Source organism: Rhinoraja longicauda, chromosome 6, assembly GCF_053455715.1.
Source record: "Rhinoraja longicauda isolate Sanriku21f chromosome 6, sRhiLon1.1, whole genome shotgun sequence".
In the NCBI taxonomy this organism is placed as follows: Eukaryota; Metazoa; Chordata; class Chondrichthyes; order Rajiformes; family Arhynchobatidae; genus Rhinoraja; species Rhinoraja longicauda.
This window is the reverse complement of record NC_135958.1, coordinates 70,100,669-70,172,757: the sequence shown is the minus strand read 5'-3', so window position 1 is coordinate 70,172,757 and position 72,089 is coordinate 70,100,669. Positions and strand designations below refer to the sequence as shown.

The window sequence follows — 72,089 nt, the reverse complement described above, 5'->3', positions numbered from 1 at the left end:
GTGGCACCCCGCAAATCACTGCCTGCCATTCTGCAAAGGACCTGTTAATTCCTACTCTTTGCTTCCAGTCTGCCAACCAGCTCTCTATCCATGTCTACCCCCAATACCATGTGCTCTAATTTTGCACACTAATCTCTTGTTTGAGACCTTGTCAAAGGCTTTTTGAAAGTCCAGATACACCACACCCACTGGCTCTCCCTTATCCATTCTACTTCTTCTTCATTCTTGGTGTCAAACCGACCTTAACGTGAATTCTCAATCACATGTCCGCATCATCACCAAGTTGTCCATTTCCATTTTTCTCACATTGTCCAACTCAAACCCAACTCTGTCACATCTCATTTGCTGCCTCAACTTAATTTCAATTAATTCCTGGATGGCCTCCAACATTAATTCCTTATAATTTTCATCTGTTTTTTTTCATCTTATCTCAATTCAAGTCATCTGCACTTACTGATCTACATGGCTTCTTGTTTAAACAAAAGTACAACTTTAAAATGTTCATCTTCATATTTCAAGTCATTCCATGTTTGGTTATTTGTTCTGGAAACATGCTGTTGGATGCAAGGGATCAAATGAAAACGGTATTTTCTTCTTACCAAGCCTGCGAAGAATAACAGCCCACGTTTTCCCATCCTTTTTGGTTGTTCAAAATAACAACTTCATTGCCGTTTGAAATGACATTTTATTTACCTACATTTTTCTCCTTTGAGAAATCTGAAATCTTGAGTACAAAAACAATTTCACAGTAGCACTTTGATACACATTTGAATTTTATAAAAATTAAGTTAATGCTGAACCTACTGCTGAGAGTTAGGCTACAGGTCAAGTCTACAGCTATCCAAGACCTCAATAAAAAGAAAACATTAGTCTTCCCACTCATTTTTGTTCTCTCCCCTTGGTCAGTTATGATTTCACAATCATGCACAATCTAGCAGTGGCACACCCTTTTGATCATTAGCTGGAGAGAAACCTCAAAAATTGAATTCCAAGTAGTTATTAAAAAGGTGTAGGGAACATGGTCCTTTTGTCCCAAGTGGACCAGAAACAAATAGGAGCAATTTATACCTCAGTTCTACAGGTAAGTAGTCATATCGGATCTGGGATAATTGCATGTAATAGTGGCCTAGGATCGCGGCGTGATGGGGATAACAGCACAGATTCGCCAGATTGAATGTTTGGGCTTGGAGTTAAATTACGAGACAGTTGCATCATGTGGGGTTGCGTTTCCCAGCGGAAAGATGATGGAAGAGCAATATAACTTGAGGTAGTTTGAAAAAGTATTTGAAACATCAATAGGTTTAATAAGGCAGTTATGTTTGATGGGAGGAATTAAAGACAAGAATGGACTACCTTTATTCGAGTTGGGCCACTCAGGAATGAAATTAGGGAGCACTCTTTCCACACTGCAATCAAAATGTTTAATCCTCTTCATGGTTCCACTGCATACAGTAGAAAATGCTGCACATAGAGCCCACTGACATATTTATTACTAAGATTGACAGATAAGGCAAAGGAGTCAAGCAATAGTGTTAACCTATCAATAAATCATAATCTAAAAGAATGATGGACAGGCTACGAGAATTGAAAGCCCTATTCCTGTCCATATGGTCTATTTAATTGACTTTTCATGGTGAAAGTCCAGAAATGTGTGGGACAGTGTTAGGCTAGAAGTACATGGAAAATAATTACTGCAATCGACTTTTTGTTAAAACCTAGTCAATTAACATAAAGGGTCATTTGAAATGATCCAGCATAGTTAAATACCTGGCTAAAGAATGAAAGGCTGACATCTCACACCACAAATAAACTTATTTGCCAAATTATTCTGCCAAATAAAACCATCTTAAAATTATGTAATTATTTGATGCACTGGAGGCGATCATCAAGCCATTTTTTCCAATATATCTTCTCAGGATAGGTTTCAACAGAACCTATAATGGTGGTGAATTAAAACAAAATTAAACATCTGCAAATTGAATGAGTAACAATAAATGGGAAACATTTGTGTATGCATTGCTGAATTTCCCACAATGTGATTGTTGAATGATATATGTCTGCCCAACCTGAAGTACCTCATGAGAAAGCTGCTACTGTGCACAATCATTCTGAAAATGGCCTCCCATTCGGCAGACAATTAATTGTAATAATCCTAACTGATGCAACTAGGGATTATGCTCTGCCTCACTGCTGGCAGAGTATTAACATTCAGCTGCTTTGACTTTCCACAGCTCAGTTAACACCATCCCTTTTGCAGCAGGTAAGGCAAGCAATTATTTTCTGGATATGTAACTTACATTTCCAAATGAACATAAATCAAACAAAAATCAGGAACTGTTTCAACAAGCTACAATACTTCTCCATGTTCATCTTCCCTTCTATATTTACAATATTTCCCTCATTAACTACACCCTCAGAATATGTGTCACTAAACCACAGTCATCTTAAGAACCAATCTCCCCAAGCTTCAATTCCACTGGCATCAACACAAATTATTTATTTCTTCATATTATTAATTCTTCGACCTTCATTTTATAAAGTACTGAAACAGACAGTCAAATAAGGATGTTCCATTGCAGAAATTCAATTTGGACTCAATTTACATAAATTATGTATGCAGGACATAATATTTGGTGGATCAGAAAACTAGTCAGCTATTTAAAAAAAACAGGTTTTACTATCAAAGGAACTCGTTTCTATTTAATGCATCAACATTTTTTGATGAAATGGAAGAGACTAATTTGAGCATCATTATAAATGGTGCTTATGCCATCAAGACAAATCAAGAGCTGACATAGACAAGGATGAAACAAAATAGATTTCTATTGGAAGACTAACGTTTGGTTGCTGGAGTTCATTTTCTTAATAACTCTAATAATGGCGGATGTTGAAAAAGCCCACACTAGTTGGACTCTCCTTCACTGTTACTGTGACCAGGTTGGCAGTCACGTCAGTGACAAACACATGCTCGATTAGGCTGCGAGTTGGTTTCCAGTCTTGGTTTGTCTGCACTGAAATGGATGGGTTTGGAACCATGCTGGAAAATGAAGAGTCGTGGTCTGAGTCCGAACTTAGTGTCTCCTCACCTGTGCTCAGTTCTGTTGGCACGTTGCCACTCTGTTTGGATGTCTCAGATGAAACATCCTTTTGGTCGCTTTCTCTGACTCGGTTATCCGAATGATGGACTGTAGCGCCCTTCATCTCTTTATCTTCTTTCACCTGATTCTCCTTCTCAACCCCATTTCCACTACTCTCACACGATGCCTGGCTCGTGGCAGTCTGTGAACTTAAGAGTTTGTTGGAAACAACATGAGAGTTCAAGTCAGCCGAGTTCCTGGAAATCACAAACGACAGATTATTTATGTTATTCTTCGAGGTCAAACCTGATGCATTCACTCCTAGACTAGGCACATTCTTGGAATTCAATCCCATTTTATTGGTACTCTGCAAGTTTAAGGCATGAAGGTTTAATCCTGAATTGTTAGCGTTCTGAGAGTTTGAAGCTGGCAAATTCCGACTGAGGGCATTTGGGCTTTGACTGTTCAGGCTCTGAGAATTTGTTCCTGGATTAGCTGAATTACAAACACTAGAATTGGCCTTCATTGTTCCAGGAATATTCAAACTCTTTGAGTCGGATTCTGATTTGCACAATTCATTTGAGGTTTTAGCATTTCCGGGATTTTTAACTAATCCAACCTTATTTTTCTCATTTGCTCCTTGTGGATTTAACACTGGCGTAGTTACAGACTGCTGTTCACAGGCAGATTTAGTCAGTGCCATTGAACTGGCAGAAAGTATGCTGGAAGAATGCTGCCCTAATCCTGCACGGTTTGCAGTTTGCGAGGCTGCCCTTTGATTAACGGCTTTTGATGAATTGAAGATGCTTGAATTTAACATTCCACTCGCCGCAGTAAGAGATTCCATGTTGCTCTTCTCTGATCTGGAATTATTTTCACTTATAGGTCTGTCTGGTTTACTTAGTTTTTCTTTTGATGATTCATCTGTTCCAGAGTCACCACTTGTATCATTCCCAGGTGTTTTTAAAGCTTTTCCTGGTTTAATTTTTACGTTCTTTCGAAGTTCACTGCGAATTACTTTGCTAGTGCGTTTTTTTTTGCCGGAGTCTTTCAGGTCAGCTTTGGTGAGGATGACGTCCGTCTGTGCCCGTTTTGGAGGGATACGTTCTAAATCTTCCCGACGATCATTGCTCTGGGCTGTAGACTGGGTTTGATCATCACTCTCCTCTTCTTCATCATCATCATCTGTATCTTCCTCGTCATCCTCAGAGGAACTGCTCGATTTTGATGAAAAAGGTGTTTCTTGTTCCTGTGCAAAGCAAAGGAGGAAAAAAAGTCACTAGACAAGATTTCCTACAATCTCGCAAATCTAAAACAAAAACAGCAACTGAGAAATCAAATAGCAACCGTGGAGAGAATAGGAATATGGAGTTCCCCATGAAAACATTCTGGTAAACGATCTGAACATGAAGAATCAGTGTCTGTCCTTTCCACAATTAGTGTCCAACCCGCTGAATATTTCTAGCATCGTCAGCTTTACATTTCAGAAACGTGCATTGAATCCACTAATTTTACTTCAGAAATAAAAAATATGTGGCAAAGACAATTTATTACAAAGTTTATTTCCCCAGTATTACTCCAATTCTCTAGAGCCTACCAAATCTGTCCCATTTATGAGTCTGCATAAGTGTGGAAAATTACACACAAATCATGAATGTAGTTTGGAGACTAAGTGTTTTAAGCGCATATGCATTCAATAAAAAACGCACACCAACTTACTCGTTGCAGGGTATAGTAATAAATATTAGAATAAACTTTTCAGACATGCAATTAGGGTGATATAACCTCACCCACTGGCAGGATACGTGGCAACCCCTTACCTCATGAGACCATAAATAAATTTTCCAAAATTTCACAAGAACAAGCAGGATTCCCTGCTGTGGCATACACCATAAAGATTAGCTTGTGTGTTACTACTACTAGCATGGAGTGAAACCTTTGCCATTCCAGATGGCACTTTCATTTCTTGCAATAGCAATCTATACAATCTTAAGAGTTATGCTGCACAACAAATCATCCATGAAATATATTAAATTAGTGGATTGGTTTTGTTCAATCTGGCTCGGCGAGCACTGAATAACTACGCTCGTCCCTTTTCTATTTCACCCATCTGCAAAGGCAACTTGGGGTCTGAAGTCAATTCTAAATTGGTCCAATCCCCAAGACCTTCCTGCTCTAAACAGCAAACTGTATCCCTTGTAAAGCTTTCACAACTGGTAGTGGCATGAGCCAGGGCATACTGCCTGCTAAAAGACGATGAATATCCCAGGACTTGTCTATAATTTATAATTATCAAAATAATTCAAGAACGATTACTAAATATAAAAATTAAAATAGAAAAAAATATTTTTAAAATATTTAAATTCTGGTAGCTTTAACTTAATTACTAAACACATTGATATTATTTTCTTTCACCAATTGAATTGTATATGAGTTGAACCACACTTCCTTAGAGCAGTTCCTCTCCATAAATATGAATGGAGTTGCTGAGTCTGTGTCAGATCTAACCAGTTTTAGGTTCCATGCTTAGATTTCTCAGCTTAACTGCTGGGAAACTGAGGAGTTCAATAATATATAATCATATAAAGTACTTTATAGTCATCCAAAAACATTTTTTTGGACGACATTACGTTACCCACAGTCAACAATGAGAGGCAATAAAAAAGAAAGCAATAAAACACACAATCACAAAAACCAACATAAAACAAAAAACATCCATCAGTGAGTCTCCTCCAGTCACCTCCTCACTGTGATAGAAGGCCAGAATGTCTTCTCTCTTCCCTGCCTTCTTCTCCCACGGTCAGCAGTCGGAATTGCCACGTCAGGGTGGCCGGGGCTCCCGACATTGAAGCCCCGCCGGGCGGTGGAAAATCCCGCGGCCTATTCCAGGCCGCGCTGGACGGCGAAAGGTCTGCAGTGGGCCGACCCAAGCCCCACGATTCGGGGCGGCCGAAGACACTGCTGCTGCCGGAGCTCCCGAAGTCGGCCCCGACCCAGGGACCTGCGAGCTTCTGACGTCGACAGGGCCCGTGGCCGAAGCCTCCGAAGGCGAGTCGTAGCTGCACTTGCAGCGCGACCACAGCCTCCGAAGACAGCCAGCTCCGCAGGTGGTGAGTACTGTCCGCGGGCTCTGTGAACCAGAGCCCCAGGTGGTCCCAGCTGGAGGCCGCCAGCTCCAGGTGTTTGGCTGATGGTAGGCCGCAGCGTGAACGGAGACACGACTCAGAAAAAAGATTGCGTCTCCGTTCGGAAGAGACAATTTTTATAGTCCCCCCCCCCCCCCCCCCCCCACACATGGTACACAACCACAAAAAAGATGACATCACATCCAACACTTACAATTAAGACAAAAAACAACAAGAAAAAACCCCAAAAAACAAACAAACGGACTGCAGGTGAGCCGCAGCTGCTGCGCAGCGCCGACACACGAAAACAATAAAGTGAAGTCGTAATAACAGTAGCGAGTTCCTCTCAGGACGTTCAAGACATCTGCATTCACTTGTGAATCCAATTGTCAGTCTAGCCCTTGCCACACAAAATAAGTTGTCTTCCACTCTTTTAGAGATAGACAATAAAGAAAGCCTTCGGGGTGGGAGGTGAATGCAAATTACTGAGCAATTTAAAATTGTGTGGTTGCCATATTAAAGGTTGAAAAATAAAATTTAATCATGAAAGTTAATAGGAGGGAAAGAGGGAGTCAAAAAAGTAGACTTTGATTTATATTACTTTACCCCCTCATTTCTCCAATCCCAGCAGCCAAGTAAGCCTCCTGACAACACTGGCCTTATCTGGAAGGTCTAGCCAGAAACCTACTTGGGTTGTGCAGTATAAAGCTGTACTTTAACAAGATCTTTAGACTTTAAACTTTAGAGATACAGCACGGAAACAGGCCCTTCAGCCCACCGAGTACACGCCGACCAGCAATCACCCCATACACTAGCACTATCCTACACAATGGCCAATTTACAGAAGCTAATTTACCTACAAACGTGTATGTCTTTGGAGTGTGGGAGGAAACTGGAGCCTCGGAGAAAATCCACATGGTCACAGGAAGAACGTACGAACTCCGTGCAGACTGCACCCGTAGTTTGGATCAAACTCGGGTCTCTGGCGCTACAAGGCAGCAACTCTACCACTGCGCCACCCCACCCTATTCTGCTTGTCTACCGACAGAGAGCCTGGGAGGGCAGCTCACCCTCAACACTGCCAGCTGACCAACAGCTAAAAATTGCAATGATTTATAATGGATTGTGCTATACAGCTGTAATAAAAATTCATTGATTCCCATCATCTTGTCCAAGTTATCTGGGAAAATGAAAAAATGTCAAGTCACCTGAAGCTGCTGACTAGGAAAGAATACCCCCACTAGAATTTAGTTGCGGAGATGTATTGGCAGGTGTGAAGGAATAGATTTTCTGTCTAGTCACTCCACAGGGAAATAATGCACAAAACTGAAGGATTGGCAAATAAAGCTTTAAATTCATAAATAAACAAATTTTAAAACTTTTATTCCCATATTGATATACCTGTCAAAAGTCCTTATAGTTTACAAATTCAACAACTAAGCACTCGCAACTAGGAAATAAGAAATCACCCATAGAATGTTAATAACAAATGTGAAACCATAAAAGGAACTAAGTAGAAACAAAGAACTGCAGATACTGGTTTATACCAAAGATAGCTGGAGAAAAAGGATAAGTGAGGATAGGGGGGGGGGGGGGGGGGGGGGGGGAGAGCTGGAGGTGAGAAACAAGAAAACGCCAGGACAAATCAGGGCTGGCAAGAGATGACCTCAGGCAGATTGGTCCCCTGGTCGGCCAGTTGTTGGTGAAGGTAAATGGGGATCTCGAGTGATACATTGATGCATACTGTGGAACTGGTTAAATGAGTAGGGTGGAGGAAGGAGTGGGGGGGTTAGTAGAAGTTACTTAAAGTCAACTAAGTACATGGCTTTTTTGTTTATATAGAAGAAATCATTCTTTAGACAGAGCGAGGGTGCGTTTTAACACATAGGTGCATTTACGGATGATTAGTTAAACAGCTACTTAGAATGATTGCTTGGATTGTGCACTAGATGTTACCGACTCCTGGGAGGTACCAGCTGTGTTAAATCAAGGTCTATAATAATACAGAGACAGAGTTCCTGATGGAATGGCCAGGTTTTAAATTCCTGCTGTCACATTCCTGAAACCAAATAACTTTGACATTTCCTTTGTAGTCTCCTTTTTGTATAAACTTAAAAAAAAATTTTTTTGGAGGTGATCAACATTACTTTGGTATTTGCGGAACATCCACAAAGTAGTCTGTTAAATTTCACACCAGGAAAACAAAGTTCAGTTAGACTGAGAAGGGCAATCATGACCCATCTGTCATAATTACCAAAGCTGTAATAATTACCATTAATCATTTTATCTGTTCCCACATTTCATTTGTAATTTTTTTTAAATTCCAATTTCTTTGTGCACCCTTGTTGGAGATAAGGATAATTCCATTCTCCATTTTAATAAATTGAACCCCAAAGTAGAATCTGAAGAATGTTTTTCCTTTGGAAAGCTTATTTAAAAAATAGTGGCATTTGTGCAAAAGACATTTGATAGCACGTTCAGCTTCTGCTGAAGCAGATTTGGAAGGCAAATACACCACAAAATTGGGGTTTCCCATGTCAGGAGGATGGTACTTTAACATAATGGTCAGGAACCGTATCCAGCAACTCAAACTCCCAGGAAACGCTTTGTTCCTTCTCTTTGAATCATGTCCGCCAGTGGACCTCTAACATAATTACTGCATTAACATCCCATTTCCACATAAATTTGCATCAACAGGTGCCATGACAGCTTGCAGGGTGTAATTACAAATCAACTATTTCAATGTTACAGCCTGAACATACAAATTGATGCAACTTGAGAAGGCGAAGCAACGCACTGCCATAAAAAGCAGAAGCAGCAAGGCAGCACCCAACTTCTGTGACCAAGAATAATTTTATTGTTAAAATTAATATTTATTGAAATGTATCTATTCAGATCTGGAGAAGGGTCTCGACCTAAAAACATCACCTATCCATGTCCTCCAGAGATGCTGCCTGACCTGCTGAGTTACTCCAGCACTTTGTGTCCTTTTGTGTATTCACCAGTATCTCCAGTTATTTGTTCCCATCTCCTTTATTTACAGCTTCCCCCCAAAAAATTATCCTGGTTTTACTAGTAGAAATTGCAATTCCTGCCCTTGAAGTAGACTATTGAGTGAATTGCCCTTGTTTGTACTAAAGACTATATTCTGAGAGTCATACAGAACATGGCCTCTCTTCCATTTCATTGCTGGTAATGGAAACTATATATTTTTTAAAGTTTTGGAACAGCTCATTCTTCAATAAAATGTTTCCCTAAGATCATGACTTTCACTCTCCTTAAGTGCTGTTTGTTGATTACCCCCCAAAAATGGGGGAGGGGGTGGCTAACAGAGGCTTTAGCAGTATATGAACATAAATTGACATGAAATATTGAAGATTTAAAAATAGATTAACAGAGTTTATATCTTCACAACTGTCACCAATTTCCAGACAATAACCTGTAATGAATTTCTAGTAAATTTTCTTGATGGAGGAAAAACAAGGTTGTATTGTTTTCCCAGTGTTTCAATTAATAAAATTACAAAGAAAATTGAATTGACATTATTCTAGATAATGCTTTGTCCAGGTATACAAAATGTACAAAAATAACCTGTCAAAATATGACATTAATTTGTTCAAATTGACTTGACGTTTTAACTTCCATGAGTTTTTCACCAGGGTCAACTGGCTGCAGAAATGGGACGGTGCCCTCTATAGGTTAGTTTGATTTATTTGAACAATGAAAGAATAATTTACATCCTCAACCCCCTCGACAGAAGAATTATTATTGAATTGAGCAGAGTCTAAATGAGGAAGTGGAAGCCAGAGTAGGTGAATCAGGGTCAAAACTGGGAAACTGCAAGATGGAAGGAAAGGACAGGTTTAGAGAAAGGGAAAGAGAGAAATAGAAAATAAACTAACGTCTTAAAAAAAATTAAAAGCTGCAAATCTAAAAGAATTTTTCAACAAAAGTTGATTTTCAACACTATTCAGCTAAAGGCTGCAGGTAAGTGGGTGTGCAGTAATCACATTGTTATAAAGGTCACCCGGAATTGAAACTGACAACCCTAATTATTTCTGCAATTTAATGCAACATATTTGAAGTCTGGTGCCACAGAGTACAATAGCTTTTCATAATGCCTGAGGGCACAGTACCACCATACCTCAGACAGGAACTTCTGGATTTTTGTGTTTAATTAATAGGGAAGTTATTGTATCTACATACACAAACGCAAGTGCAGTTAAATCACCATTCTGTTCAATCAATTGATCTGCGTACAATTATTCTGGAAATAAATGTATTACCAAAGAAAATAATACTGTTCATTCCCATACATGTTGATATTTTAGTTTAGTTAGATAGAGCGTGGAAACAGGTCCTTCGGCCCACCGACTCTGTGCCGACCAGCGATCCCCATACACTAACATTATCCTACACACGAGGGACAATTTACATTTTTTTAACAAAGCCAATTAACTTACAAACCTGTACGTCTTTGGAATGTGGAAGGTAACTGGAGGTTCCAGGAAATCCTCATGCGATCGTGGGGTGAATGTACAAACTCTGTACAGACAGCACCTATAGTCAGGATCAAATCCAGGACTCTGGCGCTGTAAGCAGCAACTCTACCGCTGCGCCACATCCATGCTGTGCATCTAGCCCATTTGTTTCATGTAATTAATCATTAAAGATTTGATTAGACCAGATCTGGTTGGGAAATGTCAAGAATTCAGACCCGCATTAATACCAAAGTTGCAAGCTGAGCTGAGCTGCCTCAACATTGCTCAGTGCTGGCACCCAATCTGGCTTCATAGTTCTACATTTAACCTTTAAGATAATGCAGAAAGTGAAACAAAAATCATCTAATCCAATGCAGTTTATGACAGACCACAAATGGCGGCCACACAAACCATTATATTTATGTCAGCTCTTAATGACACATCATGTCCTTTACTCTTTTCATGCACTGTTGCACATTTTCCTCCCTTTGATTCCATCACCCTTTCAGGCAGTGCATTCAACATCGTTACCAATTACTTCATAAAGTAAAGTTTGTTATTTTTAATCTGTCAGTGCAATACATCTTCAAACACCAAGAATAACGTACACTTTTGTTCCAGAGGTTATCAAATTTGTCCTGCTATCTTCAAAGATTTTTTTTTGGACATCTTTCTGCTCCAGAACCATTTGGCTTTTTTTGTCACACCTCACTTTTCTCTTGAACTACACAACCTTTTTGTGTTAAATTCCATTTGCCGTGCATCTAGTTCTTTTCCCTTTCAATGTTAAAGTAATGAAAAGAATCTGCATGACTGCAGCACTGAAAGGGATTGTGATGTTGGCACCTCAACCATACTATATTAAGTTGTAAAGAAATATCTGATCAAAATGATTTTATTTATCTATTAAGGAAACAATTTGAAGGCATGAGGAAGATACTTGTAATGCAGCTCTTGTTCAGCCATTCAATAAGATCATGGCTGATCCCTTCTTGGCCCACTTTCCTATCTGTTCTCCATATTCTTCGATGACCTAATGTCTGGAAATTTATCAATCTCAGCCTAGAGGATTTCGAGCCCACTGCGTAAGGAATTTCCCCTGATCTCACTCCTAATTGCTTGTTCTCTAATCCTAAACCTGCACCTCCCTTTTCTGGATTCTCCAGGCTGATGAAACAGCATCTCAACATCTCCTGGTTAATCCCCCTCAAAACCTTCAACATGTGAACAAGAAAGACACTCATTCTTCTAAACTCCAATGAATGTGGTGAAGCTTGCTCAATTTCTCCTCTTAGAACAAGTCCATCTTCTCAGGAATCAATTCCAATGCATTTTAAATAGGTGAGCATTGTTATTCCTATAAAATAATTATTGACACTAACCAGGAGTGGCTTATTGCTGAATTAATTAAATTGTAACCAACATCACGAAGTTCCCGTTATCACCTGAATGTAGAACCATAGAAAGATTGTCATGAAATCTCTCTCTCTATATATATATACATACATATACTCAGAAATGCATACATATACATACGTATATATATGTGCATACATACATATATATATATATATATATATATATATATATATATATATATACATATACATATATACACATACACACACACATCTTATACCGTTGGAAAGCCTGTTTATTTCCCTTTTAAATGGTGCCACATTTGTAAGGAACATGCATTTGTGGGATGAGCAACAGAGCTGAGTATGTGGGTTGCGCCCATGAAAAATCTGCCAAATCTTCTCTGCCAATGCCAAACAGCTTATTCTGCCATTGACTCTTGTTCTGTGTTGTTTGGTGGATTGGATGATTGAAGTCTGAAGAAACAAGACATATTGGCAATTTAACAATTTATTAATTTAATAAACAGGAGCATGTGGAAGAACCATACACAGCCACAACAGCCTGGCACCTCCTCCTCATGCTGGTCACCAGCCTGGTCACACACTGTTGTGGGATGGCATCCCATTCTTCAACCAGCATTTGACGCAAGTCAGCCAACGTGGTTGTGTTGGTCACTCTGGCACGAACAGCACACCCAAGCAGATCCCACAAGTGTTCAATGGGGTTGAGGTCAGGACTGCTGGCAGGCCATTCCATCCTCTCCACTCCCAAATTCTGGAGGTAGTCTCTGAGAAACCCTGCTCTGTGGGGGCGAGCATTGTCATCTTGGAGGATAGAGTTCGGTCCCAGACTGTGGAGATATGGGATTGCCACTAGTTGCAGAATCTCATCTCGATATCTCTCTGCATTGAGATTGCCTCCAATGATGACCAGCCTCGTTTTTCCAGTGAGGGAGATGCCGCCCCACACCATCACACTGCCTCCACCAAAAGATGTTACTCTATCGGTGCAGCAATCAGCATAGCGTTCTCCGCGTCTTCTCCACACTTTGACTCTATGATCCAACTGCCGTAGGCAGAATCTGGACTCATCGCTGAACATAACGTTCCTCCACATGTTCAGGTTCCAGTGCACGTGTTGCCGACACCAGCGCAAACGGGCCTGACGGTGAAGGGCAGTCATGGCAGGCCTCCTGGCAGCCCTATGAGACCGGAGATCGGCTGCGTGCAGTCTGTTCCGAATTGTCTGGGCAGAGAGCCGTCGGCCATATCGTCCTGCAAACCTTGACTGCAAATCTGTAGAAGACAGCCTACGGTTCCTAAGTGCTGACAGGGTGAGGAAACGGTCTTCTTCGGGTGTCGTCTTCTTGGGATGCCCACTTCGCGGCCTGTCTCTGACATCCCCCGTTATATGGAACTTGGCCCTCACTTTGGAGATGGTACTAGGGCTCACTCCAAATAATGCCGCAACTTGGTTTTGCGGAACACCAGCTTGAAGTTGCCCTATCGCATGGGCCCTATCCAGATCAGTCAAACGTGGCATGCCGATTCTTGGAGCAGACACCTACTGACCACTGTAGCAGGGCCCATGCTCACAGATGCTGCCAATCAGGTGCCAATCAGGCACCTGATTGTCAGCACCTGGGGGTACCAGAAGCTCAAAACAAAAGTCAATAGCAACAGCAGAATAAGCTGCTTGGCATTGGCAGAGAAGATTTGGCAAATTTTTCATGGGCGCAACCCATATACTCAGCTCTGCTGCTCATCCCACAAATGCATGTTCCTTACAAATGTGGCACCATTTAAAAGGGAAATAAACAGGCTTTCCAACGGTATAAGATTTATTGCCAAGAAGCATTGTTACAACAAAGAAATAATCTACCAAACACAAATTTCCTTACTTTTTGTGCTATGTTTATATATATATATTGATGGTGGATATATTTGTTCACGAAATACAGCCAAAACTGTACACGATAGCGCAACAATTTTAGGCCCACCTTACTTACCATTGGCCTACGGTTCAAATGGATGTTATATTTTAAAAGTTACTCATTTTTAAACTAAAAATCACTTTTCAAACTTTAATAAATCCCTCTTCCACTTGCCCTGCCCGTCAGCCGCGCCTGCGCAGTAATACCTCCATGTTCGACGTCATAATGGGAACCCAACGGGTCCGCGCCTGCGCAGTTGGGGACCATTGATCTAATACTTACGTAAGATGGCTGCCGGATCCGTGTGTGCACTCAAAGCGCACTGGTTGTCCACCGAGGCTTCTTCACGCTCAAAGCAAAAGCCGCTGCCAAGCTGCCGCTGCAGGAGAGGTTTGCACCCAACTGGTCCACGGGTCGCTCAGGCGCCGCGATGGCCGCCCGGGGAAGGGATGAGTGGCTCCTTCTCCCCTTTCCTCTCCCCCCTCACCCACCCTACGGCCCCGGGGGAGACTCCCTGGCCGGCAATGGGTCCATGGATCGTCAGTTGGGGGAGGGCTGCCGGGCCCGCAGGAGAGGTTTAGACGGTGTGATGCCGGGCCCGCAGGATAGGTTTGGACCCAACGGAGGTTGCTGGGCCCGCAGGAGAGGTTTGGACAGAGGGTTGCAGGGCCCGCAGGCGCGGATTGCACCCAACGGGGTTGCCCGGCCCGCAGGAGAGGTTTGGACCCAACGGGTCCATGCCTATCTATCTATTATAATGCTCTTTACAAACCAGAATAGTATCCAAAATTGGTATTGGTTGCCATTCTATATTTGTCATTCACTTGGCGAATAGATAGCACTGTAGTCCTTCAAATTAAATTCAGATTATTATCCAACTTTAAATACAGATTTTCTGGAATGCTAAATGATTTATTCGTAAGAATTCCAAATTGCCCCAATATATCCAGTCGATGTAATGCCCACCATCATGGAAAGCAGAGGACACAACATGTTCCCCTTCCAGGGATATTCATACATAAACGCAGCTTTAGAAGGAGGACTATTTACAAATCACTACACTGGCATTAAGGCCATCATAGAAACATAGAAAATAGGTGCAGGAGAAGGCCATTCAGCCTTTTGAGCCAGCACCGCCATTCATTGTGATCATGGCTGATCATCCACAATCAATAACCCGTGCCTGCCTTCTCCCCATATCCCTTGATTCCAGTAGCCCCTAGAGCTCTATCTAACTCTCTCTTAAATCCATCCAGTGATTTGGCCTCCACTGCCCTCTATGGCAGAGAATTCCACAAATTCACAACTCTCTGGGTGAAAAGGTTCCTTCTCACCTCAGTTTTAAATGGACTCCCCTTTATTCTAAGACTGTGACCCCTGGTTCTGGACTCGCCCAACATTGGGACCATTTTTCCTGCATCTAGCTTGTCCAGTCCTTTTATAATGTTATATGTCTCTATAAGATCCCCTCATCCTTCTAAACTTCAGTGAATACAAGCCTAGTCTTTTCAATCTTCCCGCCATCCCAGGGATCAATCTTGTGAACCTAAGCTGCACTGCCTCAATTACAAGGATGTCCTTCCTCAAATTAGACCAAAACTGTACTCAATACTCCAGATGTGGTCTTACCAGGGCCCTATACAACTGCAGAAGAAAGTCTTTACTCCTATACTGAAATCCTCTCGTTATGAAGGCCAACATGCCATTAGCTTTCTTCACTGCCTGCTGTACCTGCACGCCAACATTCAGTGACTGGTGTACAAGGACACACAGGTCTCGCTGCACTTCCCCCTTGCCTAACCTGACACCATTGAGATAATAATCTGCCTCCTTGTTTTTGCCACCAAAGTGGATAGCCTCACATTTATCTATATTATACTGCGTCTGCCCACTCACTCAACCTGTCCAGGTCACCCTGCAACCTCCTAACATTTTCTTCGCAATTCACACTGCCACCCAGCTTTGTGTCATCCGCAAACTTGCTTGTTTTACTTTTTAATTCCTTCATCCAAATCATTAATATATATTGTAAACAGTTGCGGCCCCAACACCGAGCCTTGCGGCACTCCACTCGCCACTGCCTGCCATTCTGAAATGGACCCGCTTACTCCTACTCTTTGCTTCCTGTCTGCCAACCAATTCTCTAACCATGTCAACACCCTACCCCCAATACCATGTGCTCTAATTTTGCGCACCAATCTCCCGTGTGGGACCTTATCAAAGGCTTTCTGAAAGTCTGGATACACTACATCCACTGGTTCCCCTTCATCCATTTTACTTGTCACATCCTCAAAAGATTCCAGAAGATTAGTCAAGCATGATTTCCCTTTCATAAATCCATACTGACTTGGACATCCATTTACTGCTATCCAAATGCACCGTTATTACCTCTTTAATAATTTACTCAAGCATCTTCCCCACCACCGATGTCAGGCTAATTGGTCTGTAATTCCCCGTTTTCTCTCTCGCTCCTTTTTTGAAAAGTGGGATAACATTAGCTATCCATCAATCCACAGGAACTGATCCTGAATCTATTGAACATTAGAAAATGATCACCAATGCGTCCACTATTTCTAGAGCCACCTCGCTGAGTACCCTGGGATGCAGACCATCAGCCCTGAGGATTTATCAACCTTCAGTCCCATCAGTCTACCCAATACTATTTCTCGCCTAATGCAAATTTCTTTCAGTTCCTCTATTCCCCTAGATCCTCTGTCCTCTAGTACATCTGGGAGATTGTTTGTGTCTTCCTTAGTGAAGACAGATCCGAAAGATCATGCCCAAGACAAAGTTCCTCACGCTGTCTCTACATCACTCCTTTGGCAGCCCAACATGGAGTCTATAGATCAGGAGCACGGGGCCTTAGCATGATCAGAATTTTTTTCAGATAATTTAAGTGAGGTTGCAACCATTCCTTATAATGACAATGTCTTCATCTATTTTAATCTCTAATCAACATTGAACTAAAATCAAACCTACCACATGTTTTCTGGGCCTGCCTCTGGGCCTCTTGCCTCGTTTACGATTTTGCAGTTCTTTCTCTTGTTGACTGCAAAGAACAAAAATAAAAAGATTTTCCTCATTATTCCCAGTGGAACCCAGATATTCATGTTGTTATTCATCACTCCAATGTACTGCTCATGCATGAAATAATGTGCAAGCAAATTCCCAATCCAAGCTGCACCATAGATCAAGTGAGCTAAATTTGAACACAAGCATGAGCAGCCAAATAAGCTTCTCTGCAGGTCCTCCTCAGGGTACGACAAGGTTCCATTCCTGAAAATCGATCGTAACCGGAAAAATTTGTAAGTTGGAAAATGCGGCCACCAGCAATATATTTATATAAAAACATAGGCCAACCAGGAGCAATGTGTGGTTAAACCAGAGAGTTTCAGGCAACCATTCAGATATTGCTATGAACTATGTTTGCACATGGCAGAAGATGCCTATAGGCCTGTAACAGCAAGCAAATCCATCTCACCAGTCCCCCAAATGTTCAGTCGCATGTATGGGCTGTGTATTAGTCAGGCGCTCATAACTTGGGCAAGGCCTGTACTTCAGTGTATGGGGGGATTCGCAAAAGGTACTGTTTGTCTTCATGGCTCCAGTGCATAGAAGAGGAAATAGGATAAAGGAGAAAGTGACAACAAAAAATAACAACAGTAACATTTGAACATCTTTACCTCCTTTGGAAAGCCAGCAGGAGTCGTGGATCAAGAATATTTTCTTCTGGCTCCCAGCTATTATGTCTGTTAGAAAAGCAAAACAGGGCACCTCGTTAATAAATTAAAGCAGAGAAAGGCACAGTGCCGGAGTAACTCAGTGGGTCAGGCAGCATATCTGGAGAACATGGATAGGTGACGTTTCGGGTCAGGACCCTTGACAGAACTTGAAGGGTAGGGCTGCTACATCACAGCACCTGAGATCCAGCTTCAATCCTGAACTCGGGAGCTGCCTGCGTAGTTTGCGCATTCTCTCTGTGACAGCATTGGTTTTCTCCAGGTGTTCTCGTTTCCTTCCACATTCCAAAGATGTACAGGTTTGTAGGTTAATTGGCTTCTGTAAATTGCCCCAAGTGTGTAGTATGCGAATGTGGGATAACATAGAATGAGCGTGGTTAGAGTGGACTCGGACGGCTGAAGCTATATATCACTGTGCCAGCCAACCCCCATCCCCCCACCACCACACATGCAGGCATGTCATGTCCTTGGGTAGCATGTTAAGATGCCAAGCAATGTAATGGAGAGGTCACCTGCCTGTCAACTCCCATTGCGCCCCATATCCCAAAACCCCCCACCCACCCCACCTCTCATTCTGAGTGGACCTAACAGAACCCAAAGGTTTTACATCTCCAACATTCAGAAACATTAAAGATGATAAAGTAATGTTTTCAAACTTTATTAAAAACAAAATATCAAAAGTTATGCTAAAAACATTAAAAATTGAAGTTACCACCCACCCCCTTTGCCTCCTGATCTGCAAGCCTAGAATCCCCATTGAAATTTCCAGAGCGTCAGATTCTATGCAGATCTGAATGTAGCAAAAGCACATAGTAACAAGTGCAGCACCATATGTCATTGAGCAAGTTTTTCCCTTAATGTTCAGCAGTGTACATTAATTAGATGTTAGATTTCTGTTATTATACTGATTATTATTAAATAAAATTTTCAACCAATTTTTTTAAACTATTTACAGTCTAGACGAGATTGGAGAATTATATCAGGGAAAGGTATAACTTCTACATGGCCCTCTTATGTTCGTGTTCAACAGTCTAACATCCTACTACGTAGTCAAAACTTAAACCAGTACATAGACCCGGAACTTATTGCATGAAAGACATTACTAAAAAAATTCTAAAAGCTTACTTTTCACGCAGAGTAGTAGAACATTTAGTCCCTATGTTTGTTCTACCATCCAATATTATCATGGCTGGTCTTTTTCAGAGACTTTTGTCTCCACTAATCCATTTCTCTTTATTCCATTAAAATATGAGACAATTTTTCATTTTCATTTCATATATACAGCGCGGAAACAGGCCTTTTCGGCCCACCAAGTCCGCGCTGCCCAGCGATCCCCGCACACTAACACTATTAACACTATCCTACACACACTAGGGACAATTTTTACATTTACATTTACATTTACCCAGTCAAGTAACCTACATACCATGATCTCCTAGATATTTAGGGGAAACCGTGCAAGGTGGAAGATATTCCCTGCTTTATTTATACAGGTCAATATCCATGTCACTAATTGAAATGTAATGCAATCCAAGTTAAGCACAGTCCCCAATACATCAAAACCTCCCAAAGGAGAATTTATAGCATTGAGCTAAACAAGCAAAGAATAGAAACCAGAGCCATGCTCAAAGTGCTGAAGCTCAGAAGAATTTTGCTGGGACTGCCGAGAAGTTTAGGAAGAACTTCCAGAGACTAGATTTGAAGATTCCATGAATATTAAAGAAAATGAGGGAATGCAGAATTTGCAGGTTATAGAATGGAGCAAGGAAATGGCAAGAAGGATTTAAGGGTAATGATGTTCGACTAGGAGTCAATGTTACTTAGCAAGGACAGGCAATAGGCAAGCATGTGACATGTGTACCAGAGTTTTGGTATCAAATTTAAGGAAAGGTAACTCAGGAAAGTACTGAAACAGTCAAGCTTGGAGATAACAAAGAAACTTACGAGGGTTTCAACATTCAACGAATGCAGGTAGTGATATTATGAAAGGTAAAACACGTAGTCTTTGCAAAATGACATAATCTGGAGTTGAATGAATTAACCTGGAGTTGCAAAATTAAAGACAATTTAATAAAGGAATTTTGATCCATCAAAAATATTTGAATAGCCACAAATCTACAAATAATATATATTTTAAAGTCAGTTAAACAATATATTCCAGTCTGTAGAACAATTATTTCCCCCAACTGATAACTTTTATTCTATTTCAAACACCTGCCCATTAAAACAACTGAGTTAGGAAATAAGCACAAGTCATAGAAAACACAAAATATAAAAACTAGAATACTGACAAAAATTACTGAAAGGTAGAAGAGTTGTAATGCAAAAATGAGAATACCATAACAATGACCGAAGCACCCTTATTTCAAATTGTAATAAAAACAAAATTAAAAATAAATAAATATATGCATCAGAAATGCACCTTTACCCAGAAAGCAGTTTTGTTAAGCCTGATGCCAGTCTCACAATTAAACTGCAGGCACTAGGACCCTGTGTCATCAAATTGCATCCATTAAATTACCCAACTGAAGCCTCAGGCTTTTCCTGCAGAGCTGTACCAGCAACTATTCGAGATGCGGTAAGCCAGACCTGATGAGGTGACTCTTTAGTGTGTGCGGGAAATACTCATTTTCTTTCCTGTTTTGCTGGAATGGAATGAAGGGTGAAGGAGAAGGCTTCAGGAGAATGCAACAAAATAACCTTCAGCACTGCACCAGTCTGGGTAAGAAAAAAAACAAACTGCAGATTCAAGTTGAAATGAAGGTTGACTATTGGGAAACTGTAGAGTTCAGAAGCAGAAATAGGAATGTTAGTTAGACAAGAGGATGAGAAAATGAGGAAGCTAGAAAAGAAATAAAGGGGAAGTAGAGAAAAGAAATAACAATAGGAAAATAAAAGGATCAAATCAAAACAATGAAAAAATAACTTTGTTGAGTATCGATGCATTCAGATATTTTGATTTCCATGTTTGTTTGTTTTTTAAAGATGCATAGTGCACCATTTACTTTTACAGATCTCTGCACTCCAAATTTTCCAAGTGGATAAATCAATTTTCCTCCACTGGCACAGGCAACATCAAAACTTGTGTGGAGAATTCTCAGCATAAAATGCATTTGTTGTGGTGTGTGTAGGAATATCATGGTCAAACCGTGCCTTGCTCAATTTGCATGTATTCAGGATGTCCTAAAGCACTTCATAGCTAATTAATTACTTCTATAGTGTAGTTCACAGCTGATAAGTACAACTCTGGTTTGTATCCAGACATGCTCATAGGTGGAAAATGATAAATTAAAATTCATTCATTTTCGCAGGTATTGTTTGTGGCACAAATGTGACAGAACTGGCTAGATACTGGCTAGCCTAGTGAGAGAATTCTACCACTCTTTTATCAACCGGTATCATATGAAAACTTTCTGTCCATTGCTACAGATACAAAGTTGGTTTAATGCAATATCTAAATAAACTAAGACCTCTCAGACACAAAGTGCTGGAAGAACTCAGCAGGTCAGGCAAGTTCCCTGAAGAACATGGATATGACGTTTTGGATCCGGACCTTTATCGAGTCTGGGAGACCTCTGGGATTTAAGTGCCATACTTAAATTTTAAAAATGGCACGTGCAAACTTGTTTCTTTGCTACATTTATAACTCATGTAGGCTGCGGCAGCTTTGAGTGATGTGCTTGAAGTTACTTCCCAAGTACTGTGCCATGTGGGAACCTCGGCATTAATACGAGTCACACCAGATTTTCTTTGTCATTGACGAGGATATGTTGCACAAGTTTGTGAAGACTTTTTACAAACCTAAGAAAGCAATATTTCCAATAACTAGTGTAGGAAAGAACTGCAGATGCGGGTTTAAATCGAAGGTAGACACAAAATGCTGGAGTAATTCAGCAGGACAGGCAGCATCTCTGGAGAGAAGGAATGGGTGATGTTTTGGGTTGAGACCCTTCTTCAGTCTGAGGTTTTTCAGTCTCAAGAAGGGACTTGACCCGAAACATCACCCACTCCTTCTCTCCAGAGATGCTGCCTATCCCGCTGAGATACTCCAGCATTTTGTGTCTACTTTTCAATAACTAGGTTCCACTGAGTATTATTTATTTTTGAAGGGAATAGAAAAGATGCGCCAAAGTTTAATTGTGGAGACACAATTAAGGAAAACGTTAAAGGATACAAGAACCTCCAGGGCTGGATTTCAACCGCAGTTCACGTTCTGTACTGCAAACATCATGATTTGAGACTATGAATCATTGTGACAGCCTGATTATTGTGGGAGGGAAGCTTAAATTCCCAGTCGTCATAGTACACAATGGAAAGAAGTCCAGAATATAAAACGTTCCTTACAGAATCAAGTCACAGTCATTGAGCTGAATCATGGTTTGAGTTTTTTTAAGACTTTAGAGAGGCAGCGTGGAAACGGGCCCTTCGGCCCCACTGCATCTGTGCCAACCAGCGATCACCACCTACACTAACACTATCCTACACACTAGGACAATTTATAATTTCACCTAAGACAATTAACCTACAACCTGTACGTCTTTGGAGTGTGGGAAGAAAATGGAGCACCCGGAGAAAAGCCACATGGTTATAGGGAGAACATACAAACTTCGTGCAGACAGCACCCACAGTCATGATCGGACCAGAGTCTCTGGCGCTGTCAGGCAGCAAGCCAGTCATTCAAACCAAATTAATTCCTGGAATCTTGTGCACGGATTGCAAGTAGGAATCTCTCTGGCACATTCAGAGGGCCAAATTGATCACTCTGTTCTGTCACTGATTCCACCTGCAGTCCAGTTTTTGGAATCCCTGCAAAACTATCCCCCACCCCCTATTTACAGTAGGAAAAAACGTCACTCAGACTCTGCCCAATGGTAATCTTGTGCAGGATCTTAAACCCCAATGATTCCAATGGTTCTTGGTGTGCAGATTTGGAGACTGAAACCATTTAAAAAACATGTATTGTCCATTTAATGTTTAGAAGTATTTTTATTTCTCACATTTTAAATTAACTTTTTTAAAGTTTTAATGATGATTAGTTATTTCACTTTTTGTTGTTTTGAAAAACATATGCCAAAGATACTAAAATATTATCAAAATCAGGGATAGCATGTAAAGCTCCACCTTGTGTCAGGGCACCTCAGGAACCATCCCCTCATACTGCAACACTAGAGACAGTCTCCATTCAGATCATGCTGCTAAACATTAGGATGATATCACCCAGCAGATAAACCCTCCACATCCAGGCCAGGTAAGTTGGAACTGCAGGCAGCGATCCACGCAGAAGGTCCAGCCAGCATAACTCAGCCCATTATCAGAAAATGCCACAGCATACAAATGCTACTTCTTCACAGCAGTCACATTAATTGCACATTAAATCCATGCAAGAAACATTTTCATGTTGCACAGGACACTCAAAGCAATTGATGGTCGACAGCCTGGTACACTTCGACAGCCAATGACAAAACTAACAAACACCTGGCTTTGCAAGGCCTATCTCACCCCATAAGCTTGTGATAAAGTACTGTTCTGGATAAAAGGTATCAACTCAATGGGTGTACATTTCCATCCAATCATTTAATACCTTTAGTCTTTTTTAGATGCAATGTTATTTTTCCCCATTAATGCTTTAATACTTTCCCAGACATTATATTGTAAAGAAAATGTTCATTTTGAAGTGGTAAAGTGCTGGAGTAACGCAGCAAGTCAGGCAGCATGCCTGGAGAACATGGATATGGGTGTCAGGGGTTATGGGGAGAATGGGTATGAGAGGGAAAGATAGATCAGCCACGATTGAATGGCACTGGAGACTTGATGGACTGAATGGCCTAATTGTGCTCCTATAACATATGAACATATTATGATAGGTTTCAGGTTGGCACCCTTTTTTTTAATACTGAATTGGTCTGAAGAAGGGTTCCAACACAAAATGTCACCTATCCATGTTCTCCAAGGATGCTGTTTGACCTGGTGAGTCAGTCCACTTTGCGTCTTTTTATTGTAAACCAGCATCTGCAGTGCCTTGTTTCTACATTTTAAAATGGTGTTTAATTGGAACACATGCCAATAATAAAGCTTTTCATTGTACCTTGGTACACATGACAATATTAAACCTAAACATGTACTGAGACAGTCTGATGCTGATTTTCTTGTGAGAAAAATGCCAATTTTGATTTACTAGTAACGAATTTGGGAGATCATTTTGACATTCAGGCCCAATGTCTTTATCTCTCTACAGTAGAATTGAACACAATGTAGACACAAGGAACTGCAGATACTGGTTTACAGAGAAAGACACAGAGAGAGTCATCAGTGGGAACAGGGATCTGCAGGTCAGGCAGCATCTCTGGAGAACATGGATAGGTGACTTTTTGAGTTGGGACTCTTCTTCACACTAGCGAACCCACATATAACCAGAATGCGTGAAGCTCGTGCAACAATTTCACTGGCAAAGCACTACAAATTTCCAAATTGTGGTTGGACTATTGAAGTAAAAACTAAATATAATGCCATTGAATTTAGGCCTCAACCTAAAAGTCTGATCTTGTATCACATTATTAAATTGAGAACAATAGCACTGGGGGAAGTTTAAGGAGTTAATTTCTGAGCGTTCCCATGGTGTACAATGGTTCTTTGGTGTAGTCTGTCAATAATAAATTTAGAAAAATGGTAGAAGAATATTAGAGTGACTTGTTTGTCCAAGGTCCTTTCTACATAATCAGAAAATTGTTCCTATAAAGTTTAAGAAATAATATTGTTGCATTTTTGTTCAATGCTGAACACATTAAGCTTCTCATCAGATCACTGATCAACAAGCTTCTACCTCAAGATTACTAAAGAGTAACTGAATGCAAATTATTTAAGAGTTGGGCTGTGAAAAAAAAATCTCATTATCAAAGTACAGAATTGCCACTTCAAAGGATTATGGCTGTCATTTAGTGATCTAGTCCTTATACTTAAGAAACTGTCCAACAGAAATAAAGTAGTATTGATGGTTTAGATTAGAAGCTGTTCATTTGACCAGGAAAGGCATCCAGAAGACCACAAATGAATAAGTAGAGAGAGAGGAATTCTTAAGACATTGGAGATGAGAGATAATGTTACTTTCAAGTTATTAAGAGGCTGGTAGGAAATAGTTTAACAAGTGGTATATTTCAGCCAGAATTCCACTTGTGTTGAATCTTAGAACTGCAACATAAATACGATGGCTTGCATTAGTTCTCAAACTAAGTCACTATTGTTCTGCTTCAGTTGGATGGTATACAGCTTTGTTGTAGCGCAGTCTGGGCATTTGTTCTATCAAAAATGGAGGTCATTTTTGTCTCCTTTGATTTGATTTTACTTCTGATCACAACTTCACTTCCATATCAAACCTAAAAGGATTTTAACCAATCAAGTCTATTATAGTTTTCAACAGTTCCAGTCAAATACATTGCATTCTTTCTTCAACAAGAAATCCATAACTTCACAAAAGACAATATCATAACCTGTTTACTTGATCCAATGGGACTTATTTTTGTCAGAGTCAAATGGAAGGGAAGTAAAATATGGAAGAGTTTGTTATTGTAAAGCCTCCAGATAACATCAAAACAAGAGGCTTGTTAGTATCAAACTACATCTGTTTGTTTTGCTTTCTTTTTAAAGAAAAGGCAATGCAGTTACAACACCCATTGAGAGTAATATCAGTGTGCAATTTAGAAAACCAAATTAAAAATAATAATCAGAACTAAACATTAAGCAACCTGAAGGCAATAATGCAACAAAAAAAACCCCCAGCATTAACAATTTGAAAATTTGCACCAGCAAACAAAAAAGCTACCATATTCAATCCACAACAGAATATTTATTTCCAGCATCCACCAAACGGAGATTTCGTATTTCTAACAAATTATTTTTGTAATTTTACAAGCATCAAATTATTTCCATCCTCTTTGGAAAAGTGCATAAATATCGTACGAATCAAATAAAGCAAACATTGTTGGAGTAATAAGGTAAAATAAAAAGAACCTGTACAACTGTATTACCCAATTAACAGGAGCACAAAACCGTAAAGTTACAAAATGAAGTGCCAAATGTCCAAGAAAGATGCAAAAATGCACGGAAAACTATTAGAAGAAGAAAAATTAATTGAAAAGATCCCAGATGTATTAAAACAAACGGGAATCCAAATGAACAAATACAGATCAAAGGATGGAAAAGCAACCGATGCAAAGAAAAGCAAAGTGCAGGCAAACCAGAAAACTAGGCGTTTTTTTGAGAAAAATCGACAGAAATGATGAGGAGAAATAAAATGTAGGGGAAAAGGGGAGAAAAAGAGGAAACAAAGGAGGAAGCCCTGAGCCCAGCCCGATGCTGGAGTTGGGAGCACGCTGCCCCTGTTGTATTGTTAAACCTGATGCCACTCACTTGGAAGACCATCCTCTCCACTTCACCAAGTACTCCAGCTTCCCCTGCGAAATAAACAACAACAAATCATTATTTTTTTTTCAACGCCAGGGGAACCCCCCCCCCCGGTAGAAAACAGTGAGGGGTGTTTTCCCCCAACTAATTTTAAACTCCCACCTTTCTTAGTCTTTTCCTCAAGATGCATTCCGCTGCGAAAACTTGCTCTCCCACAGCACTCAGCTCCTCCATCCTTCCTCCCCCCGCGAGTCGCGCCGCCTCTCTCCGCTCGCGCTCGCAACTGCCGCTCCGGCCCCCGGACGGTGACGTCACCCACAGCACCCACTGACCAATCGGGGTTCGCCGAGCCCGACCGTTGCTAGGCTGAGGTCAGCGGTCGCCAAGTGAATGGGAGAACGTGGAGAGAGAGAGAAAAAAACCGGAGGCATCGGATTTAACCCCTTCGGCGCTGCAAGCTCTGCAATCAATCCAACAAAAAAAAAAGCCCCCAGCAGCAGGACAAAGGATTAAACACTCCAAAACACCACAAACTTCCAAAAAGGACTTCCCCCATTGCCTTACACAAATGTGTAAGGGCCAATGCACAAATGTGGTGCCAATGGATGTAAAACGAACCCAAGGGTTTCAATGTATGAGTAGGAAGAAATTGCAATGATGCTGGTTTAAACCGAGGATAGACACAAAAAGCGGGGGTAACTCAGAGCGGGTTAGAAAACATCTCAGCATCAGTTTCAGTGTAGTTACTTATCCAGACTTGTTCAACAAGCGAAAGGGATATCACCCCAGGGGGTCACAGGAGTGGCAAGGGTGCTGGGTTTAAGGATAGATGTGAATATGACACCAATGAATGTATAGACTGCTCAGAATGTCGAAAGAGTTTTTGCACAGGTTTTGTTTTGTATATATTTTTAAATTCCGAATAAAGTTTATTTTGGGGGAAATTTAAAAAGAAAACTTACCGCAAACGAGCAAAATAAAACGTCCAACTATCGCTGCCCCGTTAAATCCGCCTGACCAACAAACACACTTGCTCCAGTTAAAATCAAATTTCCTTCCAAAAAGTTTTCTTCTATTCTTTGCAGAAGCGTGCGCGTTTTCTCAACCGTTTATAATTTGGGGGGGGGGGGGGGGGGGGGGGGTGACATTAGTCTGAGGGCTTCTCTTTCTCTATCTTTCTCGGTTGCAGCAATTTTTTTAATAGAAGTTAAAAGTGATATATTAAAGAAATATTGCTTATGACTTCCGTAGGAATTTGCCGCAGCCGTCAATAATAAATAATATTCACGTACACGAATTGCATACTAATCCACTCACGCGATTATTTACTAATTTGGAAGCGCACCAAAGTAATTGTGAAGATGTAACACTGTTAATCCACGTGGGAACAAAGACATTCTGTTGTCGGGTTGCCACATTTTAGCAGGTGTTCGGATCTCTTTAGTGGCTTTATTCATTGATTGTTTCATTTTTTTAGCTTATTTTGCTCATATACGCTAAACCATCCAATTGTTTTAACATTTTCAAACATCCTCTTCAATTTCCCCACCAAAGAAGTCTGACCTACTGTGCCACCCATTCCACACTGATCTGCAGTTCAGATCAATATCCAGTCTGAAGAAGTGTCTCGACCCGAAACGTCACCCATTCCTTCTCTCCAGAGATGCTGCCTGCCACGCAGAGTTACTCCAGCATTTTGTGTCTACCTTCCACAAAAGGAATAGCGAGTATTATAATTGTCCTCAACCTGAAAGCCGCAGGTACTTTCCAGTAATCTGCTACGGACATATTATGTTGTAAATGTGTTTGGCTTTTGACAGCGACCCTTCATTTTCCGCACAATTAAATACTGATAAAAAGCAAGCTAGAGTAAAAGTAAACTAATTTAATCCGGTTCTATATTGCTCATGAGCAGCCGATGTGACTTCGAGTTTTAGGCATTCAGACACACTACACGAACTGTGTACAACTTAGGCGGAGACTTCAGTGCAGTATCGAGAAGTTCCTGGTTTAAACCATCCCATCCTTTGTTTAGGAATGAACTGCAGATACTGCTTTAAAACGAAGATAGACTCAGGAAGCTGGAGTAACTCAGCGGGTCAGACAGCATCTCTTGAGAAAAGGAATATGTGACGTTTCGGGTCTGAAAAAGGATCTGGATCCAAAACGTCACCTATTCCTTTTCTCCAGAAATGATGTCTGACCCGCTGAGTTACTCCAGCTTTTTGTGTCCATCCTTTGCTGAGTTCCTATGACGACTTCAACTCTCCACAGACCTTTTGACACTTGCATTTTTTGACAGCTCTCGCTCGACTCGATCACTCCAATGTTTTTACCCCTCTCTCATTCTTCACCAACTTTGTCCAAGGTTCTGCTACGCGATCAATTTCATTCACACTGAATAGCTCTTGACCATTGACCTCCACTGTTTTCTTGTTGCATGCCTAATTATTTAATAATTTAAAGATAAAGAATTAAATAGAATGTCCGTATGTCCCGGACTGAGCTCAGTAATGGAACAATCTATAAATTTTAAATTTGGCGTGTTATTTTAGTCTTCCATAAGGATGCGGTCTATACTCTTAGTTTTACTAAAACTCCGAAATAAGGAACTCCATCGTCCAAAGGGAACCTAATTTTGATTTTCCCATTAAGTTTTTTTAGCAGATCTATTTTTGAGGCGCTAAATATTTGAGTGGATCTGACGTTTGGTCTACCTGAACCACAAAGAGAAACAAGTGCACCAATTTTCTGCGGAAGACCAGGACGACTTAAATCAGTTAAACAAACATATCCGAGAGAAGGAATCAACACTCGTGAGAAACCCCAAAATAAATGTTTTCGATGTTAATAGAGGCTGTTTACGATGACCAAGGAATCATTTTCTTTTTGGAAAGCTTCTCGTGGAATCGAATTTTTTTTCCTTTTTAATCTACTTTTGGCTAAAGTTGGAAGGCAAAACATGATTGCCCTGGTCCCGAGCCAAGTGTTGCTTTAACATTTTTGATAGAGGGGGGGGGGGGGGGGGGCACACAGACATTGGGCTTTGGAACATCGTATTAATTTGACACATGTGGAAACTCCAATATATAACTTTTGTCAGGGAACTGCAAACGAAAAAAATCCAAGATTTCAAACATATTGTCGCAATGAATGGCACAACAACTTACAAAGCAGCAACTGAAGCAGTTTTTCTAAAGTTGCAAGATCTGTGACAGAATAATAAATTAATGTAAGGTGTTTCTGTTGTGCTAGCTGGCGATTCTTGTCAAATGCTACCAGTAATTACATAAGGTTGGGTGAGGCCACATTTGGAGTATTGTGTTCAGTTTTGGTCATCCTGTTGTAGGAATGATGTTGTTAAGCTGAAAAGTGTGCAGAGAAGATTTATCAGGATGTTGCCAGAACTTGTGGGCCTGAGCTACAGGGAGAGATTAGGCAGGCTAAGGCGTTATTCCTTGGAACATACGAGGATGAGCCCTGATCTTGTAGAGGCATATAAGATTATGAGGGGAATAGATAGGGTAGCTGCACAGAGTCTTTCACCTAGAGTAGGGGAATCAAGAACCAGATGACATTGGTTTAAGATAAGAGGAAAAAGACAATTGAAAACTGAGGGGCAACTTTTTCGTACAGAAGGTGGTGGGTATACGGAGCGAGCTGCCAGCAGAGATAGTTGAGGCATGTACTATAACAGCATTTAAAAGACATTTGGACAGATACATGAGAAAGGAAAGGTTTAAAGGGACATAGGCCATACACGGGCAGGTGGGACTAGTGGGGCATCTTAGTTGGCAAGGGCAAGTTGGGCCAAGGTTCTTTTTCCATGCTGTATGACTCTACGAGGTACAGATATTGAGGAGCAGATGAATTTAGAAACCTGTATTAAAGCATCATGTATCGGGAAAATGTGAAACTATTAAACATGAAAAAAAAATGTATGAGCACATTTAACAGATAATCCATCTGCTAGAGAGTTTGCTTCGAATTTACTCAAATGAGGAAATGGGATAATTAAACACAAAGACTCATTACAAATAATTTTTGATGAAAAACCTGGGTAAACTAGTTTCATCTTGTGATTTGATGCAAGCTGCTTTCCCAAATGTCACCCCAAACTATTTGAAATAGCAATGGTTGCATGAAAGAGCAATTTTAGCACCAAAACATGATGCAGTGCAAACCATGTGTAAAGATCCTTTTTTTTTAGCTATTCAGACAAGTTGCACTATATAAATCTGTTGACAGTGTGACACACATTGATGAGTCTGTACATTTTCCTGTTGAATTCTTAAAGTCTAGGTCACCACCTTGTATGCAGTTACATAATATTAAAATAAAAGCACTATACTATTCAGGAATTTGCATCCATCAATTCGATGCAACTGCACAAGATTATTAGTTCTTAAATTACTGCCACATGAAGTCGAGGCTAGAATAATGACTGGTGATGCTTTAGGGAGAAATGTCTTCATGTTTTGGATAGCAATTATCCCATCTGACCTACCCTTTTAATTCAAGCAACTGTGTTCAACTTGGTTTTGTTATTGTCATTAATAAGATGCAAGGACAATTACTAAAAGTTGTTGGCCTTAATCTCATAACTGTGCTTTACACAAGGCTGTATGTTGGTTGCTCCAGAGATGGAAATCAAAATAATCTAAGCATTTTTACATTGGATTAAAAGAAAGAATCACAGCATAAACTGTAGTATAAGAAAATAACTGCAGGTGCTGGTACAAATCGAAGGTATTTATTCACAAAATGCTGGAGTAACTCAGCAGGTCAGTCAACATCTCAGGAGAGAAGGAATGGGTGACGTTTCGGGTCAAGACCCTTCTTTAATACTGCAGCATTGAAATCAAGTAATTTTACATAGTGAAAATGCACATACCTACTTAAAGAAAACTAAATCAAAGAGTGAGGTTTACACATCCCTCTATTTTGGTTACTGTCACTTTTGTCAAGCATATTGAAGACAGGTATTTCTGTATCTTGAAACTTCGATCCCAGAGAATCCATGGCAGCAATGAGAACATCCACAAAGATGGAAAAGATTTCTTCCAGGTATCTGGAATTCATGTGGGAATTATTTTCTGCAGATATAAGTAATTACGCAATATTTGCAAAAGCAAAGTTAAAAGTGATGACTGGTGCTGCAAGTTATGACTCACATGGGAAATTGTAGGGTGTTTCTGGTTGCTTGGCTCCTCCCACAATGAATTGCCTTTTGAACTAAAGTGCACAAAGGTAAGTGTTGCTGCTGGAATAATGTGCGAGAAAAAAACTACCTGGATCTATTTCTCACAAAACTTTAGCATGCTGCACTTGCCATGTCTTAGTTGGTTCTGAGAAACGAATAACTCTTGTTGATTATTGGAAAATGTCTCATCCTGCATTTCCTCATTATTACTGCCATGTAATTTTCCTGTAGTGTACGTATGTGTTGGTGCTTGCTTTAAGTGAGTGTGGCAATAGTTCTACTAAAGTATGTGATAATTTTGGGTGTATCCAATGGCCTGCTGAATTCTTCAGACTCTGCGAAGAAGGTAGATGGTGCATTAAAGGTGTAATCAATAGAAACTGTATTGTGTTTTAAAGTAATTTTATGTGTTTGCCCACGATGCAACAAAAATATTTATCTTATGCTGATGTGGTGTAAATTTAGTGGGTCTACAACTTGCACAATTTCTAATGCCTCAGTACCTTCCAAAGGTATCGTATGAGATACAATATCAACAGGAGTCAAATTGTTTATTGCATGGAATCTATCATCTTACATTATAATTTCCAACTGCATTCCTTCCCCACCCCACCCATATCTTTTTGCATTTGAGATTTATGCAAAGATAACAGCAGAAAGAAATGAAACATGGAAATTCTTAACTTGTCTGAATGGCTCTCTCCATTTCCATTTCTGAGTGGCTCTACTCTTCCCACTTTATAAAATACTTCACTTACCACATCCTTGTGAACATTTTTCTGCATTAATACAGTATTTATTAGTGACTATCAGTTTCATTCATGGATACAATTTCTGATGTAGAATTAATTCAGAGCACTTTGGATTCCTTCCTGGTGGAAAATTGGTAAAGGGCAGAATTTATCTGTGGTTGTACTTGCAGTAGTATATATTTACTATCTTCATTTCCTTTCCTTAAAAATTAGCATATTTCTGATCCTTATGCATTTCCTCTGAGAAGTTGTGACAGTCCTCTCTGTCTGGAGTGCAGTACTGCACAGAAACTGGCCCTTTAGCCCATAATGTGTATGCTGAACATGATACTGAGATGAAACTGATCTCATTTGCTTGTACGTCGTCCATATCCCTCAATTTCTTGCACTTCCATGTGCCTATGTAAGAGCCTCTTAAACACTATTATTGTATCTGCCTCCACCACCACCCTTGGCAATGCGTTCCAGGCCCTCAACACTCTCTGGTAAAAATCTTGCCCCACACATTTCCATCAAACTTTCCCCCTCTCACTTTACAGCTATACCCTCAAATGTTCGACATTTCCACCCTGGTAAAAAGATTCTGACTGTCTACCCTATCTATGCCTCTCATAATTATATATACTTTTATCAAGACCCCGTCACACTTGCCATGCCTCCAGACACTTGAGACTCTTTCCACACTCATCCCCTGAGCTAATAGGAGTTACCTGCATTTAATCTACTCCCTTAATCTATCACTTGATATAAATAACTGAGATCATCACCAATTGGGTGCTGACTAATCAGTTCTGCATTCTGTCGGTTTGATAGCGGTTCTGAGTTCTGTCGATTCCATGCCCATAGCTTTCGGTTCCATTTGCGTTTGAATTTTGGGTTTTCTTCAGTACTTCTCAGTGAGCCTGCATTCGAGGCCTCTCCATCCTTGAGCTTTCTGATAGAACTCCCCTCAACCTCCGATGTCCAAGAGAAAACAATCCAAGTCTAACCAACCTCTCCCTGTAGCTGAAACCCTCTAATCCAGGTAGACTTCTGGTAAACCTCCTCTGCACCCTCTCCAAAGCCTCCACATCTTTCCTGTGATGGAGCAACAAGAACTGCATAACATAATCAAGTCCTATAGAGCTGCATCATGACTTCCTGACTCTTAGATTCCATGCCCCTAGCATTGAAGGCAAACATAACATACGCCTTCTTTACCACCCTATCTACTTGAGCTGCCACCTTCAGTGAGCTGTGAACTTCGACTCCAAGATCCCTCTGCACATCAATGCTGTTAAGGGTCTTGCTATTAATTGTATGCTCCTCCTTACGTTTAAACTCCCAAAGTGCAACACCGCATACTTGCTCAGATTAAACTCCATCTGCAATTTCTCCACCCATTTCTGCAGCTGATCTATATTCCGCTGTATGTATTGGTAGCATTCCTCACTGTCTGCAACTCCGTCAATTTTGGTGTTGTCAGCAAACATAATCACCAACCCATCTACATTTATGTCTAGGTCATTTATATATATCACAAGCAGCAGAGGTCCCAGCACAGACCCCTGAGGAACACTGGTTACAAACCTCTAGCCTGAGTATCTACCTTCTACCACAACACTCTGTCATCTATGAATAAGCCATTTGACCAAGTGTACATGAATCCTGGGCATCTTAATCTTCTCGATCAGCCTACCATGAGGGATGTTATCAAAAGCCTCACTAAAATCCACCACCCTAACTTCTTGAATCTGTTTTGTCATGCCCTCAAAAACTCAATCAAGTTAGCGAAACATGACCTGCAATGTACAAGGCTGTGCTGGCTATCCCTAATTAGCCCATTCTCTTCCAAATGGGAGAAAATCTTATCTCGAAGAATTCTCTCCAATAGTTTCCATATCACTGACGTGAGGCTCACTTGCCAATAGTTCCCTGGATTCACTCTATTTCCTTTCTTAAACAAATTAACACATCTCATTAACACATCTACAAGCTTCAACCACCATTTGAAAATGTGTTGCATCTGCTCCAATATAGAGATTACAGCGCGTTTCAGAGCCTGTTGTTAAATCATCATCTTCTTGCTTGTCATTTTCATCCTATATTTCAAGGCTGGATCAACAAACTTTATTTAAGTAATTATTTAATGCTTGAAAATCTTTTGTATGATGAATCCATGATAGACTCTAACAAAATCACCTTTTCATAAATTGGCGGTTCCCTCAAGTTCATTCTTGAAATGCTAATTAGGCTGAAATATATCAATTTTCCCCTTTATTTCCAATGATGTGAATATCAAGCTTATTACTCGTAACAATCAAAACAGCAAGCCATGATTTTCCTGAAATTATTGTCTTTAAAAAAATTCTTCTGCTGACTTTTGATCTAACATGAATATATTATTGGGCATTTTGCAGTCATCAGGAATGCTTGCACGCTACATGATTGTAACAAATGTCAGACTAGTGATAATGAATGTTGCAATCTTTCTGATATGAAGGCTTGTTAACTAATTAAAACCACAGGCAGCCAAATGCTTGCACAAATCCCATGCAGAATGTGGTGTAATAATAATTATTGCCCTAGGTGGAATTTGAATGCATGAGGAATGAGTTCTTTGTAACAGATTAACATTTGGTTGTTTCATCCAAAAACATCTACAGATTGGTAATAATATTTTTTTATATAATTAAACAAAATCCAAAATAAATTCAAGCTTTCCAGGTCAGCCATAAGTTTATCCGTTGAAACTTGTAGTGAGTAAATCATAATTTCAGTCTGAAGAAGGGTCTCGACCCGAAATGTCGCCCATTCCTTCTCTCCTGAGATGCTGCCTGACCCACTGAGTTACTCCAGCATTTTGTGAATAAATCATAATTTCATCTCACTGAGTACAACATGATGTTTCACAAATTGTTCCCATTCAACAATATATCAGCATTTTTTTTAAACAGAGGCCAATCAACCTACACACCTGCATGTTTTTGGGATGTGGGAGGAATCCAGAGCACTCAGAGGAAACATGCAAAACACGCTACATGGAAAACATGCAATCTTCCACACAAGCAACACCCAAAATCATGATCAAATTCGGATCTCTGACGCTGTGAGATAGCAGTTCTATCAGTTGTGCCACTGTGCCACCCTATATGCTTAATGTATTTACATACTTTCTGCACAGACATGCTATTTACATTAATCTCAGGTAGTTCAAGAAATGGAATTATACCTGCACAGTTCAATCTAAGTAGGATACCTTAAAGTTGATAGTTTTGAATCACAAAAATATTATGAATCTGAAACACAACCTATACATTGTAATATTAGCAGTTACCAAAGGAACTTGTTGTTAGAGGTTTAGAGTGTTTATTGGATTAAATTAAAATCATTTACTGTGATGAATCTGGAACGTAGACATATTTCCTTTAAAATAATTTCGAAATTGTTCAGAAATCTTCTGCAATAGAACTTTCCAGCCAACAGATGGAAACTTCATCCTTTCAGTTTTTGGTTGCCAAATTAAAAGCCAATTAACCTACAAACCTGTACGTCTTTGGAGTGCGTGAGGAAACTGGAGAACCTGGGAAAACCCATGTGGATATGGGGAGAACATACAAACTCTGTATAGACAGCAACCATCTCAGGATCGAACCCGGATCTCTGGCGCTGTAAGGCAGCAACTCTACCGCTCTGCCACCATGCCGCCCTTTTTTCTTGCTGGTTCTGAGAGTAAATCTTTATTCTGAGGTTGTGACCTTCAGTTCCAGTCCCTCAGCTTGGAAATACTTTCACCGGGCTTTCATCCAGTAATGCGCCTTAAGTGTTCTGATTAAAAATTAAATCTATACTTTATCAAATGATTCACATATATAAAGGACATACTGTCTTCCCATAGCAGCAAATAATATTTGAATAAAATATGTGGCTTAGTTCAAATCAATCATCATGTATTACTGATAGCCAAATCCCTGTATATTGATGGGTTCCTGATTTGCCATCTTAACAGATATTCCAACTCTCAAAATCCCATTCCAGGGATATACTACAAGAGCTGACATTTCCACTGCTCCACTTCTTCCTCCGCTGCTGTATGAAATAATCTACCCATATGCAGATACTAAAGGTATGTTTTGTGCATATATGTGAAACCTAACAATTTTCTTACCGTTGAAGAAACGTTTTTTTTCTTTCCAATCTGCTAATAAAATAGCTCTTTTCCATTATCCAATTTTCTAAGAATGCAATTTTTTAAATCACAATGAGAGAGCAAAAAAAAATCAAAGTGCACCTATTGTAATGATTCTTTAATGTTTCTCATGCTGATAACTAACCACTTAACTGACACAAATGTCAGGCACAAGAGACTGCACATGCTGGAATCTTCAGCAAAAGACTGGAGAAACTCAGGTGGCCAGGCAGCATCTGTGGCGGGATTGGACAAACAATGTTTTGAGTTGGGACCCTTCTTCAGATTGATGTTCTTCATCAATCCGAAGAAGGGCCCCAACCCGAAATGCCTCTACCCGTTCCCTCCATGGATGCTGCTGATCTGCTGAGTTCCTCCAGCCTTTTGTCTTTTGACATAAATCTTGTTTAGTTTTAAAATCCAGCAAAGGAGAGCACAGCTATTTGGTTGACATTTAGATGTCATAAGCAGATCCACATAAGCAGATAGATTTGGTGACACAGACATAGAACATACTATTAACATTCAAAGGCTGTATGTTGCTGGAGCAAAGTCTAGTAGTCCATGGCATTCCACGGTAGCGACATTTGCTCAGATGTAGTGAGGTTTCAAAACAAAAGTCACCCAAAAAGTTCTGAATGTGCGAGTTGATAACAGATTAGTGAAGTTAACATTATAGACAATGCGTTCCGATGAGATTTAAGGATTAAAATCGTAGAAGAAGGCATGATGTGAATGAATTTGATTTAAATCAAGAGCAGAAAGAGAAATTAAAAATATATAAAAAGGATAGAGGAAAACAATTCAAGAGAGGAAAAGTAAGTTTTTTGACATTTTTTTAATCCCCTTAAAGAATCTTAAGTACAGTGATGAAATTCATAACTCTTCAATTTTTGGGCAATGTTAGAATGTTATATGTCTTATCGCTTATCTTAAATTATTAAGTAAGATTCTGAATCTATAAAAAATAATGGATTAATTCTATGGCCATTTGTCTCCCACATTCAACAACAATAATTTTTTTTAAACCTATCTTTTCCAAGGAAATCATATACATCCCTAGGATTGAGGATGGCTCAATCCTCAATCCTGGCCTCAGGTGCTGTCTGTGTAGAGTTAGCACGTTCTCCCGCGTGGGTTTACTCCATGTGCTCTGGTTTCCTCCCACATCTCAAAGATGTGCAGGTTTATAAGTTAATTGGCCTTTGTGAATTCCCCCTAATGTGTAGGAAGTGGATGAGAAAGAGGAATAATATAGAACTAGTATGAACTTGCTGGGCTGAAGGACCTCTTTCCATGTTGTATCACTAAACTAAACTAAAACCAAACCAAACCAACAAGCCAGTAGAATACAGCTTTAACTAAATTTAAATATATTCTGTATACTGTAACTTTTAAAGGATTAAATAAATCTCTATTAAAGTGACTTAAATCGAGTAAATAGCAGTCAATCGTATTTTCATCTTAAAACTGAAAATTAAAAGTTGAGATGCTGAAGAATTCTTTGAAGTGGAAATAAGGATGGTAGATGGATGAGCTTCCAGAGGCAGTGGTAGAGATTAAACAAGTACAACATTTAAAAGACATTTAGACAATTACATGGAATAGAAAGGTTTCGAGGGGCATGAAATATATGAAATACTAGACCAAGTGGACCCGTTGGGCCCAAACCTCTCCTGCATTGGTGCAGCACACTCTCCTCCCCCACTCTCCCCTCCCCTCTCCCCCCCTCCCTCCCTCTCCCTCCCCCCCACTTCCCCCTTCCCCTCCCCCTCCCTCCTCCCCACTTCCCCCTTCCCCTCCCCCTCCCTCCTCCCTCCCTCCTCCCCATCCCCTCTCGCTCCCCCCACCCTCCCTAGGATAGATTTAAACTTAAAAATGTGAATAACTTTAAAAATATAACACCAATTTCAATGAAACTTCTTCCAATAGAAGCCTAAAATTGTTGCGCTATCAAGTACCGTTTTGGCTGTAGTTCAGGAACAAACAAACGAGAGTTTTAGTATATAGATAGGGGCATGAGGGACAAGGAACAAGAAGCACTCAGTGATTTGCACTTCGGTACCATTAATGCTCACTTGAATTAAAAAGTAATCATTTGAACTCTACACACCCTACAATCATAATTGGTTATGTACTTACGTCAACATTTAAGTTTGGAACCACCCATGTAAATATCCAGAGTTAAATCCTAGTTGTAAACATTTACCTGTAACAATATTGGTGCCAGGTTTTTGCCAACAGGTGGCTCTGCAAACCAAGTTTCTGGATTCAGTTGAGTTCTTCTAGGTCTAATAAAAAATGATCAGTTCATTGAACATCTTCGTAGCAATCTACTATGATAACGTATTTATTTTGTGTGTTTATCCCTCCTGGGATAAATAAAGTTCTGTCATAGATGTACTTCACCATGACATGATCTACATGTAGATGCTAAGCTTGCTCAGAAAGGTTTTCTTTATAGAGGGTTGAAATAGTACCTGAAAGTACCTGATAGTTGTACTAAAGGCATTAGGCATATGAAGGCTTTTAATTATAGTCATTTTTAAATTTGTGAGTGAAGTGAAGAAATTGCTGGAAAACCTGCATTTATTCCCCCTCCCTAATTGTCTGAAGAAGGTGGTGGTGGTGACTGCTGCAGTCCTTCTGATGAAGGTAATCCTACAGTGCTTTGAGGGATGGAGCTGCAGGATTTTCGCTCGTTGCTATGAAGGACTTGTGATATATTTCCAAATGGGTTTGGTGTGTGACTTGTAGGAAAACCTAATAGTGCTAATGTTCCCATAGAGTTTGTGTATTTGGGAGGTCCTGTCAAAGTAGCTTTACCAAAAAAATGCTGTGCATCTATTAGATGATAATCGCAACGGCCATGGTTCACTGATGGTGAAAGGAGTCAATGTTTGAGTTGGTGGATTTATTACCAGTCAAGTGGGCTGTTTTGCCTTGGATGGTCTCAGGCTTTCAGTGTTGTAGAAATTGTATGTACCCTGACAATTGAGGAGTCTTCTTTTATATTTCTGATGTGCCTTGCAGATTGTGGTAAGATTTGGGGACGTGTTACTCTCCGCAGCAGATGCCTTTGTAACCATAGTGTTTCTGTAGATTTATCAGTGCTTCTGGTCAATGATGATATGCCACCTCTTTTCCACATGGAACCCTGCCACAATGTCCCCAAAGAAATTAATGGCGGAGTTCTCAACAGCTGCATGTCTGCCTTCAGTTGTCTATAAAGCTGGTATTTCAGGAATTATGTAGCTTCCAATCCAGTAATGACTAAGGTTTGGGGTTAACTAGCTGCTCAATCTCCTCATCATTCTCACAAAACTAGTAATAGATTTACTTGGTAGATAAGCCAAGGGTCACTTCATGAATGTTCATTAGGATGGACTTCAAGGCAGCTATAGCTGTACAAGACCCACATCATCTACAGATTCGGAATTGACAGGTTGTTGGTGGAGCAATATCCGAGAAGATTGATCTTCTGTTGAAGTTAACATTCTAGGACTTTGTTACTGGAGATAATAGAGTGGAGTAGGCAGTGGATCGGTCAGCAGTTATAGGTGATTGTGTGATGCTGATTTCCTTGCAGTCCTCACACAAATGATGATTGAATCATATAGGTTCCAGTACTTGGACCTGTTACTATTAGCATAATGTAGAAGCAAAAGAAATGCAGATGTTGGTTAATCCACTAAAGGACGCAAAGTGCTGGCATAACTCAGCAGGTCAGGCAGCATTTCTGGAGAACATGAATAGGTGACATTTTGCGTTGAGACCCTTCTTCACAGGACAGGACCTACAGTCAGTTCGTCACTCCAATAGTGCAGGAGGTGCGATGGGTAGAGATGGAAAGGGGATGAAGCGAGTGCAGAACTCGGTGGAAGTACCTCTTGCAAACAGGTACACCCTGCAATAGCAAGGAGAGACATTAGCTTAGATGCTGTAGAATCGGTATGGGTAGAACTGCAAAATAGCCAAGGGCAGAAAACGCTTGTTGGGGTAGTAAACAGACCACCAAACAGCAACAGGGAGGTTGGGAATAGCATCAAGTCAAGTCAAATTTATTTGTCACATACACATACTCGATGTGCAGTGAAATGAAAGTGGCAATGCCTGCGGATTGTGCACAAAAATAATTACAGTTACAGCATATAAATAAAGTTAATAAGTTACTAAACATAGCACAAAAAGTGTCGACAAAAATTTAGTCTCTGGGGTTATCAAAGTTGACAGTCCTGATGGCCTGTGGGAAGAAGCTCCGTCTCATCCTCTCCGTTTTCACAGCGTGACAGCGGAGGCGTTTGCCTGACCGTAGCATCTGGAACAGTCCGTTACTGGGGTGGCAGGGGTCCCTCATGATCTTGCTTGCTCTGGATCTGCACCTCCTGATGTATAGGTCCTGCAGGGGGACGAGTGTAGTTCCCATGGTGCGTTCTGCCGAACGCACTACTCTCTGCAGGGCTATCCTGTCCTGGGCAGAGCTGTTCCCAAACCAGACTGTAATGTTGCCGGACAGGATGCTCTCTACAGCCCCAGAGTAGAAGCAATGAAGGATCCTCAGCGACACTCTGAATTTCCTCAGTTGTCTAAGGTGGTAAAGGCGCTGCTTAGCCTTACCCACCAGTGCGGCAATGTGCGTTGCCCACGTCAGATCCTCTGCGATGCGGACTCCCAAGTATTTGAAACTGCTCACCCTATCCAGCAGGAAATTAGGGATGCGTGTAGCAAAGGTACAGCGATTATCATGGGCGACTTTAATCTACATATAGATTGGGTCATCCAAATTGAATTTCGTGGAATGTATATTTAAACCAATATGTAGAGGAATCGACTAGAGGGCAGGCCATCCTAGACTGGGTATTGTGTAACAAGGAAGGATTAGTTAGCGATCCTGCTGTGCAAGGCCCCTTGGGCAACAGTGACCATATATGGTGGAATTCTGCATTAGGATGGAGTGACACAGTTAATTCAGAGACTAGGGTCCTGAACTTGAATAAAGGAGACTTTGATGGCATGAGACAGGAATTGGCAGGGGTAGACTGGCAAATTATACTTAAAGGGTTGACAGTGGAGATACAATAACAAAGATTTAAAGACCGCATGGATGAACTCCAAAAATTGTTCATCCCTGTCTGGCTTAAAAATAAAACTGGGAAGGTGGCTCAATCGTGGCTGACGAGGGGAGTCAAGGATAGTGTTAAATTCAAGGAAGAGGCATATAAATTGGCCAGAAGAAGCAGCAAACCAGAGGAGAAATTTAGGTCTCAACAGAGGAGGACAAAGCAGTTAATTATGAAAGAAAGCTTATGGGGAATATAAAACTGACTGTAAAAGTTTCTATAGGTATGTAAAAAAGAAAAGATTAGTGAAGCCGAATGTAGGTCCCTTGCAGTCAGAGACAGGTGCATTTATAATGGGAAACAATGAAATGGCAGAACAGTTAAACAAGTACTTTGGTTCTTTCTTCACTCAGGAAGACACAAATAATCTCCCAGAAATACTAGGGGGGCGAGGGTCTGGTAGGAGGGAGGAACTGAAGGGAATCCACATCAGTCAGAAAATGGTGTTAGGTAAACTGTTGTGACTGAAGGCAGATAACTCCCCAGGGCCTGATGGTCTGCATCCCAGAGTACTTAAGGAGGTGGCCCTAGAAATCGTGGATGCATTGCTGATCATTTTCCAATGTTCTCTCGACTCTGGATCAGTTCCTGTGGACTGGGGGGTAGCCAATGTAACTCCACTTTTTAAGAAAGGAGGGAGAGAGAAAACAAGGAATTATAGACCAGTTAGCCTTACATCGGTAGTGGGAAGATGCTGGAGTCGAATATTAAAAATGTTTTAGCAGTGCATTTGGAAAGCAGTGACGGGATCGGTTAAAGTCAGCATGGATTTATGACAGGGAAATCATGCTTGACTAATCTTTTTGAATTTTTTGGGGATGTAACAAGTAGAATGGATAAGGGAGAGCCAGTGGATGTGGTGTATCTGGACTTTCAAAAAGCCTTTGACATAGTCCCACACAAGAGATTAGTGTGTGAAATTAGAGCACACGGTGTTGGAAAAAAGGGTATAGACATGGATAGAGAACTGTAGGAAAAAACCCCTGCAGATGCTAGTTTAATGGAAGGTCACAAAATGCTGGAGTAACTCAGTCTGAAGAAGGGTCTCGACCCGAAACGTCACCCGTTCCTTCTCTCCCGAGATGCTGCCTGACCTGCTAGGTTACTCCAGCATTTTGTGTCCACATTGGATAGAGAACTGGTTGGCAGACAGGAAGCAAAGAGTAGGAATTAATGGGTCATTTTCAGAATGGCAGGCAGTGACTAGTGGGGTGCCGCAAGGCTCGGTGCTGGGACCCGAGTTGTTTACAATATATATTAACAATTTAGATGAGGGAATTAAATATAAGTAACTCTCTAAGACACAAAACTGGGTGGCAGTATGAGCTGCGAGGAGGATGCTATGAGGCTGCAGGGTGACTTGGATAGGTTGGGTGAGTGCGTAGAAGCATGGCAGATGCAGCATAATGTGGATAAATGTGAGGTTATCCACTTTGGTGGCAAGAACGGGAAGGCAGATTATTATCTGAATGGTGTCAGATTAGAAGGGGAGGGGCAACGAGACCTGGGTATGCTTGTACATCAGTCACTGAAAGTAAGCATGCAGGTAGAGCAGGCAATGAAGAAAGCCACTGGCATGTTGGCCTTCTTTGCAAGAGGATTTGAGTTGAGGACCAAGGAGGTCCTACTGCAGTTATACAGGGCCCCGAAGAGACTGCACTTGGAGTATTATGTGCAATTTTGGTCTCCTAATTTGCAGAAGAACATTATTGGTATTGAGGTAGTGCAGCATAGGTGCACCAGGTTAATACCCGGGATAGCAGGACTGATGTATGATGAAAGATTGGGTCGACTGGGCTTGTATTCGCTGGAATTTAGGACGTGGGGATCTTATTGAAACATAAAATTCTTAGAGGATTGGACAGGGTAGATATGGGAAAAATGTTCGCGATTTTGGGGGAGTCCAGAACCAGGGATCACAGTTTAAGAATAAGGGGTAGGCCATTTAGGACTGAGATGATGAAAAACATTTTCACCCAGAGTTGTGAATCTGTGGAATTCTCTGCCACAGAAGGCAGTGGAGGCCAATTCACTGGATGTTTTCAAGGGAGAGTTAGATTTAGCTCTTAGGGCTAAGGGATATGGGGAAAAAGCCAGAACGGGGCACTAATTTTGGATGATCAGCCATGATATTGAATGGCTGTGCTGGCTTGAAGGGCCTAATGGCCTCTCCTGCACCTATTTTCTATGTTTCAGATGGGTATGAACAATGCTCTGATGAAGGGTATTTGTTAAGACAAGACCACACTCAAAAGCACTTTGTCACGAAATCTCCGGTTGGAGCTGACGTTCCCTCCTCCTTCCCTGTTAATGAGGCCTTGACAGAGAGTAATATCGCTCTTTGCCCTGGCATTGAAGTTGACCAGAAGGATTCAATTGTCATTATTTGGGATTGAAGACGAGGACTTATTCCAGATCAGTTTAGAAATTCTTCTTGGGCTCATCCGAAGCTTTCAGGATTGGGATGTAGGCAATGATGACCATTGGGTGTTAGTTCCATATTAGAGTTAGAATAAGCCTCAGCATCATAAGGCAAAAACTATCTCTGCAGAGGGAATGCTGAGATAACAGTCTAGTTCATTCCTGATCTGATGTTCATTCATTCACCATTTCTGGTTGAAGGTGAAAGAGGCACTGAATACAAGGGTTACCCACTAAACCTTTCTTTGTTCGCTCTCAAGAGTCCATATAAAACTCACATCTTAGATCTTCATCTCCCATGAGTGCAACAGGCATAGAATATACAGAGAGATAATACTGGAACTGTACACAAAGTATTCCTCTTCTGGCTTGCCCATCCAAAAGAAGTGTACCCACAGTCTTGTTGAGTTTAGAGATACAACATGAAAAGAGACCAACAATCACCCATTCACATGTTATCCCACTTTCTCACGGGCTGGGAAGCCAAGAGCACGCGGGTGCACCGGGAGTAAGGAGCATGCAGCGTGCGGGTGCATTGTGGAGAGCATGCAGCATGCGGGTGCACCGGGCAGCATGCACCGTACGGGTGCACTGGAAAGCATGCAGCATGCGGGTGCACTGGGAAGCGGGCAGAATGCGGGTGCACCGTGCGCGTGCCCCGGGGAGCATGCAGCGTGCGCGCGCCCGTACGCTGACGGCCTGTGTTCCCGCCTCCCCTCCCCTCCCCCGCCCCGCGGGCGGATTGACGTCAGTCGGCGCGGCTGGTTTCCGGTGCGAGGTGACAGTGACGGTGACGGGGGAGCACTCGCCCTGCGCCGCTGCACAAACTGGGCCCTCCAGCCGCCGCTTGCAATACCCGCTCGGTCCTCGACTCTCTCCCCTCAACCTCCCCGGACGGAGGAGGAAGAAGAAGTCGTCCTTTTACCGTCGGGCCTGTGTTTTTGTTTCCCGAGGGGCGAGGAGGAGGCGGCCGCGACTGGTCGCTCAGGGCCTGGCGAATCGGCTGTGAGCGGCGAGCGTCGGCTGGGTGGTTAAGATGGCGGCCGCGGGGAGCGGGGAAGAAGAGCGCAGCCTGCGAGAGTGCGAGCAATATGTTCACAAACACAACATACAGCAGGTCCTCAAGGACTGCATTGTGCAGCTCTGTATCTCCAGGCCCGAGAAACCCATCGCCTACCTCAGGGAGTACTTCGAGAAACTCGAGAAAGTGAGTTTGGAGTGTAGTTTAAGTTTCTTTTTCGCGCGGGGAGTAAACGTGATCTTGTTTTTTTGGGGTCCTATTTTGTGGTAAACGTAGGTTTAACCTACAGTCTTGCGTATCTAACGCGTGGTGGTTGGTTGGAGAACGTGTTATACAATGTAAATGTTGCAGACGTTAAAGGGGAAAGGGGGTGGGACGAGACTTGTTTACGTTTTTGCACACTTTGTTGAGCCAATGGAACAAATACGAACACCATGGACAATAAAACAATGTTAGTCAAAACATCGGGAAGGCACGTACAAATAAGTTTGAAACAAAGAAGGTTACTTGGCAATTAAAAACAACAGCTTGTTGGTATTAAAGTATTATCTATTGTCCACATTGTATTGCATTTCCTGCTGGTGGAACCATTAAAAGATCAGATCATTTCATTTGAAATGTCGAGGAATGACGTGTGAATTGTTTAAATTATTTAATGTTGACAGTCTATACATTCTTCCCAGACTCTTATCCAATCACAACCAACACATCTCAGAACTATCACCTAGTTAAGTGTTATTAGTTCCCTCTAAATTCACATGTATGTTACCCTTTGTTGACCTAAAGATCAGGTTTAACTAGTATGTTCTAATTTGATAGTCTTAACTTTCATTGCTTCTACATTTTCAGATAACATAAACTGAAATCTTGAACAATAGGCAAATTGCCAAGCTGAGGAACTCTGTCAGGCAGCATCCATGGCCATATTTCTTTTCTCCAGGGATCATAAGATCATATGTGATCGGAGAAGAATTGGGCCATTCGGCCCATCAAGTCTACTCTGCCATTCAATCATGGTTGGTCTATCTCTCCCTCCTCACTCCATTCTCCCCATAACCCTTGACACCTGTACTAATCAAGAATCTATCTATCTCTGCCTTACATGCTGCCTGACCTGCTGAGTTACTCCCATCATTTTGTGTCTATCCATGGAAGGAAATGCACAATGTTTCAGGTTGGCACCCAAGTTTCAAGAATGGTCCCAATCTAAATTATGTCTGTTCATTTGCTTCCACGGATGTTGCCTGATATGCTGTGGCCCTCTTGTAGTGCACTTTTCTTTCTGGTACTTTGTTCATTATAACTATCCTTTTTCAGTCAACAATTCCTCCAGTTAAATATTGGGAGGAAAATATTTTTTTCCCTTTAATACCTTGTGTATGGTTGATACTGCCCTCTCTTGCCTCTGGTGTGATTTAAACTAGTTTGCAAGCATGGCATATAAATTGGCTTCAAGTTCAGACTCTGGCTATTTTATGATTAATCATAGGTTTTTTGACATTGCACATCACCATTCCTGCTTTAACCCATCTGATGTTGACACTTTTAAACATAGAAAACATAGAAACATACAAAATAGGTGCAGGAGTAGGCCATTCGGCCCTTTGAGCCTGCACCGCCATTTAATATGATCATGGCTGATCATCCAGCTCAGTAGCCTTCTCTCCATACCCCCTGATCCCTTTAACAAAAAGGGCCACATCTAACTCTTAAATATAGCCAATGAACTGGCCTCAACTACCTTCTGTGACAGAGAATTCCACAGACGCACCACTCTGTGTGAAGAAATGTTTTCTCATCTTGGTCCTAAAAGACTTCCCCCTTATCCTTAAGCTGTGACCCCTGGTTCTGGACTCCCCCAGCATCGGGAACAATCTTCCCGCATCTAGCCTCTCCAACCCCTTAAGAATTTTATATGTTTCTATAAGATCCCCCCTCAGTTTTCTGAATTCCAGCGAGTACAAGCCCAGTCTATCCAGTCTTGGAGCCATAGAAAGATAAAACATAGAAATCGAGCCCTTTATCCCATTGATTTTGTGTTCCCCACCCCAGCACCCTGCTCTATGCTAATCCCACCCTGCACATTTTATTCTACCCAGATTCTGACACTCTTCTACACTCTAGGGGCAATTTTTAGCAGCCAACCAACTTGCACTCAGTGTGAGAATGTGTTAACTCCACCCAGCATTCAGACAGTGCTGGAGGTTCAGATTTAACTCGGCTTACTGGAGCTGTGAGACAATGGTTTTGTACTATTTGCTTTTCTGTGCTGCCCCATAACTACCTCCAAACTATTCCAACGTTCTTCTGACTAGTCTCCCATCTTTTTATCCTCAAACTAGCTCATCTGAATCTGCTTTTACAACAAAACCTGTTCACCATCGCCCATGTGCTTTTCTGTGTATGCTGGTTTTCCATTCACCACTGTTGCAGTAATAATTCTCTCCCTCAAATCCCTTCATGGCCATCACCCTATGTCCTTGTACACTTTCACATTTGCATTCCTCTGATTCTGGCACCTCATGTCTCCTTTATGTCCCACCATCAACGATTATCCCATCATCTGTTAAGGTTGTAAGCACTTGAACTAGTCCCATGCCAAAACCTCTTGCATTCCTTCCTTTTTTTTAAACAAACCTTTAATCAGTTGTCTCAGATTGTTTCTGGTCTTGTAAAATCCTTGATGATACTTTGCAGTAACTGCTGTGTAAACGTAACTCATTATTCCAGTATTGTATCTAATGACTACTGTGATATTGAAATTTAGCAATCTTTGTATGCCATTTTCTATTATGTTACCACATGATTGCCTATCTGCTAAATAGCATTATTTCTTTGGGCTTCGAATAAAACCAGAAAATTGAGTATTCACAAAAATGTCTGTTTCAGAAATCAGACTACAAAGCATAATATTTCAAACTTGTGCCATTCAATGAACACTGCAATCACTAGTTTTGTTTCTCTTAAAACACTCATCAATAGCAATAAATATAGATGTATATATTACTGACAAGTATAGTTAAATTGACAAGCAAGTACAAAACTAATTTCTGGCAATTTGAATTACAAAGGGAAAATGTTGGTTTGGTAGCAGTGGTACCCTGATGAAAAGTCATTGCGCTGAAATGTTAACTAAGTTACCTTATGAAAATTGAAAAATCTTCTTTCCTACTTCTAATTACAGTGGTTTAAGTTAAAAAAACACGATGGGCTTGAAATGTACCTGATTAATATAAAACATATTGTCAGTAATTCTGCAAAGAAGTGGTGTCAGACATGTGGTACATTTAAAAAATATGACAAAGCAGTGAAGATATTTCAACATCAAAAGTGGCACTTGATCAGAAAATCATGTTTCTTGTCATCAGAATTTAAAGAGCATTGTTTTTGCAAGATTCTAAACTTAAGAGAATAAAGTAATTGAAATACTGAAGCTTTAAAAAAATCGCCTGTATGGTGACCTTAGATTTAGGAAATTGGAAGTAAAATGTGGCTTACAGATTTTGCTGCAACTTTAAGGATTTCATTGAATATTTAGTATTTCTTAGTTTTTTAAAGTTTGTCTTTTTTTTATATCGCAAATTCAATGATTTCGGTAACAACGCTGAAACTTGCATTTTTGGCACACATCTGTTGCATGATATATCAACTGATGAGCTGCTCTGAATTGCATCAGATAACAATTGATAGATGGTAGGAGTTGATTGTATTGATAGTTGTTCGCAGGCTTATGGATGTTTGCAGAAATACAACTGGTTCCCATCATATGTTTAGCAGACTTGCTTTTATTCTGGAACATTGTATTAATATTTAAAAACTTTAACTGTGCACAGAAAGTTTGTCAACGGATTGGATATCTCTGGTTTAGTATTTATATGCAAGTTTTAAACAATTTAACATTGATAAATTGAGAACAATTTAAAGAAATTCTCATGGAATAAATGCTTTTATAGATTGTTTATTTCACAAAATTCTCTATCTTTATAAAGGTACAGCCAGCAGTACTAATAAAGTGCAGTATGTTAAAGTGGTAAGACATCTGAAGAATGTATACACAGTATTGTGTTGTAACCAATGTAACCATTACTTCATTGAGTCATGCTGTGATGTTGGGAAGACTGTCTTGATCTCAGGAAAGGATTGTACATAAAATACCATGTATTTTTGGACTTTATATCTTTGATGTTTTAAACTTCTGTTCAATCCTGCATATAAGACCAGAGACACCTGAGCTAATGATGTAGCATGTGTTGTTAGCTATTGGTGAGGGTGATCAGAATTTCCTTGTGGTTATTCACTTTTTTTAAATATTCAGAGGGAAGTAGAACTGATTTTGACTTGAATCTATGCAGTATGAACCTGCATTGCAACATTAAACTATTAAAATATTTAGAAAATTTTGGATTGGCTTTGTACAATCCTTGTGCATTATTTCTATCCATATGAATTAGCATGGAAGTGGTTTATTATTGTCACATGTACTGAGGTACAATGAAAAGTTCTGTTTTGCTTGGGTTTTATGGAGAGAAAAAATAGGAAAGCTGTTGGATGAGCTCAGTAGGTTAGGCAGCATCTGTTGAGGGAAATGGATAGTTAATGTTTTTGATCAATAGCCTTCACTTGAACTAGTAAGGGAGCAAGTAGCCCGTATAGAGGGGTGGAGCAAGAGCTGGTAAGAGATGGTCGAATACTGGAGAGGAGGGTTGAATGGCACTTCAATCATATGGGGAGGGGAAAGTGGAGATAGAGAGAGGCTGCGATAGAGAAATTGAGAACCAAAGACTGCATATCTGGAATCCTTGAAAGGAAGGGGAAGAGTGGAACCAGTGCATGCCCAGATGGAATAAAGGTGCTGTACCTCTAGTGTAGGAAAGAACTGCAGATGCTGGTTTAAATCGAAGGTAGGCACAAAATGCTGGAGTAACAGGACAGGCAGCATCTCTGGAGAGAAGGAATGGGTGAGTTTTCGGGTCGAGACCCTTCTACCTGCTGTTCCTCTAGTTTGTGTTGAGCCTCACTGTGGCATTGGAGGAGGTAGAGGACAGATACATCGTTGTGGGAATGGCAAGAGGAATTTAAATGGCTGGCAACAGAGAGATCCAGGTGGTGGTATGGTGAATCTTATTTAGAAGGGATGTTTAGATCCTAGATGGGGTTGAGGAACACGGTGTAGGGACAGTGTTATACCTTCTACAGCTATGGGGCAAATATTATTGGGGAGGGATGAGCAACTTGGGGGAGTTGGAGAGTGGACCCTGCCCAAAGCAGAAAGGGGTGGGGCGGAAAAGATGTAGCTGGTGTAAATGACAAAGAATGATGTTCTGGAAGCGGAGGATATTGGGGTGAAAGGCTAGGACTAGTGGGATTCTAGTTCTGTGTATTGGGAAGGGGAGAGACGAGCACAGAAGTGTGGGTAATAAAGGAGAAGTGGCTGAGGGCTTGGTCAACCCAGGGGTGAGGAGTTTGATTTATTGGAGAAGACGTGGATCAGTGTACAGTGATTGGATCAGTTCAGGACATTATGTTAGAAAGCAGGTTAAGGTGACTGGGTATATAGCTCTGCCCCGAGGAACTGTCATAGTAATGACCATGTTTTTTTTGCCTAGGATAGGCAAACTGGAGTGTTTTTTCGTGTGCTCCTTGATTTTAATTTTATGAGGGCCTCTTGACGTCACACTCTTTTGGAGAGCTGTCACTCATGTCACCTCATGTCAGCTCTCCGAAAGAGTTTCCACAGTAAGTAGATACCACAGTTCTAATTGTATTTGAAACTTTACTGGAGGCAGAGCTAGTTCTGGACCTCTTTGGTACTAAAATAGGATGTTGTCTGGTTCCATAGGCTATTCTGTATATAGTGATTGCAGCTGTTTCCATGGACATGAATTGGCTCTTAGATGAAGACTGACTCTCAGAAGGAGGTGGGGTTAGATAGTGCATTTAACATGCTGGTATAATGTAAGTTTATCCCTTGTTTTAGTTGTCTACAATTTGCCATTGACCCTGTCTGGTGGTGATATTCTTCAGTCCGTTATCGAAGACAGAAGTGGTAGTGTCATCACTGAGCTGTTTCTGAAGTTTGTTATTTAGGGCACACTGTGCTTTTGTATCTTTTCAGTGTTTCTTCCAAGTTTAATGCACTGATTTGTCAATGTCGAGGACTGTATACTAGGGATACTGCCTGCCAGCATGGACCAAGGATCTGTGACAGCCATTTTGCTTTCTACTTGTATTTTATTAAAATGTTAATGAAACAAATGCCCTATTTCATAAGGCAGCTAAAAGTCATTGGTGTTGATCAGAGGTTGTTTAGAAGCCAGACTTGTGTAAGGGGAGCAGATTTTCCTTCTCCAAAGCAACTGGGCTTTTACATGATTTGGTTTTTTTTTCATTTTAAATTATTAAGAATTTATCTTTTACAACTGTTGTATATTTAAACCCACGTCTCTGAACGTTTACTAGGTTGATAATTTAGCTATTATGTCACCACCTTTCCCTGCAATTAGGTCTTCAAAATAAATTTAAATGATTTTTATTTTTTAAATCACTGCAATCGAAAAAAACAAATCTCTGTTGTGTCATAAAATGCCCCTTGAAGTGAATGAGCTTGCAGATCCTGGAGCAGGATCCATGAGCATTCCGAGTTCAAGTCCAGATGACTGGAATCTGGAGCAAGTTTTGAGACCTCCACATACCTCTGCGTTTACATTGGCCATTCACAGAGGAACTGCTAGTATCTTCCAGCAAAATTCAACCCATCATTTGAGAATTGCTTGTGGAGCAAGGGAAGGTGTCCTTTGGCCCACAATGCCACTGCTGAGCATGATGCTAATTTAAACCACACATGGTCTATGCCCCTCTTCCCTTTTTTCACATCTAAATGCTTCTTAAATGTTATCATATCTACTTCCACCACTTTACTTGGCAGTGTGTTCTGGGTACCTGCCATTCTCTGTGTAAAAGATATATAGTTTGTCAAGTAATTTTTCTTTAAACATTCTCTTCGCTGTAAAGACTCGTGACTATCTACCCTCTAAGCGGCCCATAATTTTAGATACTTCTATCAGGGTGCCTCTTGGCTTCCAACTTCCAGAGAAAATAATCCAAGTTTGTCCAACCATTTCTTATAGCTAATATCTCTAATACAGAAACATCTTGTCTGCACCCTCTGCAAAACCTCCTCATCCTTTCTATAATGTAACATCCACAACTGTACACAGTGATCCAAATGTAGCCTAACCAAAGTTTTATACTGCTGCAGCAAGACTTCCTGACTTTGAAACTTGGCACCCTGACCAATAAAGGCAGGCTGAAATTGAAGTTGAAATTGTTAACTCTTACTTAAGAATCAAAAGAGTTTATTTGTACACGTGAACATCTCAAATAGAGAACTGTTTCTAATGCATTTTTCCCAAATTGTAGAAGTATTTTATTGGCTGGGTGGTCATGAGTTCCAACATCTTGCCTCCCTTGTGGCAGACAACTAACTGACAGTGGTTAAGCTCGGAAAGTGCCTGCAGATGTTAGCACGTCCAGCAGGATCATTGATTTCAGTTTGGGAAAAATGGTTGTGGAAAGAACAATGTGCATGTTAATTCTCTAAATTGTTTGATTACTCCATTGTTTTTCTTTTAATTTTTATATATTAATAGTTTATTTAAAATCGCTTTAATATCTGTTCAATTCAATTTGAATAACAGCCAGAAAATCAGGATAGCATAACGCATACTTGCATCCAGAGGCTTGCCCTTATCTTAGACCTTGCTATCTACTGGGAACCAGCTACTCGATTGAAGACTGCACTCTCGGCCCCAAGGAGAGGAACCAGTCAATTTATAATGTTTGGGACAAAGATCCATCATTTATTTATTTGCCTCTGTACTCCACAATTTGAGATTTGTAATGGGGAAAAAAAATCACATGTGGTTACAGTGCACATTGTCAGATTTTATTAAAGGCCATTTTTATACATTTTGGTTTCAACATGTAGAAATTACAGCTGCGTTTATACATAGTCCCCCCATTTCAGGGCACCATAATGTTTGGGACACATGGCTTCGCATGTCTTTGTAATTGCTCACGTGTGTTTAATTGCCTCCTGAATGCAGGTATAAGAGAGGTCTCAGCACCTAGTCTTTCCTCCAGTCTTTCCATCACATTTGGAAACTTTTCTTGCTGCTTATCAACATGAGGACTAAAGTTGTGCCGATGAAAGTCAAAGAAGCCATTATGAGACTGAGAAACAAGAATAAAACTGTTAGAGACATCAGCCAAACCTTAGGCTTACCAAAATCAACTGTTTGGAACATCATTAAGAAGAAAGAGAGCACTGGTGAGCTTACTAATCGCAAAGGGACTGGCAGGCCAAGGAAGACCTCCACAGCTGATGACAGAAGAATTCTCTCTATAATAAAAAATCCCCAAACACCTGTTCGACAGATCAGAAACACTCTTCAGGAGTCAGTTGCGGATTTGTCAATGACCACTGTCCGCAGAAGACTTCATGAACAGAAATACAGAGGCTGCACTGTAAGATGCAAACAACTGGTTAGCCGCAAAAATAGGATGGCCAGGTTACAGTTTGCCACTGGAAACTGGCTTATTGTACAGTGTATACCTAAAGTGGTGAAGGGAACCTTGAATTGTATGTCCAGTCAAATCAGCAACTTTTTCTTGTGTGAAATGGTTGTTAGATTGTTCCCCCAAAGAACCAAGAATGGTGAAGTGATTCTTCTTTCTTATCCAGTTTTATCTATTGCAAATGCTTTTTCTTGCATTGAGATTGCAATTGTTCTTTGTTATGAACAGCATGGCAAATTGGTTGTTTTGTATTTTTTATTTTATACAGGATCTGCAGATGAAGGCCATTTGGGTCTCGGTGCCCATCTCATTCATGACTTTTTTTTTCTTCATATAAAAAAGGAGGAGGCCAAACAGATGCACAATCAGCAGAAATCAGGTTCTCGTTCTGACTCGCGTGAGGATGAAATCTCTCCCCCTCCACCCATGAATCCAGTCATGAAGGAGCGAGGGCGGCGCGGAGCAATTAGTGCTGAAGTTTATACAGAGGAAGATGCTGCATCATATGTAAGAAAGGTAGGTCCATTTTTTGGCCAGCATATTGAAAAATTAACTAATTTAACATAATTCACTGGTATTGACTTCCGAAGGACATAGTTTCCATATAGGAAGCTAGTTAATCACCACATGAAAGCCACAATTTATTTGATTGCAAGCTGTAGGGTTGAGTCTCATCTCATACTATCAGTGTGTATTAGACAGATTCAGCTACACCAAGGTGCAAGATTAGATGCTTCAAGCATCTAATTACAACCAAATCCACATGTTTGTTCAGTCTTTAGTGGTTGAAAATCTAAATTTGGGTCGATTATAGACTTTTATGCTGCAATTTACTGGTGTCAATTAAAGACAAAATTAAATGGCTCAGTACAATTTTTAAGTAATTGTTAATGATAGTTATGGTTTCTCTTTGGTGGAGGCTCATGAAAGTTCTTGCCACTTGTAATTGTACTTCAATGGAATGAACTGAAAAGAGACAGTATAAATTTATGCTACTTGATTGGTGGATTATTGAAGATTTCATGCTTTTGGTGATGCAAATCAATTTTATTGGAATCTACAACCTGACATAATTTCCTACGGCACCCAAAGAGGAAGATTATCCAAGAATGTTTTGTATTTTATCACCTATTAAAAGCAGTACATATTTATTTTGTAACTACTTAGGTAATTACTAAGGATTACAAGACTATGGCTGCCCTGGCTAAAGCCATTGAAAAGAATGTGCTATTCTCACATTTGGATGACAATGAAAGAAGGTGAGGAATTTCTAATATAAATGAATATAAAATATTTAGCCTATTTAGTTTGTCTAAGGTTTAATGATTTGGCAGCATTTGTTTTTTTAATCAAATTTCTGCATTTGAGTTTAACTTAAAGACCTTGACATGCAGTTAGGACTGAGTATAGTGCAGAGTATTTTAATGCTTAAGATGTAAAACTGCAGCCTGTTAGATGTTCAAAATTCTGCAATGAAGTATTAAAAAAAAGATGAAGTTCTGATATTCTAATAAATATCTAATCAGCGTTTCACAATAGATTAGTGGCTGTTCGTGTACGTTATAGTTCATTGAATTAACTGCATAGATATTGCCTACACAGTACTTCTGAAGTATTTTTTTGCTTATAAATTAGGTTGAGATATCCTTGGTTTCTTAACAAATATAAGCTCTCGAATGGTTGTGGAGAATTGATTTTTGGTTTGACTAGAGGAAAAAAAATGTATTGGATCTTTTGGTGTCCAGAGTCTAAACGTTACCTTTTGGGTTCAGTTGATATCTAATAATGGACTATTTGGGAAATAATTTGATTTGACGATTCCCCAATACTAAATAACTTCTTAAATGGATTAGTTTATCTATGTAAGGTTTGTTATTTATTTATTAACATTTCTGGACACTTGTGTTTTCTCTTCTCTCTCTCACCCATAAATTAATCTTTGGATTTAAAGTGGTGCTCTGAAATTGGCAAAATGCTGATCCATGATTTCTCTGGTGCACTAAGCTAATATACTATACTGTTCCTGATTGGAATGAATGTCAAGGGTGAATGCATGATCATCATTTTCTTTTTGTTGTTTGAAGTTAATCTGTAATTCTTAGAAATTTGAAATACTGTCTACCTCTATCTTTCCTAAGTGCAAGTTTTAACATTTATTTATTTTGCAGTGATATTTTTGATGCAATGTTCCCAGTCACGTACATCGCTGGTGAAACAGTCATACAACAAGGTAACTGCTGGAAGAAAACAGTGTTTGAATTTCATGCAAGTTACTAGCAAAATGATTCTTCCTTTGGGCTTCTGCTTTTACTTCTCATAGTTCTAAACTGAAGTTAGGTGGAATTAAATGAAGACATCTGATTTTTTTTTTTGAGCTTGCTGTCCAAGCCACCAATTCTTGTAGATTTGCAGGTTGGATTTTTGTCTCTTTGTTTTCCTTTTTTCTATAAATACCAAGTTATATGGTGTGAGGTACAATGTAGCTCAGTATTGGTTTTAGTTCTGTCCATAACTTGGTGCCATTATTGGCTGCCTTTTATGTGATATTGAAGTTAATATCCAAATATACTGAGACAATAAGAATTACAATAATGTATGATCAGGAAAATATAATCTATTTGATGGAAAATAATATATGATATGCTTGATAGCCATAAATGAAATGGTTAAAGAGGCAGCTCCAGGACCAGTCTTGACCTGTTGCCTATGTGTAGTTTGTACGTTATTCTTTTACAATGTGGGATTAAAAATTTTAATATTTGTTTTGTTAGGATATTAAGCACAAAGTGCCGTAGAAGTGGTTTTTGAATGTAATCTATTACAGTGGATTTATTCTTGATTTCCAGTGATGGTATGTCCAAATAGTCTAAACCATTTGAATTTGTAAATGAGCAGAATTGGATGGGGAGATAGTGATAATAGAAACAAATTCAAATGGTTTAATTAGGTGAAAGGGAAGATGTATGGGTCAGGAATAGCTGGACATCTTTTGTTTAAGTGAAGATAGAGCAGCTAGCCATTTAGTCCTCTGAGATAGAAAGCTGCTTGTGTGGTTAGGTGGAAGAAGAGGCTCAATTATTATGAGAGAAAATGAGTTGGAGTAGAAAACTTCTGAGAGATAAACATGACCATTGAGGAATTTGGAGGTGGTGATGGGGGGGGGGGGCAGCTTCAAGCACTACTGGGTTTAGACTTGGTGACATTGAAAGAATAGTGTTTATAATTCAAAATTAAGGTAGTCTGCCACTTGAAGGTGAACTGGCAGGTGTTGGCTGGTGTCATAGTTCTTTGTAGTCATGGTCATATGTTTGTGGGTGCTTAAGTGGTAGAGTCTTGGCAAGTAAGTGCATTGTACTTTACAGATTGCATGGATTGCTGGTATGATACACAGCTGATGAACGAGATGCCAATCTAGTGGGGTTCTTTGTCCAGGACACTGTTGATCATCTTGACTTGTGGGATACTCAGTTGCTGGTCATCTCTTGTAGCCACAGCTTTTACATGGTCAATCCACTTGAGTTTCTGGTCAATAGCAACCCAATAGTAAATATTCGGCAGGAACCTGGAGGTGGAAATGCCATGCTGATTTAAATCGAAGGTAGACACAAAATGCTGGAGTAACTCAGCAGGACAGACAGCATCTCTGGAGAGAAGGAATGGGTGATGTTTCGGGTCGAGTCTGAAGAGGGGTCTCGACCTGAAACGTCACCCATTCCTTCTCTCCAGAGATGCTGCCTGTCCCGCTGAGTTACTCCAGCATTTTGTCTACCTTCGATTTAAACCAGCATCTGCAGTTCTTTCCTACCGGTTCTTCAGGTGGTTATGGCCAAGTGTTCTTGTATGAGTGTTAGTTGGTTGGTAGGATGAAGTGTGTTTCTTGTGTAAAAGTGGTGAGGCCAGATTAAAGCTTGAAGAGTTGGATGTTTATGGCTGAGGCAAGGGAATGAGGGAAATGGCTGTGAAGCAAGCTTAATTAATGGTAAAATGTTAATATATTTTCTTGGGTGTATGAATGAAAAAAAATTGCTTTATTCTACTCTGTAATGGTTTTGATGTATATTTGTCTTCTAGGTGATGAAGGGGATAATTTTTATGTTATTGATCAAGGAGAGATGGATGTAAGTTTGCAGTCACAATGGATTGTGATTTACTACTTTTGCATTTGTTTTGAAATGTCTGAATTATATTGTAATTTGTCCATTAATGAAACTGCATAATCTGTTTTAGAGACGGTTATTTCATCTATATGCCAGGCAAATTAATGCTAATTGTTACTGAATTGTATATTCCAATTTGACTCGGATTTAAATGTAGCGATCTAAATGCCACTTGCTTATATTCATGAAGTACAACTAGATTAATGTGGTGTATCACTCCACTATAATATTTGGAGTGAATACACCCATCAAAAACTCAATGAAATATTAAAGGTTGACAAAATATCCTCTTTCCTCAAAGCTCCTCATGGTCAATTGGGTATGTTTCTGACTAAGAAATACAAGAGATGTATTAAACGTAAACGCTGTCATTCCCAAGTTACAGGAGAAGCTAGTGCAAATATTTTTTTGGAATATTTTTGTATTGCACCTTGTCAGTAGATCATATTTGAAAATAAATTGCAAGGTTAAAAATAGGGATTTTTAAAAAACTGCATATATCATTGCTGTTGTTTTGCTAAAACACCATTGGTAATTGTTGTTTTGATGCCAGCTATCCCTCTTTATGGGAATGGGGATCTTGTGTAACATTTCTGAGAAAAGTAGTATCAAAAATCAAACTTTTTTTGAAGTTCACCTTTTGATGGAAATGCACTGACAGTTTTGGTGTTGCCATAGCACTTTTAAAATGTTGGCCAAGAATCCCAACCCAAAACTTCACCTATCCATTTTCTCCAGAGATGCTGCCTGCCCCGCTGAGTTACTATTGTGTCTATCTTTGTTATAAATCAGCATCTGCATTTACTTTGTATTACAGCCCAATAAAAGTAACTGATTTGTCAAGTGGCCATGCAATTGAACTCCAAATTACTTTTCTAGTTGTGTTGAAGGAACCTTGACCTGAAATGTTGAATCGGCTTTGTTCCTCTCAGATGCTGTCTCGCCTACTGCTCGCTGCTTGCATCTGTCATTAACTTGTTTTGATTCTGCTTATTTTACTCTTAGGTTTATGTTAACAATGAATGGGTGACTAGCATTGGAGAGGGTGGCAGTTTTGGAGAACTTGCATTGATTTATGGAACCCCAAGAGCTGCAACTGTTCGTGCAAAGACCAATGTGAAATTATGGGGTATTGATCGAGACAGCTATAGAAGAATCTTAATGGTAAGGTTAATTATTTAATAAGTGGATACTACTGAGCTTTCGGTAAATTAAGTTTTAGAAATCAATTTTGTTTAGATTATTCTAGTCCATGTATTCGTGTCACTTGAATTTGACAGTTATATGATGATGAAAGATAAACATTCAAAATTGAATCTTAGAAGTTTGCAATGCATTCATTTCAGCATCGTGTTGTCGAGTTTCATTCTTGGCCATGGCAATCCAGATAATCATGCAATTATGCTGTGTTTCTGATCCTGTATTTCCTTTTGGGTTTAAATGCAGGTGACTTTGCTCCTCAAAACGCCACAAATGGCTAAGTGATCCCACAACCAACAGATCAGATAGTAGACCTGTAGTCTTGCATATCTAGTCATGAATGTTGGTGGCTGCCATGGAATAAATTGGCTGCAAGGGCATCTCTTGCTTCTGGAGAAGCTGGACACCATCCAAGGCAAAGCTATCTGCTTGATTGGCATGCTGCTTAATTATGAGCTTGAACACATCCACTTCCATCTCCATCAGTGTCAGAGTTTATAAGAGCTGCACAGTACATTGGGCAATTTAAAAGAAACTCCCCAAACCCTCAGTGTACCCATGTATTCAAGGCAACACGTGTATGAAAATAACACCACCTATAGGTTCTACAAATTGCATATCCTCTTGACTAGGAATTGCAAATACAGTGCCCTCCATAATGTTTGGGACAAAGACTCATCATTTATTTATTTGCCTCTGTACTCCACAATTTGAAATTTGTAATAGAAAAAATCATGTGGTTAAAGTGCACATTGTCAGATTTTATTAAAGGGTATTTTTATATATTTTGGTTTCACCGTGTAGAAATTACAGCTGTGTTTATACATAGTCGCCCCCATTTCAGGGCACCATAACGTTTTGGACACATGGCTTCACAGGTGTTTGCAATTGCTCAGCTGTTTAATTGCCTCCTTAATGCAGGTATAAGAGAGCTCTCAGCACCCAGTCATTCCTCCAGTCTTTCCATCACCTTTGGGAAGTTTTATTACTGTTTATCAACATGAGGACCAATGAAAGTCAAAGAGGCCATTATGAGACTGAGAAACAAGAATAAAACTATTAGAGACATCAGCCAAACCTTAGGCGTACCAAAATCAACTGTTTGGAACATCATTAAGAAGAAAGAGAGCACTGGTGAACTTACTATTTGCAAAGGGATTGGCAAGCCAAGGAACCTCCACAGCTGATAACAGAAGAATTTTCTTTATAATATTGAAAAATCCCCAAACACCTGTTCGACAGATCAGAAACACTCTTCAGGAGTCAGGTGAGGATTTGTCAATGACCACTGTCTGCAGAAGACTTCATGAACAGAAATACAGATACACTGCAAGATGCAAACCACTGGTTAGCTGCAAAAATAGGATGGCCAGGTTACAGTTTGCCAAGAAGCACTTAAAAGAGCAACCACAGTTCTGGAAAAAAGGTCTTGTGCACAGGTGAGATGAGGATTGACATATCAGAGTGATGGCAAGAGCAAAGTATGTTGAGGAGGAACTGCTCAAGATCCAAAGCATACCACTTCATCTGTGAAACGCGGTGATGGGGTTGTTATGGCCTGGGCATGTATGGCTACTGAAGGTACTGGCTCACTTATCTTCATTGATACAACGGCTGATGGTAGTAGCATAATGAATTCTGAAGTGTATAGACACATCCTATCTGCTCAAGTTCAAACAAATACCTCAAAACTCATTGGCCAGCAGTTCATTCCACAGCAAGCCAATGATACCAAACATACTGCTAAAGCAACAAAGGAGCTTTTCAAAGCTAAAAAATGGCCAATTCTTGAGTGGCCAATTCAACCACCTGATCTGAACCCAATTGAGCACGACTTTTATATGCTGAAGAGAAAACTGATGGGGACTAGCCCCCAAAACAAGCATAAGCTAAAGATGGTTGCAATACAAGCTTGGCAGAGCATCACCAGAGAAGACACCCAGCAACTGGTGATGTCCATGAATCGCAGACTTCAAGCAGTCGTTGCATGCAAAGGAGATGCAACCAAATACTAAACATGACTACTTTCATTTACATGGCATTGCTGTGTCCCAAACATTATGGTGCCCTGAAATGGGGGGGGACTATGTATAAACACTGCTGTAATTTCTACATGGTGAAACCAAAATGTATAAAAATGGCCTTTATTAAAATCTGACAATGTGCACTTTAACCACGTGATTATTTTTTTTTCTATTACAAATCTCAAATTGTGGAGTACAGAGGCAAATAATAATAATAATGTATTTTATTTATATAGCGCTTTTCATATACTCAAAGACGCTTTACAGAGATTTAGAGAACATAGGGAAATTAATAAATAGATAAATAAGTAAATAAATAAACGAACAGAGAAAGGAGACACAAGGTGAGGTGACCTTCAGTGGTTGAAGGCAGTACTGAACAGGTGAGACTTCAGCAATGTTTTGAATGTGGTGAGTGTGGAGGAGTCTCTAACGTTTTGGGGTAGTGAGTTCCATAGGGTGGGAGCAGCGATGGAGAAAGCCCTGTCCCCCCAGGATCTGAGTTTGGTCCGGATGTGAGGGGGATAGGAGATTGGCAGCAGCAGAGCGGAGGGTGCAGGTGGGAGTGTGCCTGTGGAGGAGGTCGGTCAGGTAGGATGGGGCCAGGTTATGGAGGGCTTTGTAGGTTATGAGGAGGATTTTGTACTGGATTCTCTGGGGGATGGGGAGCCAGTGTAGTTTATAAAGGACGGGGGTGATATGGTCACGGATCGGGGTGTGGGTGAGTAGACGGGCAGCGGAGTTTTGAATGTATTGAAGTTTACTGATGATTTTTGAGGGTGCGCCATAGAGGAGGCTGTTGCAGTAGTCCAGACGGGAGGTGATGAAGGCGTGGATGAGGGTTTCTGCAGCTGTGGAGGAGAGGGATGGACGGAGACGGGCAATGTTTTTGAGGTGGAAGAAGGCTGTCTTTGTGATGTGTTTGTCGAAGGAGAGGGCTTGATCAAAGATGATTCCAAGATTCCGGATGTGAGGTGAGGTGGATACTGGGAGACCATCAATGTTGAGGATGAAGTTTTGGGTGGATTTGGTGAGCGATTTTGGACCAATGATGATGATTTCAGATTTGTTGCAATTGAGTTTGAGGAAATTTGATTGAAGCCAAGATTTTATTTCAGTGATGCAGTTTGTCAGTGTAGAGTGTGTGGTGGGGAGATTGACTTGGTGGAGATGAGGAGCTGGATATCATCGGCGAAGCAGTGGAAGTTGAGACCATGACGGCGGATTAATTGACCAAGGGGGAACAGGTAGAGGATGAAGAGGAGGGGGCCAAGGACTGAGCCTTGAGGGACACCTTGGGGGAGGGGAGCGGTGGGGGATTTACAGTTGTTAATGGAGATGAACTGGTGTCTGTCAGAGAGGTAAGATTTGAACCAGGATAGGGCTGTGCCGGTGATGTTAAGGGAGGTTTCAAGTCGGGTGAGGAGAATGGAGTGATTTATGGTGTCAAAGGCGGCGCTGAGGTCAAGTAGGATGAGGATGTTGAGGTTGCCAGCGTCGGAGGAGAGGAGAATGTCGTTTGTGATTTTGAGGAGCGCAGTTTCAGTACAGTGGTTTGAGCGGAATCCGGATTGAAAAGTTTCATACAGGTTATTGGTAGAGAGGTGGTATTTGAGTTGGGAAGCTACAGCACGTTCCAAAACTTTGGACAGAAAGGGTAGGTTGGAGATTGGTCTGAAGTTGTTTGGGGTGTCAGGGTTTAGACCAGGTTTTTTCAGAATGGGGGTGACAGCAGCGATTTTGAGGGATGGCGGGACGATGCCAGTGGACAGGGAGGAGTTTATTGTTGCAGTGATAAGTGGAGAGAGAGCAGGAAGGCAGGCCTTGACAAAGCTGGAGGGGATGGGGTCCAGAGAGCAGGTGGCAGTTTGTATTCCTGTGAAGAGGTCAGAGAGGTCGGTGGTGGAGATTGGGGAGAACTGAGGCAGGGGCTGACAGGATAAGGGGGGGCAGGTGGTTTGAGGGGGAGCAGGTGCGTTGGTGGTTAAGGTGCTGTAGATGTTGTCTATTTTGCTTTGGAAGAATGAAAGGAAAGTGGTGCATTTGTCAACTGAATGATTGGGAGATGGTGTCCAGGGGGCTGAGGAGTTTGTTTATTGTAGAGAAGAGTGTTTTTGGGTTTCCGGAGCCAAAGTGAATTATTTGAGAGTAGTAGGTGGAGTGGGCGTGGGAGAGGGCATCTTTGTAGTGCTGCATGTGGTCTTTGTAGGCTTGGGAGTGAATTGTGAGACCTGTTTTGTTGCGGAGTCTTTCAAGTTGGCGGGCATGAGTTTTCATCACGCGGAGTTCAGGGGTAAACCAGGGAGCAGAGTGGGTGAAGGAAACTGTTTTGGTTTTTATAGGTGCAAGCTGGTCGAGGCAGGAGGAGAGAGTGCAGTTGTAGTAGTCAGTGAGGTCAGAGGGGCTGTGGAGGTCAACGAAGGGAGAGGTGGACATTATTTCAGAGAGGGAGGATGAGAGCGAGGTAGGTGAAACAGAGTTCAGCTTACGGAAGTTGATTTTGCGTTTTTGCTTTGGAGCTGGGGTGGGAATGTTGACAGACATGGTGATGGCCAAGTGATTAGAGAGGGTGGGGTCGGAGCCAGAGAGGTGATGTAGATTTAGTCCAGTGGAGCAGACAAGGTCCAGAATGTGCCCACGGTTATGGGTGGGAAAATTGACGTGTTGAGTGAGGTTAAAGCAGTTGAGTATTTCAGTGAAGTCAGCGGTTATTGTGGAGTCAGTGGAGTCCATATGGATGTTGAAATCACCGAGGAGGAGGATTGAGGGGGAGAGATAACAGAACTGGGTCAGAAAGTCAGAGAAGTCAGAAAGGAATGATGGGTGTGGTTTGGGAGGGCAGTAGACAACTGCCATGACTAATTTTGTGTGGCCAGAGAGTTTGAAAGCCAGGTGTTCAAATGAAGGAGCAGATGAGATGGAGATTTATTAAATAAATAAATGATTGGTCTTTGACCAAAATATTATGGAGGGCACTGTATTCTTTCATTGTTGCTGAGCTAAATCCTGGGACTACAGGTTAACAACATTGTGAATGTAACTTCATAGGATGATTCAAGAGGGTGCTATCCCCTAATGTGTCAGAGTTGACATTAAACTATGAACAACGAAGCAAATAATGTGAATATCTTTTAAATCTTGCAATTTTTACAATATTAAGTATGAAGCTGCACAATCAGAAACTTTCCAATTTGAGGAATAAAGTTCTCTCAATTCATATAAACCCTTAACTATCGTGTTATCCATCATTTTTAGGTCCCAATTGATTGTTTCTATTGCTTGGCCTTTCTTCCACGAACATATATTTTTCTGCCCCTTGTGTATCAATTGTGAGAAATCTACTTTATTAAACTGTTGCTTACACTGTTCAATTAGCACTGAATTGTTGTAATGTGAGGGATACTGCTGTTTACTAAATATATATCCCATGTTAGTAATGAATCCATCCTGTGAAAATGTAATCTTGTAATTGTATACGCCCATCAATGTTTACTTTTGTACACTGGCATTCAGTCAATAGTTATCCATATTTTCAAATTGTTGAACATTTGTAATTTTATTCAAAAATATACGATTAAATGATTTTGATTCACCTGAAAATGACACTGACAATACCATAGAGGATTGCTTAGTGGCTATAAAGGGACATTGGGTATTTGGCTTAAAGATTCTTTAAACCTTAAATTTATTAGTTATTCAGTCAGTAAAACATTTAAAATTAAAGTTTTGTTCAAAATGCTTTGAAAAGTAAAAATGGATCTGTTCTTGTAATTTCATAATTAATATTTCGTTTTGTAGGGAAGTACACTGAGAAAAAGAAAGATGTACGAAGAGTTCCTGAGTAAGGTCTCCATTTTAGGTAGGAAGAAAACTCTTTAATTTCCTCTTATTCAGTTGATTGAGAATTTTAACACGTGGAACTTTTGGTTTTGGAACTTTAAAAATTGTTGAAGTCCCTAAGTGTTTCATACCAATACGTCTTCTGAAGTGTGGCCTCTTCTACCTTTTAGAAAAAATTAGCAACCAATTTGTATGTAACCTCTGATCAATTGTACATATTTGCACACTGAAGTTTGTGATGGTCCATTTGAATGGTTTGCAAACAATGAAGTTTGCTTTTTGGAATTATAAATACCATAGAATATTTTGCATCTACTTGAGCAGACAAGAAGTTTGCTGTTTAAGATTTCATTTTACAACATTTGCCCTGCCCACTATGATCATGAAATTGTGTCTTTTTTTCCCTGTTGAGGACCATCAAATCCCTGAAATTGGGAAATTAAGCAAAATGCTTGAAACAAAAGGTTTTGTACCTGAAGCTTTAACCCTGTTTCTCTTTTGCTGTTGTGTTTTTTTTTGTGGGCAAAGTGTTTACAGCATTTTCTTTGTTTATTTTGGTTATCTGGCATGCAGTTATTCTTTGATTTTCTTTTACAACTGAAAAGGCAAATTCTGTTGCCTAGCACTGGAACAAGAAACAAACAGCAAATTTTGTTACGGGTGATTGGCAGTGTTCTAACTGTGGAGAATGCCATAATGAAAGTAAAGTTACAATTACTGATATATTTTGCCAGTTACATTATGCAAATTTTGTGATTATTTATATAATTCTTTAAAAAATGTAAATGCGACTTTCTCCATCACATCACCCTCCCCAACAGAATCGCTGGATAAATGGGAGCGGTTGACCGTGGCCGATGCATTGGAACCGGTGCAGTTTGAAGACGGACAGAAGATTGTGGTGCAAGGAGAACCTGGCGATGAATTTTTCATTATTTTAGAGGTAGGAATAATCAATGTAAGATAACGTAACATTTGAACGCAGAATAAATATTTAGCAAACTCTATTTATTGATGTGTGGAAATTTCCGATTAGCAGCCACAGGGTACAGTTGGTTAAGACTGTTTTGCTGATTATTGGGTCTTCCCGAAATGTTTGATTTATACAGTTTAAATTGGTGGCCAAGTAATTGATTAAAAGCCGGACATAGTATGTCCCTTAAGATTTAGTTAGAAAACTTTCCTTGTGTTTTACCTTGGATAGCTTTATTTTTAATCTGCTCTACTGCAAAAGAGGTTTCTCGGCTGAAGTATTGTTTTTTAAGGTCTACCCAATTATCTTTTTTACAAGGATTTTTTGTTGATTCCCAACATGCCTTCTGCCAAAGATTGTTTGAATTCTTTAAGTAAATTTAGTGTTGAAATAATTAAAATTCCAATATCTCAAACTGCAACTTGTGTACAAATCAAAGAATTCCCAATTTAACAATCGGCAAAATATGCATTGCATCTCTTTAGGGTTGATTCTCTATATACATCTTTGGCACCTATTGCAAGTCACAGCACATTTAAATTCAGGATGTTTATAATTGAGGGTTTCCATTGATATTTTGACTTCAGCGAGGAACTGTCTTCCATCTTCTGGCATCACCATTTTTTTCCTGGCAGTCAGGAGATTAATTTTGTAAAACTTCTCACCAATTATTTATCTTGCATCATGATTTGAAATATTCTTGGTGCTTAATTTAGGTCAGTTTCTTAATATATGACCTGATGATCAGGTTCACGAGTTGGGCTTGCATTAAAAAATTTCTTTAAACTTGATAGTTGTAAGATCTAAATGCTTGTGTCATATTTTTAGCATCCAATTTGTAACGCAGGCACACTTCTGGTCTCAGCGAGTTTGAAGTTTTTCTGTTGATATGCAAAGTATTAGTTCAAGCTGTTCTAACTGAAATATTAATCTAAAATATCCAATTTTAGTGATTAAGCTGTCAGTAATTTCTTTCAATATAAATTTCACTTTGGTTATTGGTAACCCCATTACCAGGCAGTGTTGTGTTGGATTTATTAAGAACAATGTTTCAAGTCAGTCTACGGTATCAAAGTTGAGAATATTTATATGGATTTACAGTATCTTATTTTAAGTGTGCTTCATATATCTTATAGGGTACAGCAGCTGTGTTGCAACGCAGGTCAGAAAATGAAGAGTTTGTAGAAGTTGGAAGATTGGGGCCATCAGATTATTTTGGTGAGTTTGTCATTACTTATCGTTTTGTGGTTTAATATTAAAATCCCTTTTGAGGTACTTGGAATTTTGACTACAAATCTGAATTCAATGGAAACATTGACTACCACAATGGTAATCTTCAGCTCCAGAATAGCATGTAGCTTAAATTAACCAGGGACAAACAGCAGGAATCAAATCTCAAAAGCTTGCAATATGTGATGATGTATTGAAACATCATGAGTTTGGTAGCTTGATTCTTTTTTTATAATTTCCCATAAGTACGGATGACTTATTTTTCCTTTTTCTCTCTCAGGTGAAATTGCTCTTCTGATGAACCGTCCTCGTGCTGCCACAGTGGTGGCACGCGGTCCATTGAAGTGTGTGAAACTGGACAGACCTCGATTTGAACGTGTTCTGGGTCCTTGTTCAGATATACTTAAACGAAACATCCAGCAGTACAACAGCTTTGTATCATTGTCTGTCTGAAATCCTTCTTTTCTCTGCTGCAGCATCCGCCAGAGCAAACTGCCTCATGTCTGTCTGAAGTGCCGCTTCCTGTGACAGACCACCACCACCAGTCCCACAGCTTCCTGTCCATCAGAGAAAGCATTCCCTTTGTAGCATTCAATGCCACATTTGCTTTATCTTTTTCACATTGCACCAGCTTTCAACAGTCAATCCAGCTTCATTGTACTTTTCTTTTGCTCGGTGTAGAACTCCGAATGTTTTTTGTTTATTAAAATTAAAACACTGCTGTTTTAACTAAACAGTGTGATTAATACCCAGGTAATAAGCTTTGGTTGTGAGAAGAGGATTTTTGAACCCTTTAGCTTGCTCTGTTTTCAAGATGTTGCAATGCATTCATGTCTTGAATCACGTGAATGTGTGCGAGTTGAACATCTTGAGTTTAGGCTTGGGTGAGCAGCTGTAAAATTGACGATTTTTTAAACCCTTGGTGTGCAAATTACTACAAACATGTCTAACATGGCTACGACTGATAAAACGTGTTTTGAAAGCAGCATTTATTGTTTGCACCTGGTACAAATTTGAGGGAGGAAAAGGAATAGTTTCAGATCTCGGACTTTTTGTAGGTAACAAATGAGTTCTGTGATTAATGTTACCCTTTTAATTTTTTTGAAAATAATTTGAAAAATTATTTAAACTCATTATTTGTTTTATATGCTTTTAGACTCTCCTTAGTCCCTCTTCTATTAGTTCCTACAATTCTTCCAGATATATAGTTTCTCATTCACACATTGGACCATTAAAAAAAGAAATTAAGTCCATTTTGATCTCATTTAGTAGTCCACCAAATAATGGACATATTTGTGTAAGGGATGAGACAGCCAGATACTTGCAGAAAAAAGATTAGTTAATATACTCAGTTATGATTTATGCATGTTGAGTTACAATAAAAATATTTCAGCATCATATTATTAACCTGTCTCATCAAGTAATCGTTAGTTCCAATCCTTATATCCACTTGATGGCAACCAGAAACACCTAAAGCCCTGATAGGCTCAACAACCTCAGTACTGCTGATAGTAACCTCAAAATATCATCATTAAAATTACCATTAAAGCCTGCTAAGATCGACACTAAAATCTGAGTTTAAAATACTATCATTATCAAAAGCAGAATTAAAATTAACTGAACCACTTGCCTGAGACAACAGTAAACTCACTCTTCAAACCGTCAGACTACCTGGGGGTTGGCTATGCAGGAAGTTAAAAAGGCTAAAACCGGTATTAATAAAATGCATTGTTCATCCAGGGTTATCCAAACAAACAAATTCTCCATAATCATTCAAATTCTTCACACCCGCACTGGCCCTGGCATCATCACCAGTCGGTGAAGGATGCACAGCACCCTCGAAGCAAAAGATATTGCAGGTAAAAATAGTTATCCTGGGATGTTTGTGCTCCAGGGTACATGCTTGAGAGGTTTTGACCACAAGACTGACATTTAAAAGGAAGGTAGCCTTTGTGGAACTCCTAGTGGGAGCATTGCTTCCCCCAGTTAATTTCTCATCTGAGAACAGAGACTGCAACTAAGAGGTTGCCCTTCACCATTTAAATTTTCTTAATGGTAGATTTGCATGGCTCTAAACAACCACTTGTAAGATTCTGTTAGCCTACAGCTGTAGTCGCCGTGGCTTCCAGGATGCACCACATGAAGATATAGCTCAATGTCTTATTGGAAACAGTTATAGTCTTCCAGTTATAAAACACTTTGGCAAAGCCGAGCTAGCCAAAATGGCAGAGTAGCAGTCCCTGTGATGCTCTAGTTTGTGGGGTTTAGCTCAAGGGTCAGCATGTTTCTCTATTGATCAAACTTGTGATAAGATCTAAATCACAATCAGAGGCATTTCCTTATGGATACTTAAAATAAGTGGTGAACCGATATCAAAGTATTATTTTGTGAACTAGTAATTAGTGGACCCCTTCTATTAGTCCCCCTTGGTTAATTAAGGATGACGCATTTGAATTGTAGCCAGAAAATTACTAGTTGTGAATGCGTTGATTGAGTTTGGTTTTGAATGAGTTGCCAATTTGGATAGAGCACTGCATGGAGACACTAATTTCATCTACAGCAACAAATATTAAAATGGCTTTTCTTGCCAAAAAACCTGTGTTGTGGTCAGTTGTGAAGTTATATTGGCATTAGCTATGGAAGATTCTACTTTCTGAATTGAGTATAGATCTAGAACGTTGAAAGCTGTAGGAAGGGTTTAAGAGTCGGATGAAAAATATGATAACTTCCAGACTTTTTACTCGATTTTAAAATTGATGACAAGGTGAAAATATCAATTTTAGAGTTGTGCCCTTTGTTTATGTGGGATGAACAGTCTGAATGTCTGTTCCTGTTTGCTGACAACATTGGAAATATCAATTTCAGTTGTTAATCGGTGAAAGTCATTGGAATTATAAAGTATTCCTTTGTAAGAGTGGATCATGTTTTGACACGGTGTGATTTTTACCAAATCCCTTTTTGCTGTATGAATTTTAACAAAATAACCCCATGGATGGAAGGGAGTTCCATTTAGTATGATTAGATAATCTGTGGATTTATTCCCTCGCCATATGTTATGAGCTTTCGATCTGTGCCTGACAGAGCTAGAGAAATGGTTGCAGAATAAAACTTTGTCTAAGAACCATTTGTAATTTCATTCCAAGGGCAAAAAAGTAAACATTCCTTTCAGAAACAAGCCAGCACCGTCACCAGTACTGGTGCTGATACTTCATGCACTAGTACTTGACCAGCACATCACCAAATCTGCTGCAGTCTTGACCCAATGTAAAATGTACATTGTTTCTTGGTTCTCTCATAGCATTGGACAAGTATAGCGATTTACTAACTGTCCTGCATTAGACTAGAATGATGCAATGTGACAGCTATTTACATGAAGATCAACAGCTTATAATTAAGTTGGTGCAGTTTGCATTTAATCATAGTTGCACTTTTCCATAGCTCTCAGTAGCTGGCGCTGCTGTTCCATTATTAACATACACCAGAGCTCAGCCAGTATTATGCAAATGTAAACCCAGACACACTGTAGTAAAAGGCAGAAACCAAAAATTGGACAATTGATCCCAACTAGCCAATAACGTTGGCATTCTGAAATGTACTCAAAAGCTTTTTAGTAAGGCATGAAGTGCATTTTATTTTGAGGCTTTTAAGAAAGGTGGAAACTTTGCTGAGTCTTAATGACAATTCAGTATTTCACAGCTTGGTGTTAAATATGCATCCATTATACACACACGCACACACACTCACTCTACTAATTCCACATAGCTGTAATTAGAAGAAATTATATCCATTATTCTATATAGAATGACTTGGGCTAGAATTATTTGGATTGTACGGCAAGCCAAAACAAAATTGTTTGAGGTCGGGTTGAGCATAGGATGTCTATAGATCGTCTGCTAATATTTTTGTGAAGATTTATCATGTACTAAATATTGCTCTGCCTGATTTTTAAAAAAACGAACTATTTTAGCTGCTTTTTATGTAGCATACAATACAAACTTATTGATGGTACTCTTGTTTTTTTTAAAACCTGTATGCCAATGCACTTCCCTGTGTAAATTGAAGAAAGTGCTAACATAAATCTATGAAAAAAGTTTTGAAAGCATAAAGCCTTTTACTTGAAGGTGGAATTCTGCATTTCATTGAAGGGTTGATGTTAATTTTAAACTTGTTTTTGATTTGGCATTTAATGCTTTTGAGTAACCATGAAATGGCAGTCATGGAGCACCATGCCCAGTTTTTACTGTGGTAATAAATTGCATCTAATCTTCATTTGTAGGCTTCTGTTTTTTTGTGGCAATTGATGTCTGTTTTACTGTTGAACTGGAGTATACTTTTTTTCTAATTAGAGGTAATTCCTGCTTCATCATGTAAACTGCATTGGAAATTGTGAGAGTAAGCTTGAGTTTTATTTCTGGGATAGACAAAATCAACCAGGGTTGCTGCTGGAAAGTATCCTCCAGATACATCAGTGTGTTGGATAAATGAACTCCAGTACTTTTGGTAATTGGATAGATTGTTCTAAAAACATTCCACAATACAGTTTATCGGAGCCCCAAATCACTTAAAAATATTAATGTAGTATTCCAGTAATAAACTTTGATTTTTGAGACCATTCTCATATTTTGGAACAACCCTGACAACTTAACAAATTGGCTTTGGCTTGTTGCACTTCCTTAGTTTTTATTTACGTAAATGATTTTATTACAAAGCAGCTAATAATAAGTTTATTGAATAATCTGATGCAGTTGAAGCTTTACCTTTTGTGTGCAATCAGAACTGTATGTACAAACGACCACAGTTTGATGTAGTTTGCCTTAGCTATCTTATATGGGAATTAAAGACATTCTCAGCTAGCTCACCTACAAAAACAAAATTGCAAAGTGAAGATAGTGTGATAAAATGTAGATTATCCAAGGACCATTTTTGTATTGTTCCCAGATTTACTGTATGTGCTAAAAATAATCCTTTTGTTATAGTGTCCTAATGACGGGTCAAGCAATAAAAATTAATTCTTTAAAAGAAAACTGTTTCCCTCTGTTCTGAACTGATAGAAAATGCATATCAATGGGACTTGTATTCTTGATTGAAATATATTGCAGTAAGCACTTTCTACAATCTGAAGCTACACTGATTTTATTGAGGGGTCTTTTTTTCAAGAACAATGAGGACAGCCAAACTCACAATTTGCCAAATAAGTACTAGTGGATTGTATTGATGCGTTTTCTTATAGCTTGACTTAGTTACAAATTAATTTGGGAGGCCAAAAATCTGAATGCCTGGTTTCTCGC

General features: G+C 40.0%; 2 protein-coding genes across 3 annotated transcripts; one reads left to right on the top strand and one right to left on the bottom strand.

Moving 5' to 3' along the window:
• Positions 1-703: 703 nt before the first annotated feature.
• cbx2 (chromobox homolog 2 (Drosophila Pc class)) lies at positions 704-26,396 on the bottom strand. 2 transcript variants are annotated; one of them, XM_078401870.1, is made up of 6 exons: positions 26,278-26,396; positions 26,122-26,165; positions 17,662-17,727; positions 16,958-17,027; positions 3,087-4,326; positions 704-1,934 (listed from the first exon to the last, which is right to left on the bottom strand). In XM_078401870.1, exons 1-6 carry the CDS (start codon positions 26,347-26,349, stop codon positions 1,861-1,863), a joined length of 1,566 nt encoding a protein of 521 aa, XP_078257996.1. In that variant the 5' UTR covers positions 26,350-26,396; the 3' UTR covers positions 704-1,860. The 2 variants fall into 2 exon arrangements, with proteins under 2 accessions (XP_078257996.1, XP_078257995.1); XM_078401869.1 differs by having other exon boundaries at positions 1,836-4,326.
• An 18,142-nt stretch (positions 26,397-44,538) lies between these two features.
• LOC144594571 (cAMP-dependent protein kinase type I-alpha regulatory subunit) lies at positions 44,539-71,796 on the top strand. The gene is made up of 10 exons (XM_078401281.1): positions 44,539-44,986; positions 53,720-53,893; positions 54,545-54,636; positions 55,546-55,607; positions 57,449-57,495; positions 58,540-58,698; positions 64,557-64,617; positions 65,420-65,541; positions 66,708-66,789; positions 67,082-71,796. Exons 1-10 carry the CDS (start codon positions 44,816-44,818, stop codon positions 67,252-67,254), a joined length of 1,143 nt encoding a protein of 380 aa, XP_078257407.1. The 5' UTR covers positions 44,539-44,815; the 3' UTR covers positions 67,255-71,796.
• The last annotated feature ends 293 nt before the right edge of the window (positions 71,797-72,089 follow it).

Bases quoted from the DNA above. Each gene is read 5' to 3' on its own strand.
- LOC144594571 (XM_078401281.1), top strand. From the start codon at position 44,816: ATGGCGGCCGCGGGGAGCGGGGAAGAAGAGCGCAGCCTGCGAGAGTGC. The intron at 54,637-55,545 runs GTGAGGAATTTC...TTTATTTTGCAG, and splicing joins TTGGATGACAATGAAAGAAG to TGATATTTTTGATGCAATGT. The intron at 58,699-64,556 runs GTAAGGTTAATT...TTCGTTTTGTAG, and splicing joins GCTATAGAAGAATCTTAATG to GGAAGTACACTGAGAAAAAG.
- cbx2 (XM_078401869.1), bottom strand. From the start codon at position 26,349: ATGGAGGAGCTGAGTGCTGTGGGAGAGCAAGTTTTCGCAGCGGAATGC. The intron at 17,728-26,121 runs GTGAGTGGCATC...CTTTTCTAACAG, and splicing joins TGGAGAGGATGGTCTTCCAA to ACATAATAGCTGGGAGCCAG. The intron at 17,028-17,661 runs GTAAAGATGTTC...TGTTCTTTGCAG, and splicing joins CTGCTGGCTTTCCAAAGGAG to TCAACAAGAGAAAGAACTGC.